The 62933-nt window shown below is 44.1% G+C and overlaps 1 protein-coding gene across 3 annotated transcripts; it reads left to right on the forward strand.

Moving 5' to 3' along the window:
- The first annotated feature begins 7291 nt into the window (after positions 1-7291).
- GMPS (guanine monophosphate synthase) lies at positions 7292-52804 on the forward strand. 3 transcript variants are annotated; one of them, XM_053390337.1, is made up of 17 exons: positions 10158-10620; positions 19671-19738; positions 21836-22017; positions 27543-27657; positions 35923-36020; positions 36733-36836; positions 37895-38088; positions 38510-38675; positions 40521-40672; positions 42138-42311; positions 42888-42993; positions 44551-44666; positions 46332-46457; positions 48641-48756; positions 49996-50126; positions 51056-51228; positions 51882-52804. In XM_053390337.1, exons 2-17 carry the CDS (start codon positions 19679-19681, stop codon positions 51981-51983), a joined length of 2115 nt encoding a protein of 704 aa, XP_053246312.1. In that variant the 5' UTR covers positions 10158-10620; positions 19671-19678; the 3' UTR covers positions 51984-52804. The 3 variants fall into 3 exon arrangements, with proteins under 3 accessions (XP_053246313.1, XP_053246312.1, XP_053246314.1); XM_053390338.1 differs by lacking the exons at positions 10158-10620; positions 19671-19738 and adding an exon at positions 7292-7381; XM_053390339.1 differs by lacking the exon at positions 19671-19738 and having other exon boundaries at positions 10374-10620.
- The last annotated feature ends 10129 nt before the right edge of the window (positions 52805-62933 follow it).

Below are 62933 nucleotides of genomic sequence, written 5' to 3' on the forward strand. Positions count from 1 at the left end.
CAGCAATATGTCTTGGGCCTGCCCCGGTGAACGCCGTGTGGTTTTCTTTTTCAATATGAAAAGGAGCACATTGTTTTAGCTCAATCATTCTTATGTTTCTGTTAAAATACTGAGTTCAAGTAAACTTATTCCTACGTACGCGTTCAGAGAGTTTCAGTCTTGCTTGAAAATAAATCTAATTGATTTCCTTATGGAAATTAGTTTTAAGAAAGTATACTTAGGATTGCAGATTGAGAGATGAAAACAGTAACATCTGAACATGGTTTGGTGTAACAATAACCACACACAGATACTTTTATTTTTTTGAATTGGGGGGGGGGAGAGGTAAGGAACTGTTATGGAAGTAGCCAAAAGCCTTCAGAAGATTTAGGTAGACTTGGTCACAAGTGCTGAAAGCACTCAACAACAGTGGTATTGAAGCCTCGTGGGTCCACTTGAGATTTAAGGGACTGAAAGTCTTTTCAGGGCTGCTGCTGAAATGTCTGATTTGCTTTTGGCAAGGCCAGCTCTTTTGCAAAATCTGATTGAGTACAAAACCATCTAATCCACCAACCTTGAACTTCAGCTGTTGACTTGCCAATTAATCCAGCTTGAACTTTCAGTTTGCTAAACATCAAACTAACGTAACAAAGCCAAAGCCATTTCTGTACTTAAAGTGAACCTGAGGACTCAGCTAAAGCAAAATCTGAATGATTTTCATCTGTCAAAAATATCAGTGTACGGTATATTTCAGCCTTAACAAGGAGGAGTTAAAAACCCTTAAGAATATCACAAACGTTCTTGGCCCTTTTGTTAAGCAGACTGAGGCAGCTGCCTCAGGTGGCAAATGATGGAGGATGGGGAGTGTGGGCAAAATGTTGAAGGGCAGAGTTGTGTTTGCACTTAATGGCCTGCCACCCACCCACTAAGCTAGCCCACTGCCTTCAGATATCATGGAAGATGCCATTGCATCATCACCAGTGTTGAAATTAGATTTAACTGTCAATCCAGCTTCTTTCTGTATATGAAATTGTTGAGAAGTATGTTGCCCTTCACCTCAGGCAGCAAAATGCCTTGTGCCAGGCCTGATTGCAAAATAAAGGAAAGAAATGATCACCTAAAAGCCGCTCGAACCGTGGCTCAAGCTTTGGTGTGGTCAAGAAGGGTTGGATCTATGAAGGTATGGAGTGAAGTTGTAAAGGTGTTCCAAGGGTGTTTTCCAGGCCCTATGCTGGTTCTGAGAGGCATCCTAGGAGAAGGGCTCTTTTTAAGGCAATCTTCACCAATATGGCATCTTCTAAATGTCTTGGACTACAGCTCCCATCAGCCCCAGCCAGAACAGTCTGACTGGCTGAGGCTGATGGGGGCTGTAGTCCAAAATATCGAGAAGGTGCCAGGTTAGTGAAGGGCAGCCGCTGGAAAAGGAAGATGGCAAAGTCTTCCTTCCTGTCTGGTTTTGAGTGGCCTTGCTTCACCACCCTCAGCAGCAGTCTTTGCAGAGCTGCCACTCAAATAATGTGACAATGCTGAGAACCATTGCAGTGAGCAGGGTGCAACTCCTATCATAGGGAAAACAAACAGAAAAGTTAGAAACAGGTGTTTTTTGGGCTGATTCCAGAGCAGCCCGGCTTCCTTTCCTTGACCTAGACAGGAAGTTTGACCATAGATGTTAGAGGACCCAGTTCCATTCTCTGGTAGAAAAGAAGACTTCATACGCAGTGTTAGCTCCCCTGTGAGAAGTGAGATGAAGGCTAACTCCCAGTTTCATTTTTTTAAAAAATAAATGTTTATTAAAGTTTTACAAATAAAAAAAAATCATCATTTCAAATATATCATTACCGTAAATAAAGTTCACATAAAAACAGAAACAACAGAAAGACAAAGATATATAGCAAAAAAAAGGAAAATAGGGAAAAAAAAGAAAAAGGAAAAATCCACTTTCTTAGATTTATAAAGTTCCATACCCCTCTGTCTTGACCTCCTCACATCCCCCTTTTTTGTGTTCCTCTTTATTCCAATCAGATTCAGCAAGTTCAAAACCTTATTTAAACCATGCTTAATTTTATATTCTTCTAATTATTATGTCCCAATTTTTCATTATTTTAGCCCATACCTCATCTTATATACTCTGACATAATAATGTTCTGTTCATAACCCCTTGTCCTTTTTAACATTCTTCTTTTCATTCACGTTTAACCAAATCACACAAACCCTGTTACCTTCACTTCCCACATCATATTAACACTCAAACATTTTGCAGTATTTTTGTAAATAGTCCTTAAACTTTTTCCAATCCTGTTCGATCAGTTCTTCTCCCTGGTCACGGATTCTGCCAGTCATTTCAGCCATCTCCATGTAGTCAATCACTTGCGTCTGCCATTCCTCCACGGTGGGTAGATCTTGTGTCTTCCAATACTTGGCAAGAAGTATTCTTGCTGCTGTTGTTGCATACATAAAAAATGTTCTATCTTTCTTTGGCACCCGTTGGCCAACTATGCCCAAAAGGAAGGCCTCTGGTTTCTTAGGAAAGGTAAATTTAAATACCTTCTTCAGTTCGTTATATATCGTTTCCCAGTAAGCCTTAACCCTTGGGCACGTCCACCAAAGGTGAAAGAATGTTCCCTCAGCTTCTTTGCATTTCCAGCACTTGTTGTCAGGTAGGTGATAAATTTTTGCAAGCTTGACTGGGGTCATGTACCACCTGTAAATCATTTTCATAATATTCTCCTTTAAGGCAATACATGCCGTAAACTTCATACCGGTGGTCCACAACTGCTCCCAGTCAGCAAACATAATGTCATGACCTATGTCCTGCGCCCATTTAATCATCGCTGATTTGACCATTTCATCCTGTGTATTCCATTTTAACAGCAAGTTATACATCTTTGACAAAATCTTAGTTTTTGGTTCTAACAATTCTGTTTCCAGTTTTGATTTCTCCACCTGGAAGCCAATTTTTTTATCCAAATTGTAGGCCTCTCTTATTTGGTAATAATGAAGCCAATCTCGCACTTTGTCTTTTAGTTTCTCAAAACTCTGCAGTTTCAATCTGTCACCTTCTTGCTCCAAAATTTCCCAATATTTTGGCCATTTGGCCTCCATATTGAGCTTTTTCTGGGACTTAGCTTCCATCGGTGACAGCCACCTCGGGGTTTTACTTTCCAGCAAATCTTTATATCTTGTCCAGACATTAAACAGAGCTTTCCTAACAATATGGTTTTTAAATACCTTATGTGCTTTGACCTTGTCGTACCACAAGTATGCATGCCACCCAAAAGCATTATTAAAACCTTCTAAATCCAAAATATCTGTGTTCTCAAGAAGTAGCCAGTCTTTTAACCAGCAAAATGCTGCTGATTCATAATACAGTTTGAAGTCTGGCAGGGCAAATCCACCTCTTTCTTTTACATCAGTTAAAATTGTAAACTTTATTCTAGGTTTCTTGCCCTGCCAGACAAATCTAGAGATGTCTCTCTGCCACTTCTTGAAACAGTCCATCTTGTCCAAAATTTGCAAAGATTGAAACAGAAATAACATTTTTGGCAAAACATTCATCTTTACAGCTGCAATTCGACCCAACAAGGAAAGCTTCAGATTAGACCAAATTTCTAAATCTTTTTTTGCTTCTGACCAGCATTTCTCATAGTTATCTTTAAATAAGTTCAAGTTTTTTGCAGTCATATTAATCCCTAGGTATTTCACTTTTTTAACCACAGTTAAACCTGTTTCATTCTGAAACCTATCCTTTTCAATTGGTGTTAAATTCTTCTCTAATACTTTAGTTTTTGACTTATTTAATCTAAATCCTGCCACATGACCAAATTCTTTAATCAATTCCAAAGCTCTTTTCATACTAGATTCCGGCTCCTGTACAGTCAAAACCAAATCATCTGCAAAGGCTTTCAATTTGTATTGTTTGGCTCCGACCTGTATTCCTTTAATAGACCGGTCCCCTCTGATCATGTTCAGCAGCACCTCCAGGACCGAAATAAATAATAATGGAGAGATAGGGCAACCCTGACGTGTTCCTTTTTCTATCATAAAATCTTCAGTCACCACATTGTTTACAATCAATTTTGCTTTTTGTTCTGAATAGATTGCTCCTATACCATTTTCGAACCCCTGTCCCACTCCCATCCCTTTCAAATTTTTCTTCATAAAGCTCCAAGAGATATTATCAAAGGCTTTCTCCGCATCAATAAAAACTAACACAGCTTTCGTATTAATATTCGTTTGCAACAACTCCAAAATGTCAATAATATTCCTTGTGTTATCAGATAAGTGTCTGCCTGGAAGAAAGCCTGCCTGGTCCTTGTGTATTACTTCCACTAACACTTTTTTAAGTCTATTAGCCAAAATATCTGCAAAAATTTTGTAATCCACATTCAAAAGGGAGATGGGACGGTAGTTCTTTAGTTGTGTCTTTTCAGCTTCTGTCTTGGGTATCAATGTGATGTATGCTTCTTTCCACGATTCAGGCGCCTTTTTCCCTTCCAAAATCTCATTGCACACCTCCTTTAATGGTTGAATTAAAAAGTCCTTCAAAGTCCTATAATATTTGGAGGTTAGTCCGTCCGGTCCTGGAGATTTGCCCAATTGCATGTTCTGAATGGCACCTTCAATTTCTTGTTCTGTAATTTGATGATTCAATATTAATTTATTTTCTGGAGATATTTTTTGTAATCCATTGGTTCTTAAAAATTGGTCTATCTCAGTTTCTTTCTGCGGCCCTTGCTTGTAAAGTTGTTTGAAATATCTCTGGAAACACCTTCTAATCTCCTCCGGGTTCTGTATATTTTTCCCATCAATCTCAAGATTTGTAATCGTATTTAACTTCTGTCTTTTTTTCAGTTGCCACGCCAATAGTTTCCCACATTTATTGGCTGACTCAAAAGTCTTTTGTCTCATTTGTTTAATTTTCCATTCTACTTCCTCATTAATCAGTTTCATATATTGCACCTGATATAACTTAATTTCTCTTAGGATCTCTTTTGAGTTTGGTTTAGCTCTTAACTTCTTCTCCCCTTCTTTTATTTTCTCCAGAATTTTCCCTTTTTTCTCATTTTGGGATCTCTTTTTTATTGCATTCTGTTGAATCAAGAACCCTCTCATAACCGCTTTGCTTGCGTCCCAGATTGTTCTTTTTTCAACCATGGTTCTCATATTTATTTCAAAATAGTCTTTCAAAGTCTTTTGGGCCTTCCTTACAGTGTCTTGGTTTCCTAATAAGGTGTCATTCATCCTCCATCTGAAGGAACCGATGAGTGTTAGTTTCATTTCCATCTTTACCGCATTATGGTCGGAGCAGGTTTTTGGGCAGATTTCCACCTTTTTTATCTTAGGTGCCAGACCTCTAGTTGTCCAAATTTGGTCAATCCTTGTCCATGTCATTTTGGCTTCAGAAAAGAACGTTCCTTCTCTACCTAGGGGGTTTTTGGTCCTCCAAATATCAATCAAGTCCATATTGTCAGTCAGTTCGAAAAAAGTTTTTGGTAGTCTGCCCTCTTTCGTTACAGTTTGTCTTTGTGCTTTGTCCATATTCGTAGATACCACTCCATTCATGTCTCCCATCATAATAATGTTGTTATAGTCCATAAAGTCCATCAATGTCTCATGCAATTTCTTATAAAACTCCGATTTCCCCTCATTTGGTGCGTAAATTCCTAAAATCAAAAATTTCTCTCCTTGTGTTTGAATTTCAATTGCCAAGATTCTTCCCTGTTCGTCTTTAAAAAGAAATTTTGGTGATAGGCTTTCTTTTGCATAAATTGCCACTCCTCTCTTTTTGACCTTGTCTGATGAAATAAATTCTTGGCCTAAAAAATTAGGCTAACTCCCAGTTTCAGAGGGCCTGGTCCAGCCCCCCACCTCCCCAAGCAAAAGTTTCTCACCCCAAGACCTCTACATCTCAATTTTGGAAAGGCAAAGAATTAAAGCAGACATAGCACCGAGTTGGGAGTGGAGAAAGCAAATTGCAGGCGGATCATTTTATGAGTAGAGTTTGATGCAGATTGGTCGTTTTATGTTTGGAGATAGCCCTCATTTAGCTGATAAGGGGTGTGTGAGCTTGTGGGGTGGACATGATAGTGTGGGGTGGCTGGGCACACCTACCACTGTCATGCGGCCCCTAGACAGTTTTGGTCCCTGAGCCAACGAAAAAGTTAGTCACCCCTGGTCTACACATTCAGTTAGTACAGTGGTAACTTGGGTTAAGTATTTAATTTGTTCCGGAGGTCCGTTCTTAAACTGAAACTGTTCTTAACCTGAAGCACCACTTTAGCTAATGGGGCCTCCTGCTGCCACCGTGCCGCCAGAGCACGATTTCTGTTCTCATCCTGAAGCAAAGTTCTTAACCCGAGGTACTATTTCTGGATTAGCGGAGTTTGTAACCTGAAGCGTATGTAACCTGAAGCGTATGTAACCCGAGGTACCACTGTATGTGGAGACAGGGATTGTTGCCCCTGGCCTCACCTACAAGCTCCAAACATTCAAGTGGTGATGAGAAAGGGTTCTGCATGTGTACGATTGAATGCACACAAACCCTCCTCGTGTGTTATGATTCAGAGTAAACCAAACACATGAGGTGGGCAGCAAGGAAAAGCACGCTAACTCTGCCCTTGCCCTAAACTTGTGGAGGGTGACTGGTCTGAAGTGGAGCGGTGGGGAGCGGGCCTTCAGCACTTGTGGAGGCTCCCTGAACATTGATTTTCCAGGTTTCTAAAGTGCATAAGGAGCCTCATGTATAGGCAATCACTGCAAATTGAGGGTAACCCAAATGACCAGGAAAGGGCAGAGCTAGGCCTCTCAACGCTGCTGCCTGCCCCTTCATAACACATGAAGAGGGTTATTGCACCAGGTACATAAAGTGCCTATTTGTGCACAATAGCGCCTGTTGTCGCCTTCATCTGAACACGTGTAGGAGACCATGGAGGCAGGCCAGCCAGCAGGGTCCTGCTCCTACTCTCAGAATACATAACAAAGGTGAAAACAGAGCTATTGTGAGGTGGAAGAATTCTGATGCGGTGGCAGAGCTGAGTGTGCCATTTCATATTGCAGGCGGGGATGGCCCTTTAAAATGTTTCCTTAAAAAAACACCACGCACACTAGCACATCGGAGGAGGTCTAGCTCAGTGTTCCCAGCTGTACTCATTTGGGACTTGAAGGGGAGGAATTATTATTCTTTGACGCAAGGCAGCAATCCTGAAAGGCACCCACCACCACCTGCAGTCTGAAGTGGTACTGTCCATTATGCCACCTCAGATCTCTTGTTACTTCTGCCTCTGCAGACCCAAAGCCTAATCTGCTGCTCTTGGGGAACAACGTGGGAGTGGGGCAGTTTACTTCTGTCTTGGTGCCAGCAAAAATGTTTTCCTTTTTCTTTTTCAAGTGGATAGCATCCAAGGTACTGTATTTCATTCCAGGATGAAGTCCCTGGAGCAGAGGTTTCAGAGCAGAGGTACAACACACATACACCCCCCATGGTAAAAGGTAAAGGGACCCCTGACCAGTAGGTCCAGTTGTGGTTGACCTGGGCTTGCGGCACTCATCTCGCTTTATTGGCCGAGGGAGCCAGCATACAGCTTCCAGGTCATGTGGCCAGCAGGACTAAGCCGCTTCTGGCGAACCAGAGCAGCGCATGGAAACGCCATTTACCTTCCCACCGGAGGGGTACCTATTTATCTACTTGCACTTTGTGCTTTTGAACTGCTAGGTTGGCAGGAGCAGGAACCGAGCAATGGGAATTCACCTCATTGTGGGGATTCGAACCACCGACCTTCCAATCGGCAAGCCCTAGGCTCAGTGGTTTAGACCACAGCACCAAATTTAGGGGATAGTATGGCAGTTTTCATTTCATAGTGGTTAGAGTGTCTGATTATTAGCTGGGAGACCAGGATTCAAATCCACACTCGGCCGTGAAGCTCACCTTGGGCCAGTCACCGACTCTCAGCCTAACCTACCTCACAGGTTTGTTGTGGGGATTAAATCAGGGGTACAGCATGTATGCCACCTTGAGAAAAAGGTGGCATATATGATGGAGAACTACTTGAAAATGATTTACAGATGGTATTTAACTCTGAGTAGGCTTGCTAAGATGTACAGTATAAGACTGAATCAGGTAAGTACTGGAGATGCAATGGGGTTGAGGGTACATTCTTTCATATGTGGTGGACCTGTAAAAGGGTAAAAGAGTATTGGGAAATAATTTATAATGAATTGAAAAAAAATGTTTCAAAGCACTTTCCAAAAAACAAAAACAAACCAGAGTCCTTTTTGTTGGGGATAATTCAGACGGAAATTCCCAGGTGTCAAAAAAGGTTATTTATGCAAGTCTGCATGTATTGCTGCACTGTAGTTACTACGAGGATCTACGCCTGACCCTTATTGCCCCAGTTCTACAAAAGCTTAAAAATGAACCAGAACTCCAACGTATGAGAGCCTTGGTAGAAGATAAGGTTCCTGAAATTACGATCAATGTTGCCAAATTCTGTGTAGCCGCTATTAGGCGCAGGAAACAAGAGCTTTCCAATGCCAATATGCAGGCGAAGGCAAATACTTAATTTTATTTATGCTGTCAAATTTTAAATTGCTGTTATGGCCTAATCTGTATTGAAATTGTCCTTTGTTTTTTCTGGTGTTATGCTTTGCTGACTAGCTGTACGAGTTAATCTGGTCTGTGACCGTTTAATAAAATTTGATTTGATTTGATTATTTATGCATGCCACTACTGAGGCCCGTGTTTTGGAAAATGAGTGAGGTCCCAACTAAAGAGGAATGGCAACTTAAACTGATGGAATATGTGCAGCTTACAGACCTAACATACAGAATAAGAGAACAAGAACAACGTATGTTTAAAGAAGATTGGAAAATGTTTATTGAATATATGGGAGGAGATTGTGTACACTTGAAATCGTTGGCAACATTAAGATAAATTAAACAGTGTAAATAAGTTTTGATGGATGTAATAATGGAATACTGAATAGTTTAGTGATTTATGTAAAATATGCAGGGATTTGTTATGCAAAATGAACCATGGAAAGAGAAGAAGGGAAGTAAGTCACTGATACATTAAGGTTCTTTAAATGTATACTCTAAATTGTAAAACAGGAAATTTAATAAAAATTATATATAAAAAAGAGGAAAAGGTGGCCTATACATGCAATAACTAATTAGGAAGTTGTGATCAAGAACCCTGCTTCCCTTTTGCTTCAGATTTCTTGAGGACTACGTACTTGCCTCAGACACATCTTGGGATGGAGCCTGTGGCCAATGTACATTCAAGTTGATAAGCGGGTTCCTAGTGAGGTAATCACAAGACAGGGGGACAAATTTTTAGGTTTTTAAGCTAAAGTAGATCTAAAATAATTTTTTTGATATTTATACCCTGACTCCTGCCCCATTTGCAGCACCTTCAAAACAAAATTTAGTTGATCTATGTAGGCTTTCCCAAACTTAGGTCTCTAGCTGTTTTTGGACTACAAGTCCCATCATCCCTAGCCAGCAGGTCCAGTGGTCAGGGATAATGGGAGCTGTAGTCCAAAAAACAGCTGGAGACCCAAGTTTTGGAAAACCCTGATAGGATGGTGGAAGGAGGCAGGAAATCTGGCCATTCGGTTAGTTGCCTTAAGCAGCACATCAAAGGCTGAAGACCCTCTGGGACTACAATTCCCATCATCTGTGACCACCGGGTCTGATGGGAGTCTAAGTCCAGCAACAACTCGGATGATCTCAGCTTCCTCACCCCTGCTATGCACGTAGCATCTTATTTATTTACTGCATAACATTTATACACCGCTTGACTGCTAAAAAGTGCCTAGTGCAACCCAGCCAGATGGGCGGGTTACAAATATTATCATCATCAAAACCTAACCCAACCCATCAAAGCGGTTTACAAAAAGATCGGGACACCCCAAAGACCATTTTTTGGTGGCATGGCTTTCGCGGACTCCCCAAAGCTGATGCCGTGACATATTTTTTTTAACCCTTTACGTCCCTCGAGACTTTTGGTAGGAACCCCTCCTCTTCCCGTTTTCCCTCCGGCCGGGCGCAACTGCAACTGGCTGCATTTACCCTCGGGTAAAAAAAAAAGCGTGCCGAGGATCGCGGCCCTCTAAGCGGGGCAAAAAACCTGCATTTCCCTCCTTTCATGCCAGCCTTTATTCCTCGAGGCGCGCGGACACCCCACGGGCGAGTCTCCCTCTTTCTATAAATGGATAGCATTGCGTTCCCTTCCCCCGACGGCCTCCCCGCGCCTTCTCCGTCCGCCAGTGGGCGGGCTCGCCGCTCTCGCTCCTGCCCTTCTTCTCCCGCCCGGCGCCGAAGAAGGCGGTCCGCGGGGCGCCGGGCTCCTCCTCGCGGGCGGCGCGTCCTGGCGGGGCGGGCGGGCAGGATTAGCTCATCTCGGCCGCGGAGAGGCAGCACAGCGGCGGCGGCGGCAGCAGCAGCAGGAGCCAGAGCGGCGGCCCCTCGGTAGCCTGGTCCTCCTTCCCGCCCGCCTCGTTGCGCGCTGCTTCCCGGCGCCCTCTCCCTCGGGCGGCGGCTGTGCGCACACGGACCCGGGCGCGCAGCAGCTCGTCCCCCTCCAAGCCTCCGGCGTTTCCAACCCCGGCCGGCTCTATGGCTGTGTGCAATGGAGACGCCAAGGTCAGTGCCGCGGCGCCGGCGGCGGGAGGGACGGGGAGGCGAAGGGGGAAGAGCGAGCGAGGCAGGCGGGGAAGGGAGAGCGGCGCCGCGGCCCTTCCGCCGGGCCAGCCGGGCGAGCTTCCTCCGGGGGGCTTTGTGTGTGGCGGCGGCGCGTCGTGCCGGAGGCGGGAGCCATCTGGGGCGAAGGGCGAGCCCGGCTCCCCGCGCGGCTTCCACCTCCTTCTAGGGTGGCCCCCCACCCAGGCAAACACCCCCACGGAGCTTCGCCTCTTCAGGAAACGACACCCCTCTCCCTCTCCATTTGCGCGGCGTCCCCCTTTTGCTTCTCGCCGGGCACATGGGGAGAAAAGGCGCGGGGGGAGGGGAGGAAGAGGAAGGGAGGGTGGCTGGCACCCGCCTCCCCCAGCGCGGGCACCCGAGAAGGAAGGAGCTCGCCGAGCGCCCGGCCCCCAAAGTCCGCGGTAGTCCCTCCCCTTCCCCTCCAGGCGCGTTCCCGCTGCCACTTGCCCCACATGGGCTGTTTTTGCTGCTGCGGCTGCTGCCTCCTTGCCTGACAGAACGAGCCCCCCCACTTTCTCTTTCTTTTCTTGCCCCCCACCCACGCACCCCTATTACTGGTCAAAGGAAGGCAATCAGCTCCTATGCCACTGGCAGAGCGGGCTGGATTATTATTATTTTTTTTGGGGGGGGGGAAGGAGAGATAAAGAACTTTTGCCCAAGTCTGATTCTTTTCGAAAGACCTCTTCCATCCGTAAGCCTAAGCAATGTCAGCTGCTTGTTATGGGGCAGTTACCCCCCACCCCCCTTTTAGTAGATGGGGATTTCTGTGTGGGCATTTGTACCTGACTGAAACAGTGTTTAAGAAGTGTGGTGGGCTCTGCCACGGTAAAAAAAATAATACTTTTTTTACTGCATCATCGTACTTTTACAGTTGCCTGTAAGTTCTTGTAACACCCCTTAAACTCTGCTTATGGGGATGTTCAAAGGCTTTGCACAACACACACACACTCTCTTACTTTTGAGTGCATACTTGTCTGTAAAGTGTGTCTAACCCGTCTGAGAAACTTTGAGAACAGGGACGTTTTGAAAGCATACTCATTTTGAAGTTTTAATACTGGCACGGTAAGAAGTCTTGGAGGAATTGCTCTTTCCTTCCCGGTTGAGCATGGGTCAGGGGTGGGTGGCGTGGAGACAACTCTCCGGGTTCACCTTTGGAAAGCTTCCCTCGTATGACCAAATTGCTTCTGTGTTGTCTGATGGTTGTTCCCCAGGGCACCCCAGACTTAACTTGAAAGCAACACTTCCCCCCTTTTTGATACAGCAAATATGTTACAAGTCTGTGTCTCTCACACAACCCTAATTCCCAAATAAGAGTTTCCAGAACTTTGAAGTTCTGTATAGATGGGCAAAGCTAGAATTGATTCAAAAGCAATAAAGTTGATATTTTACCAAGCAGACCGAGGAATGATGCGCTCCAATATTAGGCTATTTCAGAGGATGCTAATGATGTGTACATTTAATAAATAATAAGCAGGAATTGTAGTTTATAAACATAAGTGGATTGGAATGGCTTATGTCTGTTGAGTTAGACCTCGTGGTCCTTTTTCCTGTTAGCAAAGAAAACTTCGTACATTTGATTTAGTAGCAGAGACGTTACTAGACTGGTAATATGCTACTAGATGGTGGGGGGAAATAGCCAAAATCCTATTTGTCTATCCTGTCTAGACTGAATCAAATGGGCACAATCTCTTTCCCTTGGAATTCTCTTTCCTGGCTCTTCAAATAATCTGGGGAAGGGGAGTGTAGCAAGTTTCCTTACACTGAATTAAACCATTGGTCCTGCTAGTTCAGTATTGCACACACCAGGTCTGCAGGATTTCAGACATGGGTCTCTCTCAGGCCTACCTGGAGATGCTCCCAAGCCTACCTGGGACTTTCTGCATGCAAAGCAGATGCTCTACCACTGAGCAAATGTTTCAGATTAAAGGCATTAATGGTATGGAAGAGACATCATTTATTTCATAATTTATAAAGTGCCCAGAGAATGCCCAAGCAGTGTCCAGAAATAGAAATGTAAAACCCATTGCTAAATGACCTGGTTCCAGCTCTACGGTCCTATGATTTTATGAAGACCAAGAAACATTAAAAGCAACAGAAATAAAATAGACTGGTTTGAGAAAGCATGGGAGAAAAGAAAACACATTAAAAAAACAGCACAGTGTTGGAAGTTGCTTCACTTTTGAGGCAGTGTTGGAAACTCAAGATGAATAAGACGTAGCTCAGTTGGTTAGTGCGTGGTGCTGACAACCTCTAAGGTTGCCGGTTCGATCCCATAAGGGAGAGCAGCATATTCCTGTATTGCAGGGGGTTGGACTAGATGATCCTTAGGTTCCCTTCCAACTCCATGATTCTATGATATACCCTGTTCTATGAGATAAGCTAGGTGCCAAATGGCTCCTTAAACCGGGGTTACAGTTGGCAAAACATCTAGTTGCTCTTTTGGGGCAAGACAGTTCTAAAGTCTTAGATGGACAGACTGTGATTGATTCTGAGTTAAACATCTGGCTAGTTCAGATGGTAACCTTGAGCTAGGTTAAGATATTTGAGAACTTAAAGAAGAAGAGCAACTTGATCCAGGGACAGTCCACATATATATTGGCCTATTCCAACCTCTCTTTCTTTTTCTGCTGCTCAGGCTGCACAGAAAAAGCATTCTGGTTCCAGAAATTCATTTTCCGATTGTGCAGATAAAATATAACACATAGAATTCTACAGGATGGGGTATTAATGTATGAAAACAGTTCAGATCCAAGGATCCCCAGGCATGCATCTTCAGATGGTGGAGATATCAGGCAGCCTCCTGGTGCCCAGGCATCTTCACTTGGTCGCAAGTGGTCAAAAGCCAGGTGCAAAATGCGCCTGGCTAATTTCGAACACTGTTTTGAGACAAGAGAATTCCAGAGAACTGGTGCCAAAACTTAAAGAACTTACCTGAGTCCCAGCAAGCTTCACCACAGGGACATGTGGCACTATTAGCAGGTCTTTGTACACACACACCTGAGTGACCCAGGTAGGATGTGTGTGTGGTGGGGGAGGCAGCTTCTCAGATCCTGCCCAGATCCAAGTAGGAAAACCTCGAGTCAATAACTCTCTTAACAAAGGTGTTGCATGTTTTTGATAGATTGCCCCAGTGAGCATTTGTTCCAGAGGCTGGCATTGCCTTCTTGTAAATGCCTTGCTTACCTTTATAGACTTGCGGTATTCTGATCTGGTGGGTCATTTTGTATGGTAGAGAACGGTGGCTGCCTAGCTGATGTAACCCACCTAATTTTGCAAGGTGGGGGTGAATGAGTGAAATAATCTTGTTTGAATAAGAGTGAGAGTGATCAGAATACGCAGCGCACAACCAGCTAACACCAACTGTGTCAACCGTAGAATTTTTATTGGACATGTTCTTAGTAGTTCTGCTCTGTTTTCTCATTTCTCTGCAGAAGGTTAAGCTACTTTTTCTTTGCACTTCCAATTCTTAAGTGTATACAGGTCGCAACACAAAAAACTTTTGCAGCCTGAGCTGTCTGTTAAAGTGTTCAGTTTTCAGAAAGTTTTCCCAGACTATGAACCTGTTATATTAGTAGTTTTTTCTCCAGTCTCTTCATCTACATAAGGAAGCTTTGAACTCCTTTTTTGTTGCACAAATCTTCTGACGATTTTTGCCTTTGTTTCAGCCTGATTCTGTGCAGGGTTTTGTGAGCCCATTGAAGTCAAGGGGGGTTGTGTACCGTATTTTTCGTTCTATAGGGCGCACTGGCCCATAGGACGCACTTCGTTTTTTTGGGGGGGGAAATGAATAAAAAAAATTTATTCCCCCCCAGCCGCGGCTGCGGCCCCAAGTCTTGCGCACACCTGCCCGAAGCACGGGGCACCCTCCGGAGGGCTCCGCATGCTTCGGGCTGCAGGCTGCCGCCCCAAGTCTTGCGCGCCGGGCGGGAGCTCCCGCCGGGCGCGCAAGGCTTGCGAACACTCGCCCGAAGCATGGGGAGCCCTCCGGAGGGCTCCGCGTGCTTCGGGCGGCAGGCTGCCGCCCCAAGCCTCGCGCGCCCGTCGGACCTCCCGCTGGGCGCACAAGGCTTGCAGACACTCGCCCGAAGCACGGAGAGCCCTCCGGAGGGCTCCCTGTGCTTCGGGTGACAGGCTGCCGCCCCAAGCCTCACGCGCTCGGCAGGACCTCCCGCCGGGCGCGCAAGGCTTGCGGACACTCGCCCAAAGCACGGGGACAGGTTGCCGCGCCAAGCCTCGCGCGCTCCCGCCGGGCACGCAAGGCTTGCGGACACTCGCCGGGGCTGCAGGCTGCTGCCCGCAAGCCTTGTGAGCCCGCGGGAACTCCCGCCGGGCTTGCAAGGCTTGCGGATAGCTTCCTGAAGCCTGGAGAGCGAGAGGGGTCGGTGCGCACCGATGCCTCTCGCTCTCCAGGCTTCAGTGAAAGCCTGCATTCGCCCCATAGGACGCACACACATTTCCTCTTCATTTTTGGAGGGGAAAAAGTGCGTCCTATGGTGCGAAAAATACGGTAACTCAGTTTGTACAGGAATGCAGCCTGCCCCCTCCCCTTTAAAAACATGCATGTGTTTAGCATGTTAGAAAGCTTGTTTGCTGTTAGCTGCATATGCCTGGTAATACTGGAGTTTTCTAAATGCTTTCTGGCAGGAGGAACAATGAGCAAGGTGTTCTCTATGGCATCTTTTATAAGCCTGCTGTGTTCACTGACACTGACTAGGGTTATCCAGTTAGAATGCTAGGGGACTGTCCCCCTTCTTTCAAAACTTTTCTAGAGGGTATGTCTTTCTAGATGGTTGGTGCTGGCAGTTTAGCTTTCTCCATGATGCCTCCACAGTTTCTTCTTTGTGGCCATGGAACGTGGGTACCCATGTGGTATATAAGATAGCCTTCCCTAGCCTGGTACCTAACAGATGCTGTCGGACTATAACTTCCAACATCTGGGAACATTAGTGATGCTGGCTGGGACTGTGGAGCTGGAATCACAACAGTATCTGTGAGGGTCACAGTTCCTGATATCTGTCATAACATCCAAATCACAAACTCGGTGGCAGTTCTGGTGCCATTTCGTCATGGCTACAAGCCCTAGCATCTTTGAGCACTGACCGTGGCTGCCTAAGGCTGACAGGAGCTGTAGTCTAAGAGATCTGGAGGGTACCAGATTGGGGATGCCTGGTATAATGTGTGCAGATGAAGACGGCCTGTTCTCTCCCCCTCCCTTGTGTTAAAGTAAAGGTAAAGGGACCCCTGACCATTAGGTCCAGTCGTGACCGACACTGGGGTTGCGGCGCTCATCCTGCTTTATTGGCCGAGGGAGCCGGTGTTTGTCCGCAGACAGCTTCCGGGTCATGTGGCCAGCATGACTAAGGCTCTTCTGGCAAACCAGAGCAGCACACGGAAATGCCGTTTACCTTTCCACCGGAGCGGTACCTATTTATCTACTTGCACTTTGACATGCTTTCAGACTGCTAGGTTGGCAGGAGCAGGGACCGAACAACGGGAGCTCACCCCTTCGTGGGGATTCGAACCACCAACCTTCTGATTGGCATGTCCTAGGCTCTGTGGTTTAACCCATAGCGCCACCTGCGTCCCCTCCCTTGTGTTAGGGAAACTGAATTATCCTTGATCAGCTGTAGTTGCCTGGGAGTCTGTGCTCATAGGTGGGTGAGTGGGTACTGCAGCTCTTTTTGGGGAACTTGAACATTATGATTTTGTCAGACTGAGCCCCCACCCCCTTTCCACGTTCATCTTTGAATCAACTTCCCAATTACTTCCTCTTGCCAGTTCCACGTCGGGGACGTTTGTTATGACCAAGCCTTGTCAGGTGAGAGGTTTGACAGCTAACAGTCATCGTGATAAGTTAAACACATAGCTGTCACTAGGGAAAGTATAAGAAATATTCTCCACATGATGTAACCAGTGGATTTGCCTTGTAAAAAGTGAATGTGGCAGATGGGCTGTGGGAAGACACATTAGATACAGAGAACTGCTCCTGTATGGATGACCTTCCATGTCCAACGCTAAGTTTCTCAACTTAGAAACAAAAGGGCAGGGGGAGAATTCTGTATGAACATTTAGCATCTGTGAACTCAGAACAGCTCTCTGAATTGAGATGAGTGAGCGTATGTGTCAGGCATGTCGAACGGACTTCATTTAATGCTGGGTATCTGTTTGCCTTAAATTGTTAGTTATCCCTAAGTATGCTGATTCTGAGAATATTTTGGTGGGAAGGTCCAAATCAATCTTTAGCTGATCTTCAGAGCCCTGTGGTTGATATTACGTAGAAATTGCACTTTTTACTTGGGCATTCGTGTCTGCCTCTGCCATGGCAAAAGCTTTTTTAACATCACCTGGTCAAATGGCATTTAAATTCACTTGTGATACTCACTTTTCAGTGCAAAATAATCTTGGATGGTGGTGAGTATGATAATTTCCATCCATCCTTCTCTGTAAGTACCTAGGGTGGATTACAGAGATGTAAAAATGCAACATTAAAACTAGTTAAAACAATCTAGAATCTGAAGACTAAGCTGGGTCCTAAAAATATATATATCTTAGGTGTCAAAAAGCCAGAGTAAAGGAAGTGTGTCTTCAGCCTATGATGAAAACTGTACAATGAAGGCACCAGATGTGCCTCTCTGGGGAGGGAATTCCATAGTATAGGGGCAAGGTAGGGCGTATAGATTTGATTTATATTTATTTGATGCCTTTATTTCCCTTCTTCATTTCCCAGCTACTTACATAGCTAGTTAGCATGCGCGTGCCACACATTCCACCCACCCACCAGTAATGTCAATGACTTTTGCTAAACCAGTCCTGGTGTTTTGAGTGTTTTGACATTAGAGCAAAGAAGGGGTTCCTTTTGCAGGATAGGCTAGTATAGGATTGGGCTCTCATCTTTGTTTCAATTTGGGGTATTCATGATCTCTAGAACTTGCACAGGAAACTGCCAGTAAAGCAAATCATGAGATGACTTAAAAAAAATATTTCATCATGTAATTGGTTTGTTTGGTTGATCAGTCACAGATAACTGCAGACTTCTCATGAATGAGATGATTTATTTCAGCGTGGACGCTTGTGATTTGAATTAATCTACACAATCTGATATCTTGAAAAGGGAAGAAAAGGGCCTATTGTAATTTTATTCTGACCTCCCTTGTCTCCCGTCACAGCCTTCTTTCCTGAATGAAGTTTTTCAATTCAAATGTTCTTAGCTCGTTAATGATTTCCCCTTTATCATTTCAGTTGTATTCGAAACTATGTGCCATATAGAATCCTACTATTGCAGCTACTGACCACAGTACTCTGCATTCACTTGAATCCACATGATGGTATTATGACAGGGGTCAGCAAACTTTTTCCGCAGGGGGCCGGTCCACTGTCCATCAGACCTTGTGGAGGGCCGGACTATCTATCTACTTATCTATCTATTCCTATGCACACTGCGAGGGGGACAATAGTCCTCCTCCCCACCCACCCCACCCCCAGCCACCTTCTTGGTTTGCCGCCTGCCTCATTCGCTGAAGGGCTGGCAATGTTGGCACGAAACGGGCATCCTCCCCGCCTAGAGAACGAAGGTGCTGTGCTTGCTTTCCCAGGGGCTGCCGCTACCATCACCACCACCGCTGCTGCTTCTCCTGAATACGTTGCCTATTGCTCAGGCTGACTGAACGGCGAATGGTTAAGTCATGTCATAATACAGGGGCCAGCAAACTACGGCCCCTGGGCAGGGTCAGGCCCACCTGGGTCCTAAATCTGGCCCGTGCCGCGAAGCCAGAACCTGCCGCGGAGCTGAGACTCCTGGCAATGGCAACAGAGGAAGAGGCCGAGTGGCGGTGGCTCTGCCAATCAAACGCCACTCCTGGTTTACCTCAGCGCGGTGTGGGGACATCTCTGCCAATCAAACACCGCACCTGGTTTGATGGGCAGAGCCACCACCACTCAGCCTCTTCCACTGCCACTACCACCCTGGTGCTCCTGTGGGTTCAGTTTGGTTAAGTTGTGATGTTAACCATAGTTAGCGTGCAAGAGGATGGTAAAAAGTAAAGGATCCCTGGACAGTTAAGTCCAGTCAAAGGCGACTATGGGGTGTGGCACTCATCTCGCTTTTCAGGCCATGGGAGTGGCAGTTGGTCCACAGACAGATTTCCAGGTCATGTGGCCAGCATGACTAAACTGCTTCTGGCACAACGGAACATCATGACGGAAGCCAGAGCTCATGGAAATGCCGTTTACCTTCCTGCCACAGTGGTACCTATTTATCTACTTGCACTGGCATGTTTTTAAACTGCTAGGTGAGCAGGAGCTGGGACAATGAGAGCTCACCACCGTCATGTGGATTTGAACCACCGACCTTCTGATCGGCAAGCGGTTTAGACCATAGTGCCACCCATGTCCCGTGCAAGAGAGAGACCACAAGTGGGGAAGCAGGAAAATAGAAGGGAGAATGGAGAAGAAATAAAAGTTTCTGGAATATTGTTAGCCACCGTTAGTGCTACTTTACTAGGGGAAAGGAATGTAAACGGAAGTAGAAAAACAAGCTTCGCTCAATGCATCCCCCTTCAATGTTCCATTTGTGCTTGTATGGCAGAAGAGCCTTTTGTATTTTGTTTTGAAAACAGATGTAGTACATAAACACTGCAAACCTCTAAACCCCAAGGATATTGCTATATTTAATCCTCTGTTACTTTTGCATTTGGCAGTTATAGTCTCTCTCTCTCTCTCTCTCTCTCTCTCTCTCACACACACACACACACACACACACACACATTACAAGATTGCCTTAACACCCAGTCGAAATCTGTAATCTTGTATCCAGTTGCACTCTTATAAAATCAAACTGATTAGCGTGAGATGCATGCAACACATGACTGACTGCAGTATTTTAATGTGGAACCCATTCCGTACCTCTTCCTTAAGAGCATGCGTGGAATGATGCATAGCAGCCTTGATTTCTTAAATCAAGAATGATTGCTTATTCACAAATGACACCCAAGGCTCCCTGATGCCATGGACATTAGGAATTGAACCATGGTTGCTGGAACCAGACTGGGACCTAAGTCTGGTGAGTTTAGGTCTTTAGGTAACATGAAACCTCTGGGTTGTAGAGGCCTAGTATAAAAATACTTGTGTCTGTGCCTGACCAACAGAACAGTACCTTCTCCAACTCCAGCTCCTAATTTTGGGGATCTTTTCTTGCCCAAGTTCATGCACACCTGAGCCATAAACAGTGTTCAAAATTAGCCAGGTGCCAGACTCGTTTTGCGACTGTTGCAGGTCCAGTTGCGACCACATGGAGATTTCTGCATGACAGGTTGGCGACTGGGGAAAGCAAAGTGTTATTTAGAGAAGGATCTTAAATATTTTCCTTGAAACAGTTTTATTCTGGATTGTTTTATCTGATGTTTTGATGTGCTGTAAAATGCTTTGAGCTTTGTTCTTTAAAATATAAAGTGGTATAGAAATAGAATGAATCTTCATCATTATCCTCATCATCCTCATCTCATTGAGGGTGGGAATGGTGCCTAGGCATTCCATTGTGGCAGCCTATGCGCCAAGGAGAAAATGCTTAATTTTGCACAGTATAAAGGAAGTGTTCTGTCTGTGAGTTTTCTTCTGATTGCAGTCAGTCTCTTAATTTAAAAAAAATTACTAAAGTGTGTGTCAGGGCTGCGTGAAATCTGGTTTTCAACATTGTGATATATCACCAGCTAAATATTGTGTTATACTGATATATCACAATGTCTGAAATATGGATGGAGCTATGTAGAGGCATTGGCTGGCTTCACAGTTTTCCCCGCATCCTGATTTTTGCCAGTGACTGCTTTTGTGATTTGCTGCCCACTGCATGGAGCAGGGGACAGCTGAGCCAAAAGAGTTAACAGGGGCTTCAGGAATTGAGAGAAGCATTGACTGGCTTCACGGTTTTTCACTCATTGTGGTTTTTGCATAGCACACACACGCACACGTTATGATTCGTGATATATTGCCAGGTCAGAAATGATGAAACTGATATCACAATATGGACTTCAAACCAGTTTTGAAGCCCTAATGCGTAGGTCATTTCAGTTCATACTGTGAAGGAGAGTATTATGGTATGGGCAGACCTATTTGTATGGAAGTAGCCCCATTTATTCCCTTCATGAGTGCAATTCATTTATTTATATCCATCTATCAGTCACTTCCCTTGAAATACCTCAAAGCAGTTTCACAATAAAAACAATTGCACAATTTCACATACACACATACCGTATTTTTTGTTCTATAAGACTCACTTTTTCCCTCCTAAAAAGTAAGGGGAAATGTGTGTGCGTCTTATGGTGCGAATGCAGGCTGCGCAGCTATCCCAGAAGCCAGAACAGCAAGAGGGATTGCTGCTTTCACTGCGCAGCGATGCCTCTTGCTGTTCTGGCTTCTGAGATTCAGAATATTTTTTTCTTGTTTTCCTCCTCCAAAAACTAGGTGCGTCTTGTGGTCTGGTGCGTCTTATAGAGCGAAAAATATGATATATACAATTATAAACAATTTCACATCCTATACCACCTGAATCTCTAAGCTACGCTTCTAGATACATCCACAAAGGTTGCTAGAATACGCATTTTATTAGCCCATCTGTCTCTGCAGCTAGTGCTAGTAATTTATTGTGACACATCCTTAGCCCGATTAGGGATGCAGTCTCATCTCATTTCTAAAATCTTCCCAACCTGTTCACCTGAAAGTAGTACGTTTTTGCCCAAGCTGAGTGACTGTTACAAGCTTCCTCTTGGGTGACCCTCTCCCATAAAAGTGTTGCTAATTACTAGATGCTGCTTCTAGCAGAAGCAATGGCAAAAAAGGAAGGAAGGGTTAGAGCCCTAGCAAGGGCTGCAAAATGACCAACATTGCATCTATATTCATTAATAAATAGTGTCTGTTAAACTTGACTAATGCAACGTGTTTCTCCTAAATTTTCTATTTATTGCATATAATGTCTAGGGTTGTTGTTGCTTTTTTTAAAAAAACCCATGCACTCTTAATTATTCCAAGAGACTTCCCAAAGCAAGAGCTTGCAATTATCTTAAATAATTAACTTAGCTACTTACTTCTCATTTTAAAAGTAGTTTAATTTTCTGTTCTTGCTCTGTGCTGGTAATCCGAGTGATAAAAGTGTTTATGTTCACAGTTGGAGAATGCTGGAGAAGATCTCAAGGATGGTCTCTGCCGCTACGATGGAGCTGTAGTGATACTTGATGCTGGGGCGCAGTATGGGAAAGTCATAGATCGCCGAGTCAGAGAACTGTTTGTCCAGTCAGAGATATTCCCTTTGGAAACACCTGCCTTTGCCATCAAAGAACAGGGATTCCGGTAAGATTGGTTCTGTTTTGTGTTTTACCTTTTAAGTTCTGATCTTCGTCTGGGAAGCCAGAAGGAGGACTTGCATGGTGCTTTTATGTAGAACTTGACTGTCAAATCAATTTTCCGATATCAGCTTTGGAACACCTAGTGAGGGATGTACTGAGGAAAATGTACATGGTTTCTTATCCTGGGATTTTATACCATTAGAGTGTTGATGGCCAAACTTGGTCCTCCAGCTCTTTTGGGACTACAGTTCCCATGATCCCTGACCACCGGTCCTGTTAGCTAGAGATGATGGGAGTTGTAGTCACAAAACAGCTGAAGGGCCAAATTTGGCCACCACTGCATTAAAGGGTGGAGATGGAGGATTGAATGTTTGAATGCTCCCCTTGCCAGGCAGAAGACCAGTACAGGATAGAAGTCTACTCTAGAACCTTCACTATAACCTATGTTTCTCCTATGTTTAGGGAGTGTTCCATAGAGTGTTCCATTTAGTCATTCAGTTGCCAGGAATATTGTGAGATGATGCAGACCATTCAACATACTGCCCTGCTTTTTTTTTTTTTAAAGCAAATGCAGATTGGATCTGACACTCGACATATCAGATGTTAAAACATGCAAAATCCTTCTGAAAGAGTTCTAGCCTTGAGAGGGAGGGGATTTGGATAGCCAACCCATCAAGGACCATCCTGGAATGTCCTTTAACATGCTCACATATAGCAAACACTGGGTCAGATTCAAGTTCAGTGGTGGGATTCCTGGCTTGACCCTTTTCAGATCAGAAGACCTTTGAGCTTTCCCTCTACTGAGACACTGGGATTGTGGGAAGAAGGGGTTGAATGGAACAGAAAGATCAAGTTGGGTGTTATCAGCATGCTGAGGACAAGCTCACTCGGAACCTTTCTGCTGTTTCTCCCCCAGTAGTATTAAGGTGGAATCCATCAGGATTCCTTAATAGAGAGATGAGGGGAAAAGACAACAAGCAATTTGCTTATTGTACTCTCTGGACCTTTCAGTTGAGGAGCAAGTACCGTATTTTTCGCTCTATAGGACACACCGACCATAGGACGCACCTTGTTTTAGAGGGGGAGAACAATAAATAAAAATTATACCCCTCTCTGCGCAGCGCCCCTTCAGCAAAGTAGCAGGAGAAACGGAGCCCCTTCCATTTCTCCTCCCGCTTAGCTGAAGGGGTGCTGCGCCTTGGCTGAAGAGGCACCTACCCTTCAGTGAAAGGAACCCAAAGCCTCCGAACTCCCGCTGCGCTCTGGAGGCTTCAGGCGGCTATCTTTGAAGCCTGGAGAGCGAGAGCGGTCAGTGCGCACCGATCCCTCTCGCTCTCCAGGCTTCAGCAGAAGGCATCCCGAAGCCTCCGGAGGCTTCAGGCGGCTATCTGGAGAGTGAGATGGGTCAGTGCGCACCAACCTTTCTCGCTCTCCAGATAGCCTCAGGTTCCTTTCGCTTGTGGGGCTGGCGGTGGGGAAAGCAGAGCTTCCCTCACCGCCAGGCCCGGGAAAGCCACCGCCAGCCCCAAAGAGCAGGTTGGGGAGCAGCGGAAAGGCTGCACGCAGACTTCCCGCTGCTCCCAGTGCTTGTCGGGGCTGGCGAGGGAAGCCTGGGGTCCCCCGCCCCAGGGACCACACATTTGCTCCATAAGACGCACAGACATTTCCCCTTAGATTTTAAGAGGGGGAAAAGTGCGTCTTATGGAGCGAAAAATACGGTAATTGCTTTTCAAGCAGCTATTTGAACAGTCACACACTTAGACCAGGGGCAGCTCACCTGTGGCCCTACAGATGCTGTTGGACTCCAACTCCCATCAGCCCCAGCCAGTGGCCAAGGATGGTGGAAGCAACCTTGACTTAGAACTTCCAGTGCCACAATTGTGGCCTAACAAGATTCACAGGACAAATGGCACCCAGTCAATGTCAAAGCAAGCATTACTGGTAAAAAACAGATGAGTGGTACAGCAGCCGTAGGAAAATATTATTTTAGTGCCTAAGATAAAACCAGTGGTGGCTAACTTTTGGTCCTCCAGGTGTTTCTGGTCTACAACTCCCATAATCTCTGACTATTGAATATGCTGGCTAGAGCTGATGAGGTTTGGGAGTCCAACAACAAATAAAGGCATGCAATTTAGCCACCTCTAGGATTTGCCAATGAGAATGAATTCAAACACGCTTGTAGGACTGAATGCAGAAGGTAACAGCTTAAACCTCCTAGATTTCAAGTCCATTTACCTCCCCATAAAAAGCTTTTCTTATCAGAATGTTAAAAACGCAGTAGCAGCAGAGACAAGAGGTGTGCACTTGTTTTCCTAAACCTACCAGTTCTGTGGCACAGTCTTTAAATGCTATTATTGCAGCTGGTTGCTTGTTTTTTTGTTTAAAACCAGAGCTCTGTCTTCTGTTAAATGGAAGGAGGGAGCGTCTGTCAACAGAGTGAGTGGCAGGAGTTGAACGAGTAGATGATGTGCGGCCATTTCAAAGTTCAACAAGGCTTTTCAACAGGAAAGTAATCCTCATAAATGTCTCCCACAGAGGTCTGGAAATCCAGCCAGTTCCACGAGTTCCTGAAGTGATCATGAAGTGGGTTAGGATATTATAAACCAGGAGTTGTGGGATGTGGCAGGATCACAACCACATACTCCTTCCTCCCACTTCCTTTAAATGCTTGTTTGAAACACCCAGCCCCTCTCTAGATTGTCTTCACAACAGGAGCAAAGGCTCGCAAGGAATCTGTTCCTGCATAAGATAATGAGCGTCCCATGACAACACTGTCTTCTCTAAATTTCCTGTTCAGATTATTCTTTGCCTGACGCATAGATTGCCTGTGTCTTGCTCTAAAATATGCCTGTTTTCCTTTGGAAAGATTGTGACAACAGAAACATTCACAACTTCAGCTCAATACACAGAAGAAAATGCCCCCTCTGTATGCCGATTCTCCTCAGGGAATATTACTTTTCCATTTTTGTTACAAAGTCAAATAAACAGCTTGTGATTTCCTTGAGCTGAAGCTGTATAAAACACACACTCTGTTTCCGCATTCCAGCGAAAAAACTTGGAGATTATTCTTCCCTCCCCCCCCCCCCCGCGCTTCACTTCTGCTTATTTTTGTAGATGACAGTAGACATAATAATGGTCTGTCTGAACATTCATAGTTTGTATGAACGGCACAGGGACTTTGGTTCAGAAATCCAGCAAATGTCTGAGCCAAATGGCGCTTGCAGATTTATTACAAATTCCCGCATTAAAAACAAACTAAACAAAGATTAGTTGCCTGTCTGCTCAGCTTATTTGTAGCCCACCCTTATCCCAAGAAACCTATTTAAGTGTAAAACTTTGAGCTGAGCAGGAATTGTAGTGATGAGTCTCACGTGAATTACACTCCCTCCCCATCTGAACGGCTTCTGTCCCAGAAGAAATGTACCACAATTCTCCCGCCCCTTAAAACCTATATGTTTCTTTAATAGAGACTCTCAGGCAGTAGGAATAGGCTTAGAGCCTTCAGGAAGTGCCTTAAGTAATTAGGGCACCTCCTTAAGGCCCTAAGGGCCAATTTCTGCAATCAAAGGATCAAGTGGCTTAAAGTCCATCAGGTTGCATGCTTTGAAGTTGGCCTGTGAGGATGCTAAGTTAACTCTTTCCCCTGACAGGATTTTTTTTTAAATAAAAAATTGCATAGCAGAGGGACATTTCCTTCCCCTGCTGCAACACAAGGGGGAGAATATTTGAATATGTAACACCCCCACCCTTCTGTGTTCACACATCCTGTAGTGGTGCTGTCCACAAAAAACCTTGCTGCTTGTTTGTATTGTGGACCCCTAAGAAAAAGAAAAGAGTGTTAAAAAAGAGCCTCAAGCCAAAAAGGCTTCAGCTGAAAAGTTTGCCCAAGCCTACAAATAAAGTGCCTATTGCAACACTGAAGTTTGATATCAGAATGATAGTTCCTCTCCCCACTTATTTCCAGGCGTTTAAAGTCAACTTGGTTAACAAAGTGTTAAGTAATTTCCAGAAATCTAAAAAATAAAATAAAAATCATTAATACAGTGGAAAGCGTTCCATAAATTGGCTTCATATGTAAATCTTTTACAAAGAGCTCTTTTCCAAGTTTTTACTACATTAGTGAACTCTTTTTGGTAGCTTTTAGATATATAGTATCCTTCCCTGTCTTTTAAGTATTTCTAGATAATATTTAGGATTCGGTTCTGGAGATTTTCCAGAGACAGGACGATTTGCTGTTCTAAAATAGCTGCTGAGAATGCCCCTTTGTGCCATCAGTGTCCAAAATTAATGCTGAGCTAGTGTCACGTAACAGTGTTACACATGGGAGACCAGAGTTCGAATCCCCACTCAGCCATGTAACTCACTGGGTGACATTGGGCCTAACCTACTTCACAGGGACACACACACACACGTTTATGGTATACTGTCCCCAGGGTCAACCCTGTCACCGCCTTGTTGTTTGGCAAATACATTTCTGTTTTCCTGGGCTTTTAGGCAACACCTGTGTTCTAGTACAGCTACCATATATTTCCGTGTATAAGACTAGGTTTCCCCCCTAAAAAATAATGTCCAAAATTTGGGGGCGGATAGATTCCCCCCCCCATTTTCTTAAATTGGAGTCCCCCCAAATAGGGGGCATCTTATACATGGGGGCGTCTTATAGATCGGAAAATACGGTAAATCTGTTTCTAACTATGTTTGTGATTTTTATTGTATATTTTTTAAACTTTGGTTTTAAATAACTTTGATATATATATATATTTAAGTGGAGTATACCGTATTTTTCAATGTATAACACACCCCGGGTATAAGACGCCCCCTCTTTTTTGGGACTAAAAATTGAGAAAATGCGGGGGGGGGGGAGATTGCCCAGAGTTGTTGAGCTTTTTTCCAGAGGGGATTGCCCAGACTTGGGGGTTTTTTTGGGGGGGGGGTGCCATAAATTGCTCACCCGCAGGGCCGCAACAGCCAAACGCACACACATCGACGAAGCCACCAATCTTCTGCACGAATAAAGGACTATACTGTTGTATAATAATGTGAAAATGCTAATAAACTATAGGGTGTTTTTTTAAAAAAAGTTTTCACAACACCTATAAGAATTATTCTTTGTAAGAATTAACAAAAGAAGCCTCAGATTCTTGAATCAAAAATACCCCTCAACCTTTAAACTAGGAGTTGTGAGTCATTGGCATATATCATAATTTTTGTTTTTGCTGGATGCTGAAATTTAGAAAGGCAGAAATCTAACTATAGGGTGGTTCTTATTTGCTACTAATTTTTTAAAAGCTGCACTAATGAACATCTTTTTAAAAAATCTTTTTAATGTCAGTCATGAGAATTCACTGTTCCAGTAAAGCACGGCTTGCTCATTTTATAGATCAGGATGCCACAACTTTATTTATAAAGGTTTTTTGTTTTTGTTTTTGAAAGTAGGTATTAAAATGGAAATTTAATTAATGTGGTTTAGTTCCAAAAAATAAATCTTTACTTTTTATTTTTTTAAAAAAATACCTGTTTCTTTTGCAGGGCTATTATCATATCTGGAGGACCAAATTCAGTTTATGCAGAAGATGCTCCCTGGTTCGACCCAGCAATATTTACGATAGGAAAACCAGTTCTTGGAATCTGCTATGGCATGCAGGTGCAAATATCATTTTATGGCTGTATGTTTTTGTAGCTCAGTTAAGAGCAAATTGCTGGCTTTTGTGTGTGTTGTATAAGCTGCACAATGCATGAAAATTATGTTTGAAGTTGATTTAAGCAGATGCAGATAAGGACCCTTTTGAAAAAAATTGAGAAATGGCTGTGTATTAATTCCTTGCACATCACGCTCAGTGCAGTCCCAGGTGCAATCTTTGCATGGATACAAGGATTTTGCAAGCACATCTGTTGTTCAAAGTGTACAGAAGCCTGCTGTGTGGTGATTCATGAGCCTTTTGAGGCCATCACTATTGAGGGGAAAACATGCATAATTTTAAAAACAAGGATGGCTGTGGCCTGTCAGTTATATTAAATGGGCTTGTATTGGTATTTAAGTTTGCTTTGATATTTAGCATTTACGCAAATTAATCTGGGGGCTCTCATTAAGGCACTGTGAGAACTTTACATGCACAGACCTTAGGTTTACTTATAAAAAACAAGCGCTTAAGATATATGAATTCCTGAACGTGAATATTGGGAGCCTGCTCTGTAGGCTCCCAATCCAGATAACAATATGAGAGGTGGTTTGGAGGGAAATGTTGCAAAAAACAAAACAACAGCAAAAAGTTAAGAGGGCAGAAAATAAGCCCTGATGATAGGAAGACAAATGCATCAAAGCAGGACGTTATCAAGAATGAAATGCCAAAGAGAGAGAGAAAAAGTGTGTTTTAATAATTTATTAAATGAGAACAAAGAGCAAGGCTGCCAAATATTTCAAGAGAGAGATTTCCGTGCCCGAAGGGGTCGTGAGAGAGAATACACAAGACAAGGAATAGCACAACGGAGAGTGGGAGCTTAGTAAGAAGATTAGTATCTGATGAATGGTGAGACCAAGAAGGAGAATAGAGAGAAAACAACTAAGATGATAACAGGCCAAGACCGTGAAGAGGCTTGGAAGTCAACGGCAGTCTCGGTTCAATAGAGGAAACCAGTGGAGAGAACCCTTAAGAGAGGTGCAACGCGATTAAAGCATGAAGAGAAGAAAATGAAGCACTTGGGGAAGTGTTGAGAATAGAGATAATAGGTTTAAGTGGAGGGGTAGGAAGAAACTTTTATATGCCTGTTGTTTTTGTCCATGGAGTTTTCTTGGCAAGGATACTGGAGTGGCTTGCCGGTTCCTCCTCCAGGTGGATCACGTTTGGTCAAAACTCTCCACTATGACCTGTTCATCTTGTGTGCCCTGCTCGGCGTAGTTCATAGCTTCTCTGAGTTCTTCAAGCCCCTTCGCCACGGCAAGGCAGTGATCCATGAAGGGGAGAAGGGGGCGACAGAGGATGAGATGGTTGGATAGTGTTCTCGAAGCCACAAACATGAGTCTGACCAAACTGCGGGAGGTAGTGGAGGACAGAGGTGCCTGGCGTGCTCTGGTCCATGGGGTCACGAAGAGTCGGACACGACTAAACGACTAAACAACAACAAGGAAGAAACAGTAAGCAAATGATTGCAATAATCAACGTAAAATAGAACAGGGAGTTTGTTAGAATAGGTAGCTAGAAAAGGATGGCGTTTGTGGAAAGGCTAGACCTGACATACCTTAGCTGGAGCGAAAATCGGAGTGGCGTGAAGGAGTGACAAGGCCTAAGTTGTGACCAGCAGAATGAGTTGGCACGGAGGAAGAAGGTTTGAATACAAGAATCAAGAAGAGAGAAAGAGATCTTCTGGAATATAGGTCCTGAAATGGCCAGGAACAAGAGCACAGAAGAAGAGCAGCTGAGGAAAGAAGGCCAGGGAGATGACCGAGAGCCAGGAGAATTGCATACATTAAAATGACCAGGAACTTCTAAAGCAGTGTTCCCCAACCTTGGGCCTCCAGCTGTTTTTGGACTACAACTCCCATAATCCTTGACCACTGGTCTTGCTAGCGAGGGATGATGGGAGTTGTAGTCCAAAAACAGCTGGAGGCCCAAGGTTGGGGAACACTGTTCTAAAGCAAATGTGTCAGGTGATGGTGTGGTTGCTCGAGAGCAAGCAGGCAAGACTCCAACTTGTCTTTTCCAGGCTTTATTATTAATACAAACTATTTACAGTGCAGAGTGTCGCAAGTCCATGTCTGCTCAGTCGCTAGCAGAATCTGGGCGTGGCCGGTCCTTGTACCTCCCCCAGCATAACAGTCGTGTGACTCCCCATCCTTCTCCTCCCCTCTCTGCGCCCAAACCTACTGCGCTGGAGAGGGGGACTTGCCTCCCCTTCGCTTTGCTCAGGCTCAGTGTTGAGGCTCTCCCTAGCATCTTCTGGTCCCTGCGCCCCCTCCCCATTGGACGAGGAACTGCTTCGCAAGATCTTCAGAGGCTCCCTGTAACACAACTGCCCTTCCACCTCTTGCCTCTGAGCTGATGGCAGTTCCCTGACAAAATGGGAGGAGGGGAAAGAGCAATTGAAACTGGCAAGACCATGAGAACCATCGTGGTTTACCCAACCACGTGCCCTGCAGGATGGGTCTAGTGGGAAAAGTTTAATGAATCGTGAAATAGAGAGCAGGGGCTGAGCCTAGGGGTGTCAGCGAGAGAAGTCCAGGTTTCTGTGAGAGCAGCATGAATGAGGCTGAGAGGTCCAATGTGGCTGTGTTTCTCTTTTTGAAAAGAAAGTATTTTATACAATTCATTTTTCTACATCGGAAGTAAGTGATATGGAACCTGTTTGGGTTAGGGCTATACAGTGGTATCTCGGTTTACAAACTTAATCCGTTCCTGAAGTCCGTTCCTAAACCAAATCCATTCTTAAATCGAGACGCACTTTCCCTAATAAGGCCTCATGCCACCAGTTCCCTTCTACCATTCAGCTTCTGTTCGTAGACCAAGGTAAAGTTCGCAAACCGAAACACTACTTCTGGTTTTGCGGAGTTCGTAAACCAAATACTTCATAAACAGGACTGTTCGTAAACAGAGGTACTACTGTATTGCACTCCATAGTCATCTGCTTTGCCACTGTGAGAACAGAGTATTGCTGAATTTGATAAGCCTTTGGTCTGAACGAGATGGGCAGGTCCTGCGTTCTATTTAAGGGTGAAGTCTAAACCCCAGAAATCGTTGGAAAGCCCTGACTAAATTTGGGGAAGCAAAAGCTGGTTTCTGTCTCTACAAATTCCTACAAAGTGTGTGTTGTGCCGGGAAGTGGAACTATCTCGGTGTTGTACTGCAGCGCATTAGTGTGCAAATCCAGGAACAACAACACCAGCCCCATGACTGAGCCTGAGTGAGCTTGCAAAAGACTGTGTACGGGGTCTGCTCGTCTCTGTGAAATCAAATACCGCTGCTTAAAAGTTTGCGGCAACAATGTGGAAACAGTCAAGCGCGATGAATGCCGTGTCAAAACAGAACTCCCTCAAATAGCAAGGCTTTGTGAGAGATCAAATACAGTATAGTGAGAAATAATAATAAAGCAAGTTTTCAGATTGCTCGCTGAAATAGTCATGCTTATATGCACAAGGAGTAGTCTGTCGTTGGCGAAGGCTGTAATCCAAGATAGAAACATCGGCCCCACTGGTTGAGTGGAATGGATAATCTTCTGCTATGATGCGATGCTGAAGGAATAATGAATGGCTTTCCCCCCATCTGTATGAACACTGTAATAAAAAAGCAGATACTCTAGTGCTTTATTAATACATATCACTAAAGGAGCTGGAAACTAGGAATAGCAGTGCATTGCATGTTTCCATATGTCCAATGCAGACATAGAATCATAGAATTGTAGAGTTGGAAGCGATCCTGAGAACCATCTACTTCAAATCCCTGCAATGCAGGAATATGCAGCTGTCCCAATCCAGGGGATCAAACTTGCAAGCTTGGCATCACCAGCACCATGATCTAACCAACTGAGCTATCCTGAAGGGCTGTGCACCTAGATCACTTTTATGATGGTTTGGACACACACCCCTGCCTGAACGCACCCATGAATGGCGCCTAGTTATCGCAAACAGTAGATTAGGCGGTGAAGGTCCTGTGTGAGTGGCTGGAGGCAGTTGGAGGATGGATGGCGGCTAACAGATTGAGGTTGAATCCTGACAAGACAGAAGTACCATTTTGGGGGGACAGGAGGTGGGCGGGTGTGGAGGACTCCCTGGTCCTAAACGGGGTAACTGTGCCCCTGAAGGACCAGGTGCGTAGCCTGGGAGTCATTCTGGACTCACAGCTGTCCATGGAGGCGCAGGTCAATTCTGTGTCCAGGGCAGCTGTTTATCAGCTCCATCTGGTACGCAGGCTGAGACCCTATCTGAGTGTCTCGTCAGAGTGGTGCATGCTCTGGTTATCTCTCACATGGACTACTGCAATGCACTCTATGTGGGGCTACCTTTGAAGGTGACCCAGAAACTACAACTAATCCAGAATGTGGCAGCTAGATTGGTGACTGGGAGCAGCCGCCGAGACCATATAACTCCCAGTACGTTTCCGAGCACAATTCAAAGTGTTGGTGCTGACCTATAAAGCCCGAAATGGCCTCGGTTCAGTATACCTGAAGGAGCATCTTCACCTCCATCGTTCTGCCCGGATACTGAGGTCCAGCGCTGAGGGCCTTCTGGTGGTTCCCTCGCTACGAGAAGCCAAGTTACAGGGAACCAGGCAGAGGGCCTTCTCGGTAGTGGCACCCGGCCTGTGGAATGCCGTCCCACCAGATGTCAAAGAGAAAAATAACTGCCAAACTTTTAGAAGACATCTGAAGGCAGCCCTGTTTAGGGAAGCTTTTAATGTTTAATAGGTTATTGTATTTTAGTGTTTTGTTGGAAGCCGCCCAGAGTGGCTGGGGAAACCCAACCAGATGGACGGGGTATAAATAATAAATTATTATTATTATATTATTATTAGGTGACAAATCTGTTTTAAGGTTATAGCGCTCTGACTCCAGATAGGGACTTACATGATTGCTGTTCCATCCAGGAAAATCCAGACCAGGCTTCCTCAAACTCGGCCCTCCAGAAGTTTTGAGACTACAGATCCCATCATCCCTGACCACTGGTCCTGCTAGCTAGGGATCATGGGAGTTGTAGGCCAAAAAAACATCTGGAGGGCCGAGGCTGATGAAGCCTGATCCAGACCCTGAGCACAGAACAGTAGATGTTCTTCCATGTATAGGGAATCGGAAGAATAGAGGAGCAATGTGTTCTGAGCTTTAGCCTTGAGCAGTATAATCCAAGGACAGGTGAGCCAATTCAGCTGTCAGTGAGATTAAGGCCTAAGCATTTACAAGCAATTGAAACTGGATTCAGTGGCTATCCAGTGACACGAGATGCGGTTATCCAGTAGATGTTTTCTTGTGATTATAGCTTGAAGCAATTTTCACACCTCCAACCTCCAAACTGCTTATTAGACTGCAGAGGATTCTTTTAGGTGTGTGAATAATCAAATTTTTTTTATTAGAAATGGTTTTGCAAACAATAAAACAACAACAAATATTGAATATGTGCTCGCTCCTCCCAACCTAGCAGTTCGAAAGCACGCCAAAAAGTGCAAGTAGATAAATAGGTACCGCTCCAGCGGGAAGGTAAACGGCGTTTCTGTGCGCTGCTCTGGTTTGCCAGAATATAATAATAATAATTTATTATTTATACCCCGCCCATCTGGCCACATGACCCGGAAGCTGTCTGCGGACAAACGCCGGCTCCCTCGGCCTGTAGAGCGAGATGAGTGCCACAACCCCAGAGTTGTCTGTGACTGGACCTAACGGTCAGGGGTACCTTTACCTTTATAATCAATTACCACAAACCTTTTTCAGAATGTTTCAGAGCCAGTAGCTCTATTATTACATTGTATTATTGGATTCCCCCCCCCCCAATGTTTGCTGAGAAACAGGCAAATGCACCTCTCCTTTGTGGAGGTTAACATAAGTAAAAAAAAAAGGGGGGGTTAGCCACACTTCCCAAAATTTACCTTGCAGATTTTTACCTGAAGCAAACCTTCACATTGGTGTTATTTCTTCAAAAGCAGTTTAGGTGGTTGTTAGGTGTTCCTCAAGGGGAAATCCCTAGGAAACCTCCAAAACATTCCTCAGCGGTAAAATAGGGCCTTGTGTTCAAATCTGAACTCTGCCAGGAACACCTTTATTTCAACCTTTGTCCTGAAATTGGGAATGGAACAGATTAGGAAACAATCTGAATCTGCGCAGCCGGGTTGTGTTTTCAAGGAGCGTATAAGCTTTGTGCTCCAGACCAGTTCAGAATGTGCATTGCTGTGTGGAATTGACCCAACCGTGATATTAGTGTTATGCAATATTCAAATGCATCCCCTCAGTGTTTTGGCTGCTGTGGGCTCTAGGGGTGGGGCCAAGGGCAAAAGAACTAAATAGGGCATAGGAAAAAATTAGGCATGCATTTATTTGTATTGCCAAGTGAGCAAAGATGATGCTAAACAGTGCTCCATAGCCTGCTGAAGAATAATGTAAATTATCTCCCTGTGCCTTGGGAGGCTAATTAAAGAGGAGACATATAACTCTTTCTTATCCTTTAGCGGAAATACTCTCAAGATTATAAAGATGCTGTGAACAGGCCTTCTGGGATATTTTGCAGCCCTATTGATTGCAGGCCTGACAGAAAATTGCACTGGGCTCTGTGAGGTTTTCTCCCAAATAAGTGTTCTTATTTTCTTCTCTAGTCACTGCAGTTGGAGGCGAAATATGATAGGCTACATAACTGGTTCAATTAGCCAATCTCTCCCAGTCAAGGAAATTTGTCTAAACATTATTTGCATTTGCTGGTCTCCTGGTAACCCATTCTTCTAGGAATGTACAATTCTGCCATAATACAAAACATAATACAGTAAAATAATAAATGTGATAAAATGCAACAATGGTACAGGGGAGAAAAGTAAATATATAGAAAGGGGTATGGTGATCCCAATGGAAGAGGGAAATAATATGATTGAATGCTCTCAGGGCGGACTAAAGCCGAATAATTTTTAAAATAAAATTTAATGTTAAAAGTGGTAAACAATGCTAAAGTGCATGGATGAGCGCAACAACAAAAAAAGTCTTCACCTGGTGCTGAAAATATGTCACTATGGGTACCAGGTGAGCATTCTGCAGTGCGGGGCAGCTACTGTGGTGTGGTGTAGTGGTTAAGAGTGGTAGTCTTGTAATCTGGGGAACCAGGTTCGCGTCTCCACTCCTCCACATGCAGCTGCTGGGTGACCTTGGGCCAGTCACACTTCTTTGAAGTCTCTCAGCCCCACTCACCTCACAGAGTGTTTGTTGTGGGGGAGGAAGGGAAAGGAGAAAGTTAGCCGCTTTGAGACTCCTTAAAGGGGAGTGATAAAGCGGGATATCAAATCCAAACTCTTCTGTCTCACTCACACTCTCTTGTTGCCTCTATGTATTTAGGGTGCAGAGGGTACTTTGAGAAGGCCTGAGGTTTTTCAGGGCTCTTTAAGACAGGGTTTTCCACACTTCTGAGTTCCTTGACCCCTTGTCGAGCCTATAAAGCTTTCATTGACACCAACCCCAAACTCTTTGGAATGTAAATAAAGGCAAGTGATATCAGTGTATAAGCAACTTTTACTAATCATCAATCACCATGCCAGGGAGATGCCTGTACCTTTCATTTCTGTGGCTCGTGCTTCATACTTCCAGTTTCCAAATTAGTGCCCTATGCCTTGCAAAAACCCCTTTTCCACCCAGGCCCCTTTCCACCTTCAGGTCTTTATTCATCCCCTACACATAGCTCATTGACCCCAGGGGATCACTATTGACCATTTTGGGAAACCCTGCAAAGCAACAATATCTTATTAAACCTGGCTTATTTTTCTCCCAGAATTGAGCACGTATGTTGTTGGTAACTCTTTAAATTTGTGCTTTTAATGCAAGCTAGATACCCGAAGAAAGGCAGAAGCAGCTAATAAACCTTCTCTTTCCCCTCATAGCATTCCCCATCATTCAGTAGCTAGTAGGAATCCTTTGCAATTAAAAATAAAACAAAATGAGAACCAGTCTATTGCTGTATAGTGGTGTAGGGGGGAGCAGCGCAGGCAAACATAAGAGAGGCTGGATTACGAATCCCATGGAAATTACATGCAGTGTTGAATTTTAATATCCAAATTAGCTGCGGCTTTGTCGCTGGCTATGGGTTTCCATCATGCTGAATGAGTTGCCTGATCCCTGGCTCATTTTGTGTGTGGTGATGCTGGTGCAAAGGGGGAGGGGAGCCCAGTGTTATTGATGGTTCAGTGTTGCTGATGGTAGGACTGGATTGTGGGAGCTCATTGACTTTTTCTGATTTTGTCAGATGATGAATAAGGTGTTTGGAGGCACGGTACACAAAAAAGATGTCAGAGAAGATGGAGTCTTCAGCATTACACTGGATAACACATGTTCATTGTTCAGGTATGCAGATACTGGAAGGGGAAGCTAATTTGTGGGACATCCTTGAAGTTTATAAAGGGCAGTTTTTAATGGAAACGTGTAGGCTGAATTCAGCGTTTCACCAGTAGGACAAAGACTTACCCCTCTTCTCCTCCTCCTCCAGCCCCCTGTGCTCCTCCCCAATTATCATACTTTTCTGTGTATAAGACTAGGTTTTTTCTTTAAAAATTATGCTAAAAAGTGGGGATTGTCTTATACATGGATAGTGCATAGGGTGGACATTTGATTGGTTGCTGCTGCTGCTGCAGCTGTTAGCGGCTGTTGGGCGTGTTATTGGTTGCTGCGTCAAGGGCTGGTGTTGATTGGCTGATGCTGCGGCAATTAGGCAAGCAATTGGCAGCTTCTGCCGGCGAGGGGACAGACAAGGGGCGGAATTTTCTCCGTATGGGGGTGAGCCATCTTCCCCCGTATTCTTCAATTCGAGTCCCCCAAAACAGGGGGCATCTTATACATGGGGGCGTCTTATACACAGAAAAATACGGTACTCTGCTCTGGACATAATCTGTTCCTTCTGAACCATTTTGAAGAAATATGGAAAAATGTTAATTGGTGCAATAAATAAATAGAACTATTGTATACTTAAATTTGCATTAAGGGCTTTAAATAATAATAATAATAAATAATAGTAATAAGCATTGTTTTGGTGATCGTGTTTTTTCCTGTTTTTACTTAGGGGACTTCAGAAGGACGAGATTGTGCTCCTCACTCATGGAGATAGTGTAGATAAAGTAGCAGATGGATTCAAGGTTGTTGCACAGTCTGGAAATGTTATAGCAGGTTTGTATTTTACTCATTGTTAACCATTGATTGGCTCATAAAGAACCTGTAAAGCAAAAATGTGGAACATAAACAATGCAAAGCTAATGGGCGATATCCAACATTAGCCATACTGAGAATGAACCCATTGAAATCAACAGATTTAAGTCCATTGAGTTCAGTGAGTCTAGTGCAACTTAGGAATCTCCCATATCTGTACATTCAAATGGCAAGCATTTTGCATCTTGGATTCCTAGCAAAGCTTAAGAATTTAAAAATGTGTGTCGGCAAGGTCCAATTGAAACAGAAAAGTGTGGCCGTCATCTTAGTTTTCAGTGATAAATTACAAGGAGTTAATTTTTTTAATAGTATTTTAAATTAGAGAAGTTTGGATATCACAGTGTTGTGATCACCTTGCAAAGGAATTCATGTGGGAAACAGCTTTGACCCAGATCACATCATGGGCAATCACAGTTGATGGTTGGGCACATTCAGGATAATTTGGGTGGTTCTGAGCCTGCCTGCTATCATGTGTGGGGGGCAAGCCACGATTCCTGGCTCAGTGTTATGTCCAGACAAAGGTTTATTTCACTTGAATCGTGATCAGTAAGCCAAGAGCAATCCTTAGTACAAAAAGAAAGTCTTATTCTGGTATTTTGTTCAGCATATACTGTTTGTTTCCTTGCCTCAGATTAACCACATTTAAGCCTCGCATAGCTGAATTCTCTGCTATGTGTTTTAGTTTTTTTGTCTTTTGTTTTTATACTGGTTTTAAGGTATGCGTTCTTTATTGTTGTAAGTTGCTTTGTGTTAACTTTGTCAAAAAAGTGACTAATAGGTTAATAATAATAATAATAATAATAATAATAATGTGCATCTACACACAGAGTAACAATAGTATATGCTTAGATTTCCCCAGGAAGGATGGTGGTAGATACAAAATTTAACCATACTTTAACAAATACTTCCCTCTGGTTAGTTTTATTGTTGATTTGCAATTCACCACCCAAATATAAATGGTCTCTTGTCCATATTGATGTGATTCTTAAGTGTTCTGACTTTTCTTTTCACACCCCAAGCTATAGCAAATGAATCTAAAAAACTCTACGGAGCCCAGTTCCATCCTGAAGTTAGCCTAACAGTGAACGGAAAAGCAATGCTGAAAAACTTCCTTTATGATATTGCCGGCTGCAGCGGCACCTTCACCGTTCAAAACAGAGAGCTGGAGTGCATTCGAGACATAAAAGAAAAAGTAGGCTCGTCAAAAGTCCTGGTAAGATTTTGAAAGTTTGATTTCAATGCTCATTCCTCTTCATAAGAATAGCAGTTGCTTATGATGCAACTTCCTGCTTCCTGTTTACATGGTTCAGCCCAGCGCTCGCCAACCTGGTGCCCTTTGGATGTTTTGGACTACAACTCCCAGCAGCCCCCTGTGCTGGCTGGAGCTGATGGGAGTTGTAGTCAAGAACACCTGGAGGGCATCAGGTCAGCAAAGGCTGCTTTAACCTATTGTCATTTTTTACAAAAAGAGTGGGATGCTATCCTACCATGTTTGGTGTACTGTGGCTTTGATACTTCAGTAAACTATGGAAAGGTAGTAAAGCAAATGAAATTCACTGAGTAGATGAAGGCATTTTTCTGTTTATTGAAATTCATTTTAATGATTCTCACCCTGCCCCCATCAACCCTTGCAGGTTTTACTCAGTGGAGGCGTGGACTCAACAGTGTGTACAGCTTTACTGAACCGGGCTTTAAATCAAGACCAGGTGATAGCAGTGCACATAGATAATGGATTCATGCGCAAGAGGGAAAGCCAGTCTGTGGAAGAAGCACTCAAAAAGTTGGGAATTCAAGTCAAAGGTACAACACCACTCCCTTCTTCACAAATACAAAAAATGGAAAAAAAAAACCCCGAAGTTCCGGTTTCTTTCCATAATGCTAGTTTCTGCATTTGTCAGTTAGTTAGTTTTAACATTAATTTGTTTCAGACCATTAACTGCTTTTCAGTGTCTGTAGCCCAGAAAATGCAGATTCTCCTACAGCTATAGCTAGCCAACATGGTGCCTTCCAATGTTGTTGGATTCCATCCCATTCTGCATGGCCAATGGCCAGGAGTGATGGGACCTCTCATCCAACGACTCTGGGAGTGCACCCCAATTTAGGATTTTATTTTTCTTGGAAAACATCTGCTGGAACTTCAAACCAACAGTACAGTCTGCTGATTAGAAATAAAAGTTCTCTTGGCACGATGTTAGAAGCTACCCCCTCTGCTGCATATCCGTCTCCTGTTTTCAGGCTCACCCACGCTCCTTTCTGCCCCATAAACTTCCCCTAGAATGCCTGTGTGGCTCAAACTCTCCCTTGCTTTCCCGCCCCCCCTCCTTTTCACAGCCACCGAGACCATGTAACACCAGTCCTGCAAGGCCTACATTGGCTCCCAGTACGTTTCCGAGCACAATTCAAAGTGTTGGTGCTGACCTTGTAAGGCCCTAAACGGCCTCGGCCCAGTATACCTGAAGGAGTATCTCTACCCCCCTCGTTGAGCCCAGAAACTGAGGTCCAGCTCCGAGGCCTTTCTGGCGGTTCCCTCACTGCGCGAAGTGAGGTTACAGGGAACCAGGCAGAGGGCCTTCTCGGCAGTGGCGCCCGCCCTGTGGAATGCCCTCATATCAGATGTCAAGGAAATAAACAATTATCTGACATTTAGAAGACATCTGAAGCTTTTAATGTTTGATGTTTTATTGTGTTTTTAATATTCTGTTGGGAGCTGCCCAGAGTGGCTGGGGAAACCCAACCAGATAGGTGGGGTATAAATAATAAATAATAAATTATTATTATTATTATTATTATTATTATTATTATTATTTGCCATATTTTCCCATGAAATGTTTGGTTTAATGCATTCGCCAGTGGCTCCGAGTTAGGATAGTCGTCTGTTCTGGGAAAATGCCTCCTCTTGGTTAATGGCCGAGTCCGGAAGCAAGAACGACACAGACTTTGTGAGGTAGTCGCTCTGCTCCCAGACCAGATGTTGTCAATACTCCTTGCCTGTAATCTCCGATTCTCCCATGTCTTTATTGTAAGGTTTGCAGAGCAGGGATCTGTCTCCTGGTTCTGTTGCTTTTTAAAGTGTCGTGATAATATAACAAGCCTCCTCTTGTCATCTTTTGGGATTACTTACACACTGTCATGGAAGAAAGGGTACTCTCATTTCTCTGTCTTGTGGGTAATGACTGGCTGCAGTTTACAATTTTGCCTTTTATTATGCCAATAAACAAGAGTCTGTAAAAGCCAGCGTTCAGTATGTTTTTAGATTCTACAGTTTAGTTGCCAAATTGTTTTTTTCTTTAGTACCCTGTGTTTAAACTGGTCTGTCCCCCCCCCCCCAGTGATAAAGCTATAATACAGGCATAGGCAAACTCGGCCCTCCAGATGTTTTGGGACTACAACTCCCATCATCCCTATCTAACAGGACCAGTGGCCAGGGATGATGGGAATTGTAGTCTCAAAACATCTGGAGGGCCGAGTTTGCCTATGCCTGCTATAGTATAACTTGGTGGGGGGAGGGGGGAGGAAGCAAAGGAAATGTTTTATTAGGGGGGAAAACGATGTTTTAGTTGGACATGGGTAAGGGAATATCTGAGCATGTGAGTTCTCATATAATTTCAGAGTTTTCTTAATAGCAAACCTTGTCTGTTTCTTCAGTGGTAAATGCAGCTCATTCGTTCTACAATGGCACAACAACTCTGCCCATCTCTGAGGAAGACAGAACTCCACGAAAAAGGATTAGCAAAACACTGAATATGACAACAAGCCCCGAGGAAAAACGCAAAATTATTGGTGACACCTTTGTGAAGGTATCTGTTCTAGAATTTAGGGAGAAACTTCAAATGTACCCTTTCCCCCTGCCCTAGTTTTCAAGAGGAGGGTGTTGAATTTTCACAGTTTTAAAGTTTTACATTTGCTAGGGGTGTGCGCGCGTGCGTGTGCGTGTGCGCCCATTAGCTGATTTGGGCATTTTGCTTCCAAATTACAATCTCTAGACATGGAGCTGAAGAAGCCTCTTTTCTGTTAATTCAGCAGTTCCCAACATTTTTGGGATGCATTCTTGTTCAGAGATGTGCTTGTGGCATGACCGAGACATCGTCGCAGTGATATTACACCCCAAAGGGTCAACCTCCATCTCATTATGAAGACCTTAGGTTACCTCCTTTAGGATATATTTCAAGTGTAATGGCTAGTTAGAATATACTGTTCTTATTTTAATACGTCCTTATTTCACTTTTTCCTTGGACTAGAGGCCTCTGGTTAAATGAATTGGTGTTAGCTCCAGATGTTTCACCCAGATGTTTCTAGTCAGTTTGGGTCTGTGGTATAGATTTGTAAGGAGATCCGAATAGGAATAACAAGATTGAGCCTTACTGGCTTGAGAGGTGTTGTTTTCCTTTTTTTCAAGGAAGTTCCACAGCTCTAGAATAGCCAGGAAGATCACTGAAATGGCGGAAGTAGTTGAATATTCGAGGGCTGCAGCTCCCTCCTCAACAGAGTACCTATAACTGGAGTCCAGCTTTTAATATAGATGAAATGCAATAGGCTTTAAAGTAGAACCCATCCTTTTGACCAGTAGAGGTTACCCACTGTCCTTTGCATTTTGTGTATGCTCAGAATGACCACTTTGTAATTCCACACTGGCAGGGCAGGCCAGCCCTTATTTTCTAACCCTGACACTTAATTCACAAATAGCTATAAAGGAAATGCTTGCATCATTAGAAAGAGGTTGCTGCAGCAGCTGGAACAGACTCTTAAGAGTTTATTTATTGCTAGCTTGGCTAAAAAATAACGAATGCATTTTTGCTAACAGCTTGCATAGTAAAAAAAACTGTGGTGGAAACACAGTGTGTAAAATGCCAAACATTAATCTCTCTCTCTCTCTCACACACACACACACACTTATTGTTGTGCCAACAGAAACAATACATTTAGTACATTGTAATAGTGTAATATCTACGGTTGAAAAAATGTGAAGAAGGCTACATTGTCATACAGTTCATTGTTTCTTCCCAGTGTTACAGAGTTCTTTGTTTTGGTAAAATCAGTTGTTACATTAACAATAAAAGGGGATGGATAAACGTTGGTAAATTAAATTTATGCTTCTTACTAAGTGGAAGGCACGGAGCATGAATATCTCCTTATCATGCAGAGAGGGCTGCAGTTCTCCAGGAAAAATGAAGCCTACAGTTTGTAATAAAATTTGAGGACTTGATTACAGGGAAGCATCTTCTCCGCTTCTTTCTCCTCTTCTCCCAACCCCAAACCCCGTAGATTGCTAATGAAGTTATTGGAGAAATGAACCTGAAACCGGAAGAAGTCTTCCTCGCTCAGGGAACGTTGAGGCCCGACCTCATTGAAAGTGCTTCTGTGGTTGCCAGTGGCAAAGCAGAAGTCATCAAGACTCATCACAACGACACAGAGCTCATCAGAAAGCTGAGGGAAGAGGTAAATAGAAAGTTACGTCTAATTGTTCAGATGGGCCGGTTGACTGTGGTAAGCGACACAAGACCTGTTGCATTTCCTTCATGGCTTTGTATGTAGCATTGAGCATTTTAGGCAGTATTTTCAAGTGACGCTTTTAGAAATTGGTGGTGGTCCTTTCATGTAAAAAGGCCTTCCCTCACCCCCAATACTAACCTTGTATATTTGTATACAGGACAACTTACAAAGAGATTTTTATACCGGATAAACAGAACAACCATTTCAGATCCAGTTTATGATATAAATCAGAATTTGTTCTGGTTTAGTCACTAGGAGACCAAAAACAGCTAGACTGCATTAATTTTACGGAATATGTTTATGCCTTATCGCAGCAGTTTCTCAGCCCTCCCTACCAAGTGCTTTGAATCACTTCCCTGTTGCCTTGGCTCCTGCGACGTTTTCATTGGGATGGGAGAAGCGAGGTTTAAATTACAGTCCCAGTTGTATAGTGGCATCGTTGTATTAGATTTGTTTTCTCATTAGTTCTGTATTACTCCAAAGAGAGGGCCCGAATGCGAAATGTGCTGTTTTCCATTGCAGGGGAAGGTAATAGAACCACTGAAAGATTTCCATAAGGACGAAGTGAGAGTGCTTGGGAGAGAACTGGGTCTGCCGGAAGAGCTGGTCTCAAGACACCCATTCCCAGGTACAGTCATACCTCTTGTTACGTTCGGTTCAGGTTACGTCTTTTCAGGTTGCGTCCCGTGGTGACCCAGAAGCACCAGAAAGGGTTACTTCCGGGTTTGGCCGCATGCACAGATGCACAAAATGACGTCATGTGCAGAAGCGGCGAATTGCGACCCACGCGTGCGCAGACGCGGGTTGCGTTCCTTTCAGGTTGCGAACGGGGCTCCAGAACGTATCCCATTTGCAACCAGAGGTACCACTGTATAGGTGGTTTCTGTTCCAGGTTTTGAGGGAACTTTGAGCAACACATCCTTCACAGGGGCCTCCTCCCTCAGTGAGTCTATCTCCCAGGGTGCTCTTAATGGTGGACTCCCTGCTCAACCATGGTGATCCTTGATGCTGCCCAGGGCATCATTGCATTAGCAGAATTCACCATGAAGTGGATCCACCGGTGCCCTTCTGCAAAAGGAAAGATTTTCTGGTCATGGAAGTGTGTATACTGTGGTTGGAGCCTAACTGACAGACTATAGACAGTATTGGTGCTTGTATCAAAACTTTGCAGTAGAAACTCTATTGTAGTCCAAAGCTCGCACAGTTTTAAGTGGAATCTTTTTAAAAACTATAACTTTTACTGAATTTGTATTCAGTTCCAACATAGCGTATTTGTATGCTGCCTTTCCATAATTTAACAGTGTTCAATGGGTCTCACAACATCAAAAGGTTAACCTGGCTCACTAACAGTTGCAAGGCATCACAAAGTTTAAATGGTCATGAGCAATAAGCTTATGGAAACGCCTCCTGTTATTAAATGAGCAATGAAATTTAACAAGCCACTGATAGTTTATAATTAAACCATAAAAAGAAAACCTAGTTAACAGCAAAAATAATACACTTCCAAAGCTAAATCTTGACCCTTAGACCAGGCATAGGCAAACTCTGCCCTCCAGATGTTTTGGGACTAAAACTCCCATCATCCCTAGCTAACAGGACCAGTGGTCAGGGATGATGGGAGTTGTAGTCCCAAAACATCTGGAGGGCAGAGTTTGCCTATGCCTGCCTTAGACAATGCCCTCCCCACACAATCTGTAGCCATCCTGAACTGCAGAAACAGTCAAGGCCCTGGCCTCCCAAGCCAGGTGAAAATAAGCCAGGCAAGCAGGGAGCAGGTCTTGCAGGATTCACTGTATGATCGTCTTTCCAAACAATGCAGAGTAAACTATTCCAAGCTTGCCTTGCAGCTGAAGAATGCGAAGGGGTTTGGACTATTTGGTGAGGAGGAGAAACGGAAGCCAAATATAGGGCAAGGGAGATCAAGGAAGTAGCACATGGAGCTGGGAGCAGGAGTGAGCATACAGCCCTTTTCTTTTTTTCAAGTGAAGCCTCACAATAAGAGTAAATAGTGCTTCAGACCTCACTGCTGCTTTTGCATATGCAAGCCAAGCGTGTTGCAAATAAATGGCAACATGGCCAAAACACTCGTAAGTGCAGTCATGTACGTAGCATTGCTGAAATACAAATCGCCACTTATATGTTGGTAACTGATTCCACGGTGCTGTTCCAATACTGTTTTTTTCAGGTCCTGGCCTTGCAATTAGGGTAATATGTGCCGAAGAACCGTATGTTTGCAAAGACTTCCCTGAAACGAACAACATTTTGAAAATCATAGCAGACTTTTCTGCGAGTGTTAAAAAGGTAATTATTGTGACTAGAATTGAAGGGTATAAATTCCTATGTGGATTATGATAAGCCACTGCGATAGATAATCTTGGCTTAATTGTCCCTTTATTTCAATTTCTTTAAGCCAGTTGCTGAAGAACCCTCAAGACATTATTCTTTCTAGTGCACTTTCTTCCCATCCCTCCTGCTCCATATCCTCCCCTTCCCTTCCTGTGTTTCCCATCAGATTATGCTGGCTTTCCCTGTCAGTTCTTCTTAAGCCATTGTTTGCAGAGTACCGTATTTTTCGCCCTATAGGATGCACCTTTTCCCCTCCAAGAATGAAGGGGAAATCTGTGTGCGTCCTATGGGGCGAATGCAGGCTTTTGCTGAAGCTTGGAGAGCGAGAGGGGTCGGTGTGCACCGACCCCTCTCGCTCTCCAAGCTTCAGGAAGCTATCAGCAAGCCTGGGGAGCCCGCGGGAGTTCCCGCAGGGCTCCCTAGGCTGCGAATAGCAGCCTGCTTCCCGGAGCACGGGGCGCGCTGGAAGCAGAGCGCCCGGCACTTTGGGAAGACACCCGCAGCCTAGGGAGCCCTGCGGGAGTTCCCGCAGGGCTCCCTAGGCTGCGGATAGCAGCCTGCTGCACGGAGCACGGGGGGCGCTGAAGCAGAGCGCCCTGCGCTTCGGGCAGACATTGGGCAGCTCCACAAGCTCGGGGGACAGTGGGGAGGCGGACCGCCACCATCCCGCTGTTCCCCGACCTGGTTTGGATTCCCCGACCTGGTTTTGGGGGGGAAATAAAGGGAATTTTTTTCCCCTTTATTTCCCCCCCAAAAAAAACTAGGTGCGTCCTATGGGACGAAAAATACGGTAGGCCCTGCAGTGTCTTTTCTTCCTTCAAGAAAGTTTTCAAGATGAATCCCCTCCGCTCCCCATTTTATGTGTTCTGTCTTGGTTACAACCCTTATGTTCTGATCCTTTATAGCCTAGCAATTTACAACGGGTTCCCTTCCCCAACCTCTTTTGTATTTGTTATATCAGATGTAGCTAGCATGGTGCCCTCCCAGTGTTGCTGGGACTACAACTCCCAGCATTCCTTGCCATTGGCTATGCTGGCTGGATTGGTTGGAGTCGGAATCCAACAGCATTTGAAAAGCACCGTGTTATCTTGCATTTAGCACAGGAGTAGCCAAGTGCTTCCAACTGGGAATGCCTCTGATTCAGGGGTTAGCAAACTTTTTAAGCAAGGTCTCTCAGACCTTGTGGGGGGCCGGAATATATTTTGAAAATAAAAATAAAAATGAACGAATTCCTATGCCCCACAAATAACCCAGAGATGAATTTCAAATAAAAGCACACATTCTACTCATGTAAAAACACACTGATTCCAGGACCGTCCATGGGCTAGATTTAGAAGGCGATTGGGTCTGATCTGGCCCCCGGGCCTTAGTCTGCCTACCCATGGATTATATATTTGTACTATGTGTAGTAGATGCTGGGTGGTTTAGAAATAACAAATCTGATTGGACCTTAAACTAACATGATATGGCAGCACTGGTCTAGCCACACTCCTGGGCTCTTTGTTGAAGAGCCCCTTATTTTCCAACCTCTGCCTCTATGCCAAACACTAGCTTCCAGTGAGACGTAGCCGAGTAATAATCTCAGGTGTTTTGATTGGACTTTTTTCCTTTCCTGCCCAGCCTCACACTCTGTTGCAGAGGGTCAAAGCGTGTACAACTGAGGAAGACCAGGAGAAACTGATGCAAATCACAAGTCTACATTCATTGAATGCCTTTCTGCTGCCAATCAAAACTGTAGGAGTACAGGTGAGTGCGTTGCCGCTGTGGTAATCATACGTAAAACCTGCATGGCTAGATTGCAGGTAACAAATTTAGCGTTTTTGGAGCCAAAATAGAGTACGTCCAAAATGGATTGGGATTAAGCAATGGAAGAGCTATTTTTTAAAAAATATATGTGACAGCCCCAAAATGTCTGAATGGTCACTTTGGTAAGGCTTGGAAATACTGAAGCATTCTTAAGATTAAATAGCATCACTCACACTGTATTCCATCAGGTTCAGGCTTCCGTTGGAGAAGCAGCAGCTGGAAGCTCATACATATATTCCTACCAATTTGCTCATTGCAGACAAAATTCTGCTTTTACCTGTTCTGCTTTTATAAGACTCGTTTTACTGTCCCCCTTATACTGTCCTATTATTATTTTTTTTGTGCTATTTTTCTATGCCACTTAGAGATACTTGAAATATGTTGGGGTTGAGAAATGCTTTTCAATAAATAAGTAAACAAACAAACAAACAAACAAACAAACAAACCAGTTCTGCTTTCCTGGTGCAGTTCAGGCACCTGTCAGACACAAAGCCAATTAAAGGCTCGGAACTGCATGCATTGTAGCTTTATTAGCTCTGGGAGACAGGCCAGTTGTCTGTTCTGGACAGAGCCACAATCCCTCGCGGTTCAGGGCTGCGCTTGGATTCATCTTAGTTGCTTAGAGGCTCAGGTGGCTAGGAGTGCCTTTCGCCAGCTACATCCTTGAAACGGTCTTGCCTCACCTTGGTGATTCCTAGATTGGCAATTTGATGATTGCAATGCACCATGTGTGGAACACTTGGGCTTGGCCTGGATGCTCCGGCTGATATAAGATGCTGCAAGCTAGAGATGATGAGGATGGGCTTTCACAAGCCCATAACCCTGGTGCTTAAAAGCTTGTACAGTCGTACCTCGGAAGTCAAATGCCTTGTGAGTGTTCCAGTTTGCGAACATTCTTTGGAACCTGAACGTCCGTCGGGTTCCTGCAGCCAGTCGCAAGCCACGCCTTGGTTCCCAATTGTTTTGGAAGTTGAACAGACGTCTGGAACAGATTCCGTTCGACTTCTGAGGTACGACTGTACTGGCTACCCATATGCTACCAGTAGGCAGGGTGATATATCAATACATTGTCCAAAATTGGTTTAAGTCCGTATCATGATAACAGTTTCATAATGTATGACTTGGCAATTTATCTATAATCACAGTGTATTTGTGTGCGTGCATGCACGTGCACTGTGTAAAAAATTCCAATATGGGGGAAACCGCGAAGCCGGCCATCACTTCTCTCATGGCTCCTGCTTCCTGTTGCTTATTACTATAAAATGACAGCTGTTAAAGGTAAGTAAAAATGCATCAGTTTTAGACCCCCTAAGTCGTAGCAGTTGCCAGTACTCCGTTTGCCTCTACATAGTTGCATCCTTCTTTCAGACATCATGATACAGTGGTACCTCGGTTTACGAACCTAATCCGTTCTGGAAGTCCGTTCTTAAACCGAAACCGTTCTTAAACCGAGGCACGCTTTCCCTAATGAGGCCTCCCGCCGCCGGTGCCCTTCCACCGTTCAGATTCCGTTCTTATACCGAGGTAAAGTTTGCAAACCAGGGCACTACTTCCGGTTTTGTGGAGTTCGTAAACCGAATCGTTCGTAAACAGGACTGTTCTTAAACAGAGGTACCACTGTATAGGTATATCACGATGTTTAAAACGGGATATCGCTCAGCCCTACCTTACCAGTCCTTGTTGCAAGGCCCTTAACTTGGGTCCAGGGTACAGACCACTTGATGCTTTATATTCCTGTCTGATCCCGGAGGTTTTCAGGGGAGTCATGTTTAGTGGTCCCCCATGACTGAGAAGCAAGGCTCATACCTGCCAGAATCTGTGCATATTCAGCATTCTGTGCCTGGTTCTGTGAAGCTGCCCCTTGGCTGACATCAGGTGGGACCCCCCCTATTCAATTTAAGGCATTTTGGGTAGGCATAATTTCAACAGGCATTTCAAGTAAGCTTTTTCTGGTTTAATTTTTGCTAATTTAATCCATTGTACCTCTTTTCCAACATCATCGTACAGGGCAGTGTGCAAACTGGGATGTCGAACGGTATATAACTTGTTGCAAGGAAAGAACTCGATGAGGTTTCAGCTAATGCAAATGTTTCAGCTGTCGATTCTGTTTTGCTGCTTTGCAGGGTGATTGCCGTTCCTACAGCTATGTATGTGGGATCTCCAGCAAAGATGCTCCCCACTGGGAGTCGCTTATGTTCCTATCAAGACTCATCCCCCGCATGTGTCACAACATAAACCGGTATATATCTGCAGTATTTAAAAAAATACAGCTGCTGCTGATTTTGTTGTTTGCTTACATTATTGCTTTGGTAAATTTTTAACTTACAAGAAGTAAAAACAAAACTACCGTATAGAAGAATATGCTACTGCCTTTCTTGAGTGCTTATTATAAATTGGAGATGTAAAACTTTTGGAAATTTTGAAGCCAGCCGGGCGGGGATCTTGTTTTAGGGTTGCTGGGAATCGAAGTATATATGCAATACCTTCTTATCAAACCTAAACTTATTTTATTGCTTTAACCACATTAAATGCACCAGTTGCAACACATTTATCAACTAAAATTGTACTTTGGCATAGTCATAGCATTTATGACAGAATTGCCTTGACTCAAAAGTAAGCCCCACTCTGTTTAGCGGTGCTTACTTCTGTGTAAGCACACATAGGCTTGCATGAATGTCGTCAGCTGCTACGTTGAGTGTGTCCCTTTGAATACATGCGTAGGATTGCACTGTTCGTGTCACAGTGAATTGATGGGAGAGATGAAAAGGTTGACCTTAAGAGAGAGAAGCCACGTCAAAAGCTTTTGGTATCTTGAAACTTGTAGGCCAGAGACCCTCAATTGCCAGCAGCAATTCACAAACAATAAAGGCTCTGTAAGCTTATCTCATGAAGATGGCAGGCACCCTTCTAGGTGGATTTGAGTATTGTATGTGTCAGTTACAGGGCACAGGAGCTAAAAAGCTCTTCATACTACAAACTCAGAGTAAAGCCTTGTTTTTTAAAGAAGCATTCCACTTGATTCAAAAAGAGAAAATAATTCATTCGAAAACCAAGGTACCACTGTATACTGGAAAGCTAAGTGTCAAGTGCTGCAGGCATGAGTGCTCTTAACAGTGGGGGCTTTTAAGGCAAGGGAAGGAAGGAAACTTTTGCTTTAGTATTGGAATAAAAAGACTGCACATATTCTGAATGTTAACTTTTTCCAAACGGGATACCTGGCTTTTTAAATAAATGATGTAACGACTGCCTGTGGGAATTAAAGGCACTGTGCACCCAAGTTTTACATGGTTGGACAAAGCCAGAATTTATAATACTGTCTGCTGTTCTGGTAGTTTATAGACGTATTGCTCATCTTTCCCTAACCTGGCACAAGAAGTTGGGGACTGAAACTCCTTTTAGCCCTAGCCAGCGAAGTGGTTGCATTATTCAGTTTGCAATAAACCACACACTCCAACGCTTCATTTTCTTCCCTCCGTAGAGTTGTCTATGTGTTTGGCCCACCTGTCAAAGAACCTCCCACAGACGTTACTCCCACTTTCCTGACAACAGGAGTCCTCAGCACATTGCGGCAAGCTGATTTTGAGGCTCATAATATTCTCAGGGAGTCTGGTTAGTATGTGCATTTGTTTAGTGGAAGGTCATTGCTTAGTTAATTGCTAAGAGGTCTGCTGCCCTTGAGTCGCCATTGGCAAAGACCACTTAACAGTTCAGAATTCATCAAGCACCCCAGATTTTGGTGCAAGACAATAAAGTAAAAGTTTGCATAACAGATGTTTATTTTGTAGAACCCTGGCTTGTTGAATTTTCTGGGACACTGCAATTTCTTGATTTTGTAGCAGAAAAACTATATCAAAAGTGAATCACACGAAAGTTTTAAAAGAAACTACAGTGGTACCTCGGGTTAAGTACTTAATTCGTTCCGGAGGTCCGTACTTAACCTGAAACTGTTCTTAACCTGAAGCACCACTTTAGCTAATGGGGCCTCCTGCTGCCGCGCCGCCGGAGCACGATTTCTGTTCTCATCCTGAAGCAAAGTTCTTAACCTGAAGCACTGTTTATGGGTTAGCGGAGTCTGTAACCTGAAGCTTATGTAACCCGAGGTACCACTGTAATTTGATGCATGCAGCTCTTAACCAAGAGCAGTTTCTGAACTGTACCATAGAGTACAGTCTGTCTTTATGCAGCTTTTTGTTTTCATTTGTATCCTGCCCTTTCTTAGAGGAGCTCAGGATGGCAAAATGAGCTCCCTCCCCCTACTTTATCCTGACAACAACCCTGTGACATAGATTAGGCCAAGCTAGTGATTGGCCCAAGACCACCCAGTGAGCTTCACGACTGAATCGGGAGTAGGAATTCTGGTCTCCCAAGTCCTAGTCCAGCACTATAATTGAGGGATGGGGGACCTGCCAACCTCTGGGTGTTGTTCAACCACAACTTTCATCATTCCTGACGATCTGCTCTAATCATTACGCTACACCGGCTCTCTCGGTCCATATAACGGTTTGTTAATTGCAATATTCTTGCTTTCTTATGCCAAGGTTATGCCGGAAAAATCAGCCAGATGCCAGTCATCTTGACACCGTTGCATTTTGACCGAGATCCCCTTCAGAAGCAGCCTTCCTGTCAAAGATCTGTGGTCATTCGGACCTTCATCACTAGTGATTTCATGACGGGTATTGCAGCGACTCCCGGCAATGAGATACCAGAAGAGGTAAAACTTTCAGAATAATCATTCGGAACTGCCTTTTCTTTCTTTGCTAATATAGAAACTGTGCTTGTTCCTTTATTCAAAATAGTTTGAAAGTTCATTTTTGTAGCACAGAAATAAATGTGTGCTCTGGCCCTCAAACTGCTCCTGGGCGATGTATCAGTACATCTCCCAGCCTATACTGTACAGTCGTAACTTGGATCCCGAATGCCTTGCAAGTCTAATGTTTAGGCTCCCATGCACCGCAAATCCGGAAGTGAGTGTTCCGCTTTGCAAACGTTCTTTGGAACCCAAACGTCCGACAGGGCTTCTGTGGCTTCCGATTGGCTGCAGGAAGCTGCAGCCAACCAGAAGCCGCGCTTTGGTTTCCAAACGTTTTGGAAGTCGAACGGACTTCCGGAACGGATTCCATTCTACTTCCAAGGTATGACTGTAGTAAGTGTATGAGTTTCCTCTCCAAAATGTTTGCCTGTCTTTTTCTTTTTTTGGAAACAAAATATTTTAATACCAGGCTATATTTTAGAAGTTTGATGCACCATTCCTACTCCTTTCCAGACAGTTGGGTAAAGTAGTCTAATGAATACCCTGTGCCTTACATTACAGCCCCAATTTATCCCTCATTCAGACCACTTTGTTTTGTTCCTAAATAAACGCAGGTTGTGTTGAAGATGGTGGCAGAGATTAAGAAGATTCCTGGCATCTCCCGGGTGATGTATGACTTGACTTCAAAACCACCAGGAACAACTGAGTGGGAATAATTATTCCCTCCCCCTCCTTGTATGAAAGTACTGTATGCAGTTTTAAATTATATCAGAAACCATTCCCAGTGTTGACATGCAGTACTGTGAAACAGAGTCGCTGGAGCTGCTGCTACATCATATGTGATTCTCTCCCCCCCCCCCTTTCCTGGAGCATAATCTGCAAATTAAGAATGATGTTGGGGGCGGGGGGGCGGGCGGGGAGCAAGGTAAGTGGGCTGAGGATACGTACGGGTAAATAATTAGGGCAGTGTTGCCTACGTGCAGATAGATTCATATTGCTTTGCCTTTTTTTGGGTCTTATTGACTGTTTCTACTGTTACGTCATTTCAATGTCTCTTTTTATTTTTTATTTTCATTTTATTTTGTATACTGTGTAAAAAGAGACCGTTTATTTACATTTACCAAAACCAATGTCGGAGCCTATTAAAATAATGGGTTTGGGGGGGGGCGGGGCGGGAAAGCGACCAACAACTGCTTTTGAAACAGATTTATTATAAATAAATATTTTGCCAAATGGAGTAGTAGGTATTGTTGAGTTGTGGAATCAATGTATAATTTGTTTTGCTGCGTACTGTATGAATTCCTGTTCCATATCGTTTGGAGTATTAAGCCCATGGCAATAAGTGTTGACTTTTAAGACAACAATAACACCTGGCACTCAAATAATGACTGTGTCACCCCGCCCCTTGCTCTCCTGTCCCTCCTCCATAATGCTTTTTAAAGCAAGTTTTGTTTTAAAATGTAAAAGCATACATTTCCCCCACCATGCAGTGATATCTATATTTAATGTACATTAAATCAGTTACAAGGGAGCCAAACATGAATTATGTATACAGTTGGAAATGCATCTTGCGGTTCAGGCAAAATCAAAGGGAGGAACAATCCACCTTGCAGCCATCAAAATCTTATCTGCCCTTTCTCAGTTTTTGTCTTTGTCTTTATGCCGAACTATCATTCATACCGTTGGGCTTATATTTTATATGAGGCTGCTTTGGAAAAGCAAGGGGGAATAATTGCTCCTTTCCAAGCCAGTGTGGTGTAGTGGTTAAGAGTGGTAGATTCCTAATCTGGTGAACCGGGTTCGCGTCCCCGCTCCTCCACATGCAGCTGCTGGGTGACCTTGGGCTAGTCACACTTCTTTGAAGTCTCTCAGCCCCACTCACCTAACAGACTCCTTCGGGTAGTGATAGAGCGGGATATCAAATCCAAACTCCTCCTCCTCCTCCTCTTCTTCTTCTTCTAAAATGTGCTGATTCGTATGTGATTGGGTTTTGGAGGCAGCAGGGCCAATCTAGATATAAATTAGTTTGTGCATTTCTTGAAAAATAAACCACCAATAAGTCAGAAGGGTTACCGTATTTTTCGCTCTATAAGACACACTTTTTCCCTCCTAAAAAGAAAGGGGAAATGTGTGTGCGTCTTATGGAGCGAATGCAGGCTGCGCAGCTATCCCAGAAGCCAGAACAGCAAGAGGGATCGCTGCGCAGCGATCCCTCTTGCTGTTCTGACTTCGCTTCGCTGGAGAGGCGCTGCACAGAGAGGGAAAGCTATGCAGCGCCCCTTCAGCAAAGCGGCAGGAGAAACGGAGCCCCTTCTGTTTCTCCTCCCTCTTTTCTGGAGAGGTGCTGCGCAGAGAGAGAGAATATTTTTTTTCTTGTTCTCCTCTAAAACTAGGTGCGTCTTATGGTCGGGTGCATCTTATAGAGTGGAAAATACGGTAAATAGAGTTAGCCTCTCGGCTCTGGTTTGGTAAGGATCAGAAGCTGGGCGGTTTTCAATATGTGCGGGTATTGAGCCACATAGCTTCATCTGAAGTGGAGTTGCTTCTACAGCATCTTGTCAGGGTAGATGGACAGGAGAACAGCGTTCAGGTCACATCCACACCCTATATTTAAAGCACTCTTTAATCCACTGTCAATCATGGCTTCCCCCAAAGAATCCTGAAAACTCTTTACTTTGTTTAGGGTGCTGGGAATTGTCGTTTGACGCCTCACAGTGCTACAATTCCCAGCATCCTTAACAAACTATAGTTTCTGGGTTTCTTAGAGGGAGGCCATAGCTGTTAAGATGGTAGAAGAGGGCTTAAAATGCTAGAATATAAAGAGAATAGGGCTGCAACAACTTCACTCACCCGTTCTGAATACGGCCTTAGCGCACCACAAATCACCGTAACCTTACACAAACTTTGATTTGTACCCAATAGTTCTCAAGTGCCCAAGTATTACTGCGTTGATTAGCAGGATACAGACGACCATTCCGCCATGCATTGATGGATCGGAAGGTCACCGCAGGAAAAGTGAAAACTTGTGGAGGGGCAGTGAACTAGTCGCTTCTGTTGACAAAAAAAGGGTCCTTTTGCTCAATATGATTTTCGCTGTGCTTATGTGAATTAACCAAGACATGGCTGGTTAAGATGCAGAGGTCAAGGCTCGCTGGATGGTCTTGCCGGATGTGTGGTTGAGCATCTGGCTGGAATAAAGCAGAGGGACGGATAAAGGGGAAATAAGGGCAAAAGGTACTCGCTATAAAACCATTATGATGGGGCAGGTGTACCGGTGTTTGGAGAGCTGGGATGAGCTGGTGGTTCTCTTGCTACGCTAACTTGCCTCACCATGCCACTTGTTGTCTCCTGAAGACCTTTCCTGCAGAGGTCTTGGAACGTGTACATGAGCGAGTAAACTGGGTGGCATGGTCCAGTGTGTAGGGATGCAGTAGGCGAATCACAGAATTGTAGAGTTGGAAGGGACCCCCCAGGGCCATCCAGTCTGACCCCTTGCAATGCAGGAATCTCAACTGTGAAGCATGCATGGCAGATGATTTGCAAATCTGTTTGCCCCGTTTCATCCAAACCCAGGGTGTGCAACAGAAGTGCTTTCCTGTATAGTCCGTGTTTGGGAATGGGTGTGGTCAAGTGAGAAGAAGAGCAATCCAGACCCAAGTGTTTTCTACTAGGAAGTTCTCTTTATGCCTGCTGGTGAGATTATGGCACCTGAGAGTATAATGTAATGATCACTTGCAAGCTCTTGCGTGGTGGGAACTCTTATTCAGATGCCTCCTAGACAGTCAGGTTCATAGCAGGGGGATGTTCCTTGAGCTATTGCTGTGCTTTGACATTGAGGTTTACTTGGCCATTTTAAATGTCCTTTTTTTTTTAAAGCTGATGTTTAACATAAAATATGTAACCCTATTATAGTTATGGTCCAAGCTAGAGAAATGAGGTATATATAGTGCATGGTTCCATTCATAAGAGCCAGAGGTTTTAACTGAGTGGTGTGTCTACTGATGGTAACCTTTGCAGCTGGAGCTAAGAGTACTTTGTGTCCATGTTCACTATGTTAGATGCACAGATAGTCAAATTATAGGATTTCCATCTTAACAAATGTATACGTTTTAAGTCAGCTCTGGGCTATAACTTTATAAGCTTGTTTTGTTTTTTTTAAAAAAGATTCGTGAAGAAAATGGGAGTTTGGCAAACTTTATTAAGAAGATTAACATTGCAGCCAGAAGCAAACACATGTGTAAGAGGCATTGCATCATGAGTGATTTGTTAAATCTGAATCCAGATTCCAGTATTGTATGGAGCAGGGTATTTCTTATTTTTATTTTTTATTTTTTTAAAAAAACCACACAGTTAGTTTGTGAGGGAAGTGGAATGTAGCTTCATTGCCATCCTTCCAGTCCTTGAATGTATTTCATTGTGTTCATTCATGTAATCTCAGCCAGATGGAGAAACACAGATTGTCGTCTTCTTGTGGTCCAGAAGGGAATGTAGCTTATGAATGCAGTTGCTCTTGTTCAGTTTGTTTACCCCTCTCTAGTCCTTCAGTGAGACATGTCAACGTATTCAAAGGAATTTGTATAGGGAAATAATTCCTAGCATTCTCGTTTTTTTAAAGAAAGAAAACATTTTCTGCTTGTAAATGATAAGTACTGTGAGCCTTAATTTTTATCCACAAATAAAAGTTACCCATTTGGATACTTGTGTGATTATTATTTTTATTATTATTTTAAAGACACTCCTTCCAATCCTTAACTCCACACTTTGGAATTTGTTCCCTAAATGATTAAGGCCTGCTGAGGACAACGGTTGGTTCTTCTGGGTGAGCAGAAGAATATCATGGAAGCAAACTATGACAGGACAAGCAGTGGAGAGAAGTCATCAGGTGTCTGGAGCTTCAAAATGTGACCTGAGTATTTTGCGGCCTAGTCCAGAACCCCAGGCTCAAGCACCCTTCCTATGAGACATATCACTTAATACAGACTGGTCTGCTGGCGAGGTCAGACCGGAAATGCAAGGGCGTATAGATTTTTTTTAAAAACTGTTTTAGAGCAAGTGTTTCCCAAACTTGGGTCTCTAGCTGTTTTCGGACTACATTTCCCATCATCCCTGAACACTGGTCTTGCTAGCTAGGGATGATGGGAGTTGTAGTCTACTTCTGTGTTAATTCTGTGCATCCTGGAATGGATTTAAATACCCCTTTTCATATGAATGATGTAAGTGTAACCTTGTTCACCATCCAGCCAAAACCCATATTTTAGATGTGTCTTTTGCTGTGCAGGAGCTGATGTTCAGTTAACTGTATGGTTAACTATACAGATCAATGGTATGCATGTCTACTTCAACAACAGGTTTGTTGTTAATGAGGCTTACTCCCAGGTAAGTCGGTAATGATGGCAACCTAGGCCTTGCCATTGGGGGAAAATGGGGTTCTTGGGCCTTTTTATCTCCATAAGCAGAACCAGCAGGACATAGCTGACTCCCCATGGTAAATAGGAGGCCTAGGGGATGGGAAGGGGAAGCAATGATGTGCACATTCTTTCTAATGTTGCGTTACGCCTCACAAAATGGTAGCCATTTTGTGACTGGTGACCTCAGCACTCTCGCAAAACTCAAAATGTTCCCATTGGTCCAAAACGCTTAGCGACTTCAGAGTGCGAAGCGAGGTTATCTGGAATATAGGACTGAATAACATGCGGCAAGTGATAGCCAATATTATTGTTATTCTCTTATTACTCTATGTGTTAGCAATGCACTTCCAGATGTAAGGTAGGATCCCAGGGAGTAGGTTAGTGGAAGGTTATACAGTGGTACCTCGGGTTAAGTACTTAATTCGTTCTGGAGGTCTGTACTTAACCTGAAACTGTTCTTGACCTGAAGCACCACTTTAGCTAATTGGGCCTCCTGTTGCCGCCACGCCGCCAGAGCACAATTTCTGAAGCACTATTTCTGGGTTATTGGAGTCTGTAACCTGAAGCGTATGTAACCTGAAGCGTATGTAACCCGAGGTACCACTGTATTCCTCTTCTTGGTGCTGTTTTAGATGCTGTCCAAAAAATTACAGGAATGTCGCAGGTTCCACTTTTTATTTATGACTACAGAATTCCTGCTTGAGGCTTAAAGGCTCAAGGCTGCGTTTCTAAACTTGTTGTTGTTGTTTAGTCGTTTAGTCGTGTCCGACTCTTCGTGACCCCATGGACCAGAGCACGCCAGGCACTTCTGTCCTCCACTGCCTCCCGCAGTTTGATCAAACTCATGCTGGTAGCTTCAAGAACACCATCCAACCATCTCATCTTCTGTCGTCCCCTTCTCCTTGTGCCCTCCATCTTTCCCAACATCAGGGTCTTTTCCAGGGAGTCTTCTCTTCTCATGAGGTGGCCAAAGTATTGGAGCCTCAGCTTCAGGATCTGTCCTTCCAGTGAGCACTCAGGGCTGATTTCCTTAAGAATGGATAGGTTTGATCTTCTTGCAGTCCATGGGACTCTCAAGAGTCTCCTCCAGCACCATAATTCAAAAGCATCAATTCTTCGGCGATCAGCCTTCTTTATGGTCCAGCTCTCACTTCCATACATCACTACTGGGAAAACCATAGCTTTAACTATACGGACCTTTGTTGGCAAGGTGATGTCTAAACTTACTTAGTAGTAAAGACCATTAAAATCAATGGGACGTGCTTTCAAGTAGCCATGCTTGATCAGAATGTTAAAATAGTTGTGTTGCTAGATGATTGGGAGCTACAAGACTTAAACGTTTGCTACTATATAAAGGTAGCTTCAAGGATCCTTGTAGGATGCTGAACTCTTATTTAACTTTGCTTCCTCTTGAATCACATTGAGGAGAAAGTCCGATAAACGCTCCTGTTGTCGCACGGATACCCATGCCCTTATAAGGGGTTATATTTTGCACAAAGCTTTGAAGTAAATTAATTCTAAGCCACAGCAAGAGATTTTCAGTGTTTCTTGCGATTCCTGTCATTTTCTCAGGAAGTAAGCTGGAAAACAATTTGTATTAGAAAAGGGAATTGTTGCTTTCAATATAAATATCTGCATATGATATTTTGCAGTGGCTTGGTTCTTTTGTGTAAACATTTTCTTGCCTTTGTACGTGTTCAGAAAATGATTTGCGGCTTCAAAAAGTGCCATTCTGGGACTCCTATGAACTTGCACATTCTTAGTGGACCGTTATCTTTCTATATATTCCCAACACACTGTCACTGCCTAACATGGTAACAAAACAGGCCTGGGAAAGTGGTTCAGGTGAGAGTTGGCTGAGTGCTTGGTGCTCCTTCACTTTGTGCTGCAGGAAAAATGGTTTCACCTGAAGCAGAGGAGAGGGAATCAGGAAATGACAAGCTTTTATTGCATGCCAGCTGTAATGGGGGCCGCTGTTTTTGTAACATAAAGGTAAAGGGACCCCTGACCATTAGGTCCAGCCGTGACCGACTCTGGGGTTGCGGCGCTCATCTCGCATTATTGGCTGAGGGAGCCGGCATACAGCTTCCGGCTCATGTGGCCAGCAAGACTAAGCTGCTTCTGGCGAACCAAAGCAGTGCATGGAAATGCCATTTACCTTCCCACTGGAGTGGTACCTATTTATCTACTTGCACTTTGACGTGCTTTTGAACTGCTAGGTTGGCAGGAGCAGGGACCGAGCAACGGGAGCTCACCCCGTCACGAGGATTCGAACCGCCCACGTTCTGATCGGCAAGGCCTAAGCTCTGTGGTTTAACCCACAGCGCCATCCGCGTCGCTTTTGTAACATAGAGGCCGCCTTATTTTCATCCTGGACAAGCCTGCTGTGGAAGGAACAGTTGTGTGATTAAATGCAAAGCGTTAGAGTCACAAATCTTAAGTTTTGCCTGCCCTGCATGAAAAATTAAACCAAAAGCCCTTTCCATACCAATACCTGGCAATAAAGGTGACTTGTGTAATTTCAAAGGGATGAACAAAATTAAGAATACTTTTGCAGAGCTAGACAACTGTGTGTGAAAACATACATCTCCCTCTATTGTCAAGTGTTTTACTGCCACCTGGTGTTTTAAAGAAAGTAGCATACTTGCTGACTTGAGTAGCTTTGGGTTTGTTTATATTATAACAACAGAAGATCAGTAAGTGCAGGAAGGCGTTGTTTCTGATGATATATTCAAGTGCAGTGGTACCTCAGGTTACAAACTTAACTTGTTCCGGAGGTCCGCTCTTAACCCAAAACTGTTCTTAACCTGAGGCGCGCTTTCGCTAATGGAGCCTCCTGCCGCGCCGCTGGTGCGTGATTTCCATTCTCATCCTGGGGCAAAGTTTGCAACCCGGAGCAACTACTTTCAGGTTAGCGGAGTTTGTAACTCAAAGCATTTGTAACCCGAGGTACCACTGTATTTGGGTATTCTGTTGGTTGTGTGAAACAACTTCAGAATGCAAGGCTGGAAAAAAATGTACAGCAAAGAACATTTCTAGACACACAGATTATGTCCAGTCTCAATGGTTAGCTCCAAATAAAATAAAGATGGATGAAGAACTTTAAAACCATAATGGTTCAGGTCACCATCATCAGCGAATGTTTAATGCAGAGTATGAACGGTAAGTAAAGACATGTCATTCTTTGCAGGCATGGTATTCCACTGCCCACCCCCTGCCCTCTCAGGGCCCCCCACCAGGGACTTTAAACACTGTTGACCCTGTACATGCTTAGTCCTCATTGGGCTTTTGGGGAACGTTGCCCCCCCTTAAGTATTTTTAAAGTGGCTTTTTTGTACTTTTGCAAACGTCAGAGTTCCTCTGAGCTCGCTATGTTAATACAACACTTTTGCTTTTCTGTGGTGCTGTTTCAGCTACAATCCTGTTGGTGCTCACTGCCAGTATTTGCAGTAGATGTAATTGTATGAAATCAGGCTCGAGGTCCAGGGAAGATGAAAATATGTAAAAAAAAAGAAGAGAAAAAAAAAGAAAACTCATCAAAGTTCTGCTGAGGTCTACTTAACAAAGTTTGAATCTCCCATTTGCACTCAGTCTTCAGCCAATTCACCTTGTCTCAGGAACCAGCTCAGATAAAAAGGTCACAGAGCACTTAGGAGACTCTGCAGTGCTGTGCTGTGTTGTCATAGCTCTATTAAGCAATGGAAGAAGTTGATGTTCCAGCTTTTTATCTGCTGCCTTTAAAACATGTATATCTAAACATTGCATCCTTTAATTTTTTAATAACCAGCATATTATCAGCGTGAGGTACAGTACTCTTGTTGACATTGTTGTTGACATTGGGCCCAATCTGCGTTGCATGGTGTTTGTGCTGATTAAATGTCACAGGAAAGAGACTAAATATGTTGCCTTGAGCTCCTAGAAGGAAAGGCTGTACAGTACATCATTATGAAAATGTATAATATAGCTGACCTGCAATGCCCACTTTGCACCCCTGGGTTTTTTTTATAATGTATTTTTATTAAAGATTTCTTGGTTGTTCAGGCTGTTTCTGAGGTAAATTTCCACCCACCCACTCCCTGGTTACACTATGGCAGCTCTGGGGTTTTTTTGCAGCCTGCTAACTGAACAAATAGGTACATATTAAAAATAATTGTTTTACAGAAGAATGATGTTTTCGGGTTTTTTTTAAATAAAAAAAATTGTAACCATCACTTCCGCCTCCAGCCTTTTGATTTCACAACTCTGCTTTTCTCTTTTTCCAAACATCCTAATCACATAATTACAAGATTTAAATAGGTAGAGGAAGGAAAAGGGAAAGAGGAGTAGGAAGGAGATACAATGGGGGCCTGTCAAATTCACAGCTAGACTCTCACATCTCCCTGAATATCAACCTTCCCCTTAGAATCATAACTGCAGAGGAAAAAAGAAAAGAAAAAGAAAGGAAAACAAGACTTCTGCCTTCACTGGATCTGTTCCCCTGGTGCCCATTTTGGATTTCATAACCTTCTGGGGTTCAGGTGTTTTCTGTTGCTACCAGGTAAAGACAAGTAGTGACAAGTCGTGAGGTGTTTATATTGGCTTTTAGCAAACATCGCCCCAGAGGATCTTAGGACGGCATACAGTGTTATACTATGTTCTCCTCACAACAACCTGGTTGGGTAGGTCAGACAAGAAGGAAGCGCCTTATTCGTTGCCAACCAGAAGCAATTCAAATGTAGATCTCTCTGGTCATCATCCAACCCTTTCAGCCCAGTGCCTGAGTACTCTTGAGACCAAATCCCACTCCTCACAGTATCTATTTATTTAATTCATTTATATTCCATCTTCCAAGGATCTCAAGGTGGTGCATTTGGTTCTCCTCATTTCATCCTCTCATTTCATCCTGTGAGGTAGGTTAGGCTAGGAGATAGTGACTGCCTCAAAGGCACTCAGGGAATTTCATGGCTGAGTGGGGATTCAAACTCTGGTCTCCCAGGTCTTAGTCCAACATTCTCACCATTTTGCCACACTGGCTTCCAGTAGTCATGGTATGATAGGTCATAAGAAAAGTCCTGCTGAATCAGATGAAAGGCCCATCTGGTGTAGCATCTTGTTCCTAACCATGGCCATCGTCTAGGCAGAAGATGAGGGTAATAGCCCTCTCCCAGTGTTGGTGGATTTATATTCCATGAACTTATTTGCCTAACCCCCTTTTAAAGACTAAGTTGGGTAGCCAGCACTACACCTTGTGGAAGTGAATCACACAGCACAAGGCTGTGCTGAGTAAAGAAGTCTTTCATCTTGCCTGTCCTGGATCTTCTATTCAGCTTCATCAGGTAACCCTGGTTCCCTATAATAATGTAATAATAATTTATTATTTATACCCCGCCCACCTGCCTGGGCTTCCCCAGCCACTCTGGGTGGCTTCCAACAAAATATTAAAATACAGTAATGCATTAAACATTAAAAGCTTCCCAAAACAGGGCTGCCTTCAGATGTCATCTAAAAGTCAGTTGTTCTCTTTGACATCTGGTAGGGGGGTGTTCCACAGGGCTGGCGCCACTACCAAGAAGGCCCTCTGCCTGGTTCCCTGTAACTTGGCTTCTCGCAGTGAGGGAACCGCCAGAAGGCCCTCAGAGCTGGACCTCAGTGTCCGGGTAGAACGATGCAGGTGGAGACGCTCCTTCATATATACTGGACTGAGGCCATTTAGGGCTTTCAAGGTCAGCACCAACACTTTGAATTGTGCTTGGAAACGTACTGGGAGCCAATGTAGGTCTTTCAAGTGTTATGTGGTCTCGGCGGTCGCTCCCAGTCACCAGTCTAGCTGCCGCATTCTGGATTAGTTGTAGTTTCTGGGTCACCTTCAAAGGTAGCCCCATGTAGAGCGCATTGCAGTAGTCCAAGCGGGAGATAACCAGAGCATGCACCACCCTAGAACTCTGGTTACGCAAGAGTGAGGTAAAACCACCTCTCCATTCATTTTCTCCACATGTAATTTTTAAAAACTCAATCATGTCTTCCTCCTCTTCACACCTTTTCCCCCAACTAAAAAAATAAATAAATACAAATCTTGCCTCCTTTCCTCATAGGTGAGGTCTCCAGCTGATCATTTGTGTTGCCCTTTTCTGCCAATTTCCAAGAAGCGGCCATTTCTCCCACCATGTACCCCGGCCTTCCTTGACATATAGGGATTTATTATTTACCCACATCATAATCTTGCTAAAGTACATAGGACATAAATGGACAATGTAATATTCAATTGGTAAACCAGAGTTC

This window comes from Podarcis raffonei, chromosome 5 (genome assembly GCF_027172205.1).
Source record: "Podarcis raffonei isolate rPodRaf1 chromosome 5, rPodRaf1.pri, whole genome shotgun sequence".
Classification (NCBI taxonomy): Eukaryota; Metazoa; Chordata; class Lepidosauria; order Squamata; family Lacertidae; genus Podarcis; species Podarcis raffonei.

Bases quoted from the DNA above. Each gene is read 5' to 3' on its own strand.
- GMPS (XM_053390337.1), top strand. From the start codon at position 19,679: ATGCCATGGACATTAGGAATTGAACCATGGTTGCTGGAACCAGACTGG. The intron at 38,676-40,520 runs GTACAACACCAC...CTGTTTCTTCAG, and splicing joins GTTGGGAATTCAAGTCAAAG to TGGTAAATGCAGCTCATTCG. The intron at 51,229-51,881 runs GTAAAACTTTCA...AAATAAACGCAG, and splicing joins GCAATGAGATACCAGAAGAG to GTTGTGTTGAAGATGGTGGC.